The sequence below is a fragment of the Gossypium hirsutum genome, chromosome A02 (genome assembly GCF_007990345.1).
Source record: "Gossypium hirsutum isolate 1008001.06 chromosome A02, Gossypium_hirsutum_v2.1, whole genome shotgun sequence".
NCBI lineage: Eukaryota > Viridiplantae > Streptophyta > Magnoliopsida > Malvales > Malvaceae > Gossypium > Gossypium hirsutum.
Genome location: NC_053425.1, coordinates 57715765 through 57787853, shown reverse-complemented (window position 1 = coordinate 57787853; position 72089 = coordinate 57715765). Strand labels below are relative to the sequence as shown.

Sequence of the window (72089 nt, the reverse complement as noted above, 5' to 3'; positions counted from 1 at the left end):
ACTCACAATTAAATCTAATTTTTCTTATTTTAATATCGTATATATTTCATATGTTATTATTAGTTAGTTTCAAATCATACGTTTCATTATTTATCTTATGTTATTTTTAAGCACACATCTATATTTTAAATACGTAATTTCCACACACATACACGTGTGGTAAAACTTATAGTATATATAATATTATAAGGTACACTATAATATTGACAAGTGGTGAAACTATATTTTTATGTAATTTATATATTTTTTAAAAGATAATTTCTATAATTTTTTGTTATCCATTAAATTATAAAGGTTTATGTTTAAAATAACCAGTTAATTAGGTAAAAAAGAATTTGAAAAAAAAATATAAATTATTCATTTAATTCAACTTAAATAAAAATTTTTAATTTAACTATATTTTATCTATAATAAATATTTAAGTTAATTTTGTTTTTAAATAATTATTTAATTGGATAAACATAAATTTTAAAAATTAGATAAATTTTTAATTAGATAAATAAAAATTTTGAAAAAAAATTCCATTTAATTTAAATTAAATAATTATTTATTTATTAAATTATATACTATTTATATTATATATATATTAGTATTTATTTTAAATATTAGCATTTACTAAACTTTATACCCTATAACTATTTTTTAAGTTAATATTTTTAAATTTTTATATTCAAAATAAATAGATAAATAAAATTTTAAAAAAACTAATTCCCCATATATAAATAAAAATAAATTTTAATTATGCTAAAATAATATTATTAAATTAACTTAAAATTTTATATTATTTTAGCATTATTAACTTTTTTATTTTGTTATTATGCACTAATTGCCATGATTGATGATAAGGTAAATAGTAAATGAAATTTAATTTTAAATTTATATTATTTTTATGGTACAAATAAATAGATTATTTAATTGCATATTACTATTTAAAGGAAATTTAATTGTTTACTTAATTTTTTTCCACAAATTTAAATTGATTAAAACAAAAGTGACTAAAAAAATTAAAATTAAAACAATTCCAATAAAAGAAAGAAAAAAATTAATTGCACATCAACTTCTTAAGTTTTTTTTCAAGGGAAAAAATCTCAATACTATACATGAATTTGGGTTTAATATGTAATTTTATACACAAAATTTAATTTTGTACAAATTTATACATGAAATTTTGATTTGGTCAATTTTCAAAAATTATTAACACAATTAATGATATAACATCATCTTATGTTTATATATTACATACACAAATAATTATACTTATCTAATATAAAAATAAATTGATGTATTTATTTCTTTAAATGTCCATGATTAAATCAAAATTAAAATTTCATTTATACATTTGAAACACAATCAAAGTTTATGTGTAATTTTTATATTTATCTCTTTTTTCACCCTATAATGTTAAAGATGCCAGTAGTTGGTTGAATAACAAAAAGTCGTTAGTAGTAGTTAGATTAGTTATTAGTTAGCAGTTAGTTGAACTAGGCTATAAAATCATCTTGCTATTACAATTTAATGATACTAGAATATGTTTTTTCATTCTGATTCAATACTAGAATAACTTTGTAGTTCATCAATTGTTGGTCATATCAAGCACTTTTAACATGGTATCAGAGCCAGCACTTATCGCCTAATTTCGATGATGACAAGTTGAGTAACTTCCTTTGATTCTTTGAGTTCTTGGCATCCGTTTCTCATATTTTCTCTATCATTTGTCACTTTTTTTTTTTTGAGCTTTTGTTGTAATCTCAATTCATTTTGAATGACCTTATACAGTTAATATCTACTCACTTATAATTTGGATTCTAATTGTTTCAAGTATTATTGATTCTCTTCAAAGTTTCATTTTCGTTCAAGATTTGTTTTAAGTATGCTTTAATGTAGTCTTGGTTTAATCTCTTATTCCATTTGTTTGTTTTACAATTAACTCAATTTAATCACTTATTTTTTTTTTTTGTAAAATGATTACTTATTTCTAGTCAAATCATTTTGACAACATTAAGAAAAATGCTCAACAATAAAAAATTCCAGAGAGCTGGTATACAAAAAAAAAAGTTTTTTAATCATCCAAGTATTATGTACTAGTACAAAGAAGAATTGTTTGTAATGACTACCAAGTGAGAGAATGAATCAATAAATAATATAATAATCATAAAAGAATTGTATGAGAAAAGATAAGATTATGTTTTATTGAAGCCAAAAATAGCAAAATTTTATTCAAGATACAATAGTTTTTTAAAAGATTTGTATAATTTCTATCGTATCTTGGTTTTGTTTTTATGTTTTATGGTATTTCAATTATAATTATTGCATGTTCTTTATATATATAATTAATATATTCACGAATTAAGTATTATTATAAAATATTTTATAATCCTTAAATCAACAACATTAATTGGTATATGTTCATGTTTATTTAAAATTTTAAATCTCAATATTTATTAATTTTATATAATATTTTTAAGAAATTAATATAATATATATTTTTCAATTTATACATACAACTAACTTATTCATCCGATAGGATAAGAAACCAATACATAATAAAACAAGATACATAAGCATTTATATTGCGACAAGCTGCGAATCTTCATTTTTATCTATTTTTTTATTTTTGTAGAGATAATTATATAAAAGAATATTTATATATAAGTTAAAGATGAATTAAAATTTTCTAACTTTTAGTTTATTAATTAATTATTCATCTTAAAAATTTATAAAAAAAGTATAAAAGGATAATAAACCTAGAAAGCTTTTAAAAAAATAACTTTTGTTTTATAATTTTATTTTTAAATATTATATATTTTTCAATATTCCTTTTAGAAATTTTTTTAAGTTTATATATATTATTGTAGTATGCCAATTTTAACCCGAGCCCATAAGAAAATAAAAACCAAATAAAATATTAACAGTCCAATTTTTTTACAAGCAAAAAAAAACAATAAAAAATAGGCCCAAATACAAAAAAATCCCTAAAGGCCCATTTGGCCCAAAATCTAAACAAAAAATAAGAAACCCTAGCCCTCTAGTTTGTCTGCTGCCACCCCTAGGCCTGCTGTACCACCTCTGCCCACTGGCTACTGCCACCTGCAAAATCAACAATAGAAAAGACAATGTACAGTAGCAAAAATAGAAAATATTGTATTGAAATCGGGCTATAAAAGTCTCAAAAAAATGTAAACTTTTTTGGGACAGAGAATTAAAAAAGAAACAAAAATTTTCACAAGAAAAAAAAAGCAAAACCGAGAAAAAGATCGAATCCGACCAAGGAGGTTATATATATATATTTTTTTCTTTTCTTTCTTCTTCTCGAACTTGTTTTCACACATATATAATAATAATAATAATAAAGGGAAAAGGAGGTTTACCTTTTTTTTGATCACTGGAAAAAGAAAAATTTTGCAATTTTTCGGCCACCGTATACAGCGGTGCCGTTGCCGGCGACTGGTGGCTGGTGGTTGGTGGCTGGTGCGGCAGCTGATGGCCGGAGTTTGGCCGGAGCAGAGATGTATTTGATAGAGAGGAGAGAGCTTTTTTCAGATTTTTTTTAAAACAATGGCTAAATGATTTTTTTTGTCAAAAACCTAACTTATATAGGCTCCCAAAACGACGTCGTTTTTATACTGGCCTCAAACGCCCTTTGAACTACTCGATCCGACCGACCTGACCCACTAGCAGTATCCACGTGTTTTTTAGAGGAATGGCTAATTGCACTTTCAGCCCTTCCGCGTTTTAATTAGGTTGCAATTCAGTTTTTTTATTTCTTTAAATTTACCTTATGATTTTATTTTTTGTTCATTTTAATCCTATAAAGAACGGTACCGTTCTAGTGACCTGGGAATATTTCCATTTCAGTCCGTGCACTTTTGCGCATGTTTTATTTTAATCCCTCGATCGGCCCTATCCTTTTTATTTTAAAAAAATCCGCCCCAAAATATTGCCCAATTTGCAATTTAATCTTGGGCAACTCAATTTCAACTCTCTCACATTTTTTATTATTTTATTTATTTACTTTTATTTGTTATTTATTTATTATTATTTATTCATCCTTACACTAAAAATAGATTTTAAATAGATTATTCATATTTTTTTAATTGTTTATTTTATTATTGTTTCTGTTTGTAAATTTAATTTTTTTATTTTGTTGTTTTAATATTTCTTTTAATTATTATATCTTCATGTTATAGTTACTTTTTCTTATTATTATGCATTTCCTATTTTCATTTTATTTTATTTTATGTTACTTTAGTTATTTTGTTGTTGCAATTTATCAACATTGTCATCATTATTATTATAGTTTTCTATTTTTATTATTATTTATCATCTTAATACTTTACCTGTATTATTATTTTACATTATTTCATTACTTTTTTTAATTCGTATCACAATTTTTATATGATACAAAAAAAAAGATTTTTTTAAATAAGCAATATTTTGTATTTTGGAGATTCGAAGAGTCGTTCCTCAATTTACGGGATTTCGATTTTCTCAATAAATCTGAATAACCGAATATTTTTTAAGCATGAGATTTTCATTAAAATATTCTTGGGAATTAAGTGTAACACCCCTATAACCCGTGTCCGTCGCCGGAGTGGGTTATGACGAGTTACTAATCCCAAAATTTAATATTTTAAAAACATACGCAATAATAATATATATATGCATCGCCAAACTCAGTTAAAGATCGAGATTCAAACTTGTATCGACATTCAAAAGTAGTCATATTCACATGGCTTATATACAAATACATCTCGAAATATCATTCACTTAAGTCTATTCCATACATGCCATACTAACTCCAAAACATAGTAGTACCCCAAAATGATAGATAGTGTGACGAGTAGCTGACGATCCCCTTTCTGAGCAGGTAACTGGAATCAACAATCTATAAAACAGAGAACGTAACAAACGGAGTAAGCTTTCATAAGCTTAGTAAGTTTTAAGCATCACAAATAATTAAAACTTATCGAAATTCAAAACATTCATTTAAACAGACTTATTCTCAATTCAAATTGCTTCGTGGCCGAATACACATAAACATAGACTCTCAGCACATATTTTTCTTTTACTAAAAGTTCATGCGATGCATTTAAATCAAATAATCTCATATAATAACAACATTTGACCGAATAGGTCATTGTTTTACTCGTAGATATAACAATCATTCACACTTAAGTATCATTCTTTGATACTAATAATTCACAAAATCATTGACTGAATGTACATGAGTACATAAAGAAATTTTAACATATAATTCATATACAAATATACCATGACTGATTAAATCATTCTCATATTCGCAAAGATAACCATCCATCATATTTATATATATTCTTCTTTGATGCTAATGATGCACTTCGAAATCAATTCACCGATGGGTAAGTAATACGTACCTGAACATATTAAATGTATAGTACTTACTCGACGATGGTTTATTGCGAACATTCAATATCGTAATCTTACTTAACTTACTGGCATTAAGCCTGTCAAGTCTTAGGACTTGAAACCAATTACCAGCACAAGCCTGCGGGAATTTAAACCCGGTATAATACCAGCTCGAAGCCTGCGGGACTTTAGCCCGAACATATTTTCAGCACGTAGCCTACGGACCTTAAGCCCGGACATATTTCCAGCATGTAGCCTGCGGACCTTAAGTCCGGATATAATTCCAGCACATAGCCTGCGGACCCTAAGTCCGGATATACATCAATATCATGCATATTTAATCATATATTAACATAACTTATTCAACTTATCACATTAGTAGTCATTTGCTACGTTCGATATAAGCTCCATATGAATACCATCATTTACATTTCGATTCGAAAGTCATACATAAATATCACATATCCATTTCACCATTCAAGCTTAACACATAGTGACCATTCGACTATAAGTCATATACATAAATTATTTATCACACAACTTAATTCAAGTAGAACCAAAAGGTCACAATTCATCTAATATACACATATCAAGGCATCATCAATTATATACTAAAAGTGACTACTCAAAACTTACCTCGAATATTTTCGAACAGTCTCGGATCGGCTATTCAACTACTTTCTCTTTTCCCTTGTCCAACCTTGGTTCTCTATGCTCTTGAGCTTAAATTCAACAATTTTAAACTAGTCATTATTCGACTATTCAAGCATTACTTTCAGAATATAATATATATATATACGACTTTCACATATATAGATCATAGTAAGTTTATAAGAAAACATTAAGCAACTCATTAACAAATTTTTATCAATATTTACCACATAATCACAAATTCACAATAAGCTGTCTTCCTGAGCAACAGTCACTAAATTATTTATAATTGGAGCTACGAAACTCCAAATCAATTGCCGTAAAATTTCCCTGAAAATAGACTCATATATATTTTATCCATAAAATTTTAAGAATTTTTAGCTTGGTCAATCAATACCAGATTTTTCTTAAAGTTTTCCCTATTTCACTGTTTGACTAATCTGACCACTCTTCACTACGAATCAAATTTCTCATTGTACAGAATTCAAAATATGTTCTCATTTATTTCATTTGAAACTAGACTCATTAAGGAGTCTAATTATATAAACTCCATCATATAACCATTTTTGTACAATTTATCATGATTTTATAAATACAGAACAGGGGATCTAGAAGTCATTTTGACCTTGTCCTACATCACTTAAAATATCTCATTATAGGAAATTCTTTTGCTTGTACAGTTTTTCTTATAAGAAAACAGACTCATTAAGATTTAATTACATAATTTATTCAGCTTCTAACTCAACTCCCACAATTTATGGTGATTTTCCAAAATCACGTTACTGTTGCTGTCCCAAGCAGATTTTTTACCAATTCATTCTTTCACACATTCTTTGCATGCATGTTATTTAAACATGCATATCACCAATCAATCATCACATATCTATAATTTCACTTAAGCATAATCTCTATTTCATCATTCTAAAATATTCAACATTCAAAAATTTAAACACAAAAATTCATAGCCGAATGTTATTTAACTTAAGCTACCATTATATTTTTACTTATCACTTCATATCATATTATCAAAATGAACTAATTATACTTATATAAATACTATCAAAGCCGAAACTTATGCATAAGATTATTTAAGATTTATGCCCTTAAAAATTCATTTACAAGCCGAACCTCTTGATATGAAAACCTCTAATTATTTCATTCAATCACCCAACGGCATTTGCTCACATTTAACACTTCAAAACAAATTATTTGTTCAAGTAATTCAACAAGTCCAAGTTCATCCATTTCACATGTAAATACTAACAATTAAGAATTATCTAGCTCAAACTTCATTAAACTATAAGAACAACAATCTATCCCCTTCAATTTCTCCCATGGCCGAATGCTCAATACACCACACAACTCAAAATTTTGTCATGGGCTAAGTAAGAAACTTAATACATAACTTAAAATATGCTAAAACTCCAAGAACTAACATGAATTACTTACCTTATTTAAGACTATAAAGGAGTAGCCGAATGCTTGTTTCCCCTCCCTTCACTTCTTAGAATTTTCGGCCAAAGAAATCAAAAAGATGAACACTTTTCTTTCTTTTCTTTGTTTTATTCACTTCATTAATTTAACACAATTTTTTATTACATTTTTCTTACCACTATTTAATATAATAATATTAACCCATGCATATAATGCCCATAAGTATGAGCTTGGCCGGCCACTATTGTCAAAAAGAGATATTTGACATGCAAGTCCCATCTTTTTATAACATGCATTAATAGACCACTTTTAAATTTAGCTATCACATTTCACAATTATCTCACATAAGTCCTATTTAATAATTTCACATACAAATGACAAAATTAGAGCATGAAACTTTCACATATGCATGTACACATATAATAAGCATAGAATATAACAATTAATTATTTTTATGACTCGGTTTTGTGGTCCCGAAACCACTTCCCAACTAGGGTCAAATTAGGGCTGTCACATTAAGAAAAATCGTGTTCTAACTTACGGAATATGATTTCTTTCTAAAACCAAGATAATCAAACATCTTCCAAAATAAATAATTTTCGGTGTTTGTTCTTGTTTCGGGGATTTAAGATATTGTGTCCTAACTTACGGGACATAATTTTTTTCCTCGATTAACGTAAAATATGCCCTTTGCTCAAAAAAATTTCAATTGAGCAATATTTAGCAAATGATCGTATTTTAAAATTTCTTCAAATTTTTAATTTTAGACACCAAGACATTAATTAATCAACTAGGTACCAATTTTGGGCATTACAAGGGTGCTAATCATTCCTCGTGCGTAACCGACTCCCGAACCCATCTTTCTGAATTTTGTAGACTAAAAGCGTTGTTTTAATAAATCAAACCGTTTATTAAAAACAACCACTTTTCGAGGTGACCCGATCCCACCTCATCAAAAAAGATTAGTGGCGGCTCTCATTTTTCATTTTCGTTTTCAAAATAAAAAGTCAACCCCTTTTACAAAAAAAAATGGTTTTGACAATTATCTCATGAATAATTTAAATTATAATTATAAATTTTATATATTAAAATTAATATATTATCTCTTATAAAAATCTATTAAAAATATAAAAAGCTAATTTGTAAATTAAAAAATATCTTTTAAATATATAAACCATGGAATTTCTTATGGAAATTATAATTTTTAAATTAACTCTTGAATAATTTGTAAATTAAAAAAATTTATTAGACATCAGCCGCTACTCTTGAGATGGAGAAATTTGGATGCGAAGTTGAAAGAGCCATCTTCCGTATCCCACGTACAACACATAATGAGCCATCCCTCTCCCAAGGAGGCAACGCTTTCTTAGTGAGCCAGGGGGTTATGATCTCCCACAGATAAAAAGGAAACATAGCCGCCCACTCATCATCCAAACCTGTCACCTTCCAACCACGACAAGTTGAAATAGACGGTAATAAGTCCCAACTCTATGAGACTCCGGGAAGCCGTAAAAGCCACTTACCACGTAGTAGATAAACTTGAAACAGAAGTAAGACCACTCAATAATCCTTATTTTTAATTAAGCATTTAACTAATACTATTTAAATAAGAATATATAATTTTTTTAATAAATATGGATGATGGCTGTTTTTTTTTTTAAAAAAAAAGAGAAAAGTAAAAGGGTGAAAGAGATGAAGTAGAAAAATGAAATCCATGTACAGAGTCCCTAGACCATTTGTTTGACATGAAAAGGAATGCTTTGTAAAGAGAGACACCCATTAGTCAGCACCATGTGAGAGACTTTTAATTATTTCTTTGATTTTAAGCTATGAAAGAAGGAATCAATGCTTATAAAATGTAAATTGTTTTATTTTAATTGTAATTCTAACCCTTGATTCATGCATGGCACAACCCTGGAAGCACTTTCAATCCAAAAATATGTCTTGGGGGGACCTGCCTTCAATTTAAATATTATGTGAAGATTAATTTAAGTTAGTTTCTGTTGTTAGTTAAGAGAAGTGTGTACTTTTTGCACTCGTTAGATTTGCTTTTATTTTATTAACTTAAGCAAAGCACTGAGATTGGAGAAGAAATGTAACCCTAAAATCCATAAATTTTAATTTTATTTATTTCATATAAAATTATATTTCCATGCTTTTAAGATATTTGTTTGGAAATGGATTACTTTCATCTTTAACCCTTAAGAAGTAAATAAATAATGTAAAGCCCCCAAAAAAGCAAGCAAAAAAAATTCCACGGTTTTTCATATTTTTTTTTTTTTGAATTCCACCCAAGTTCTTATTTTATATTTGTGTTGGTCAAAATTGAGATATATCTTAGTTATTAGAATGTATTATTTGCAATTATAACTTCTTCTTTTTTTAATCTCTCAATAATTTATATTTAATTATGAGATTTGAAAATTTACTGGGGGATGATAATATTTAAAAAAATCAAAAGCAAAAGCGTTATTATTATTTTGAATAACCACATTAATTTTTATATTATATAAATGTGAAGATATATCACTCCAGAGGGGAAAGCATTACGATACAAACCTCAAATCTTTGTTACTAAAATATCCTATATATACCGTTACAACAAACGCAGTCCAACTCATCATTTCCTTTTCTATATATATGATAACTATAAATGAATATTTCCTATATATTTATTTTACTCGTAATTTAAATTTTTTTATTTTTATTTTAATGTAGTATATATTTCATTTGTTATTGTCAAACTATAGGTTTCATTATTTATTATATATTTCTCTATGTTTTAAATAGAGTTTCCACACACGTACACGTGTATTAGAATTTTTACTACTTATTTTTAAGCACATTATTGTGTTTGTTTCACCCCAACTCGGTAATGAAATTATAGAAATATCCTTCTTTTAAATTATAATTAATAGCATTAGGGTAAACTACATGCCAATCACTCTAAACAAGGGTTATTCTTATTTTGGTCACCCTAAAATAGAAATTGATCAAATTAGTCACTCCACTGTTAAATGGTAATGAAAGACTAACGATGTATTTGTTTGAAAATTTTTGGAGTGACCAGAATAGGAATGACTCCTATTTAGAGTGACTGATAGGTAATTTACCCTAATTTTAGAGTGACTAACGTGGAAATGCACCGTTAGTCTTCCGTTATCATTTAACGGTGGGGCGATCAAAATAGGAACGACCCATAATTAGAGTAACTAACAAGGTAGTTTACCCTTAATACTATTATGGTGACAATTTTTTCTTTTCATACTTTTATATCATCTTCAAATAAAAATTTTCAAATTTTCAAATTCAATGATCGAACATGTGTTTAATAGAGCTGGCAAATAGGCTTGAGCTTGAAAGCCCCATAGTGCCGATTGGAGCCCGTAATAATTCGAATCCAAAAAAATTCGAGCTTGAGATAGATCTGAGCTCAAGCTCGAAATAGGTCTTATCTAAAACCCGAGAATGTTCAAATTTATAAAAATATATTTTAAACATTATATGATTATATTAAAAATTTATAAATAACAATATATCTTTATATTAAATTATAAATTAAAATAAAATTTGAAAACATTAAATATTAATCTAAAATTATTTTTAAGGTAATTATTATATATGTATAATAAATGTTAAAAGTTAATAAATTATTAAAAGTAATAGTTACATAAAAATATATAATATATGAATGTAATGATATGAAAATCAAAATTATATATTATTCATAATTGGATGAAAATTTGTTAAAATAATTTTTGTTTGATACAATACTAACTGGAATTACGAAAGTGAGATAATTTAATGAAAGTTGAGAGGAATGATTAAGGAGGAACGTGGGGCATAATCATGTGTATCAAATGATCCAAAACATGCCAATAATGCATGCAATCTTCACACTTTAATATTAATTAACTACTGCTTAATTTCGTGGTACAAACAAAGTACAGCGATGAATTAATTTAATTTGTGATCCCATTAGTTATGAATATATATTTTTTTTCATCCAAACCTTATACCTAAAACATGGTTCCTTTTCTCATATCATTTTTTTTTTAAATTCAAATATTCCTAATTTTTTTTCATTTGAAGAAGATTCAACAGTCCGATTCTACAAATTGAATACCTGAATTTTTTTTTGGTATAATCATTTTTCATATTTACTTTACAGTTTATGAAAATTAATTTTTTTTTGAAGTTTTTCTTAAAAATGTCATTTTTGAATCTTAAATTTACAATCTCTCTTTAGAAATACAATATGTCTTATCATTCTATGCATTGTTGATATCCAAATTAAAATTTTAATAACAAAACTATTAATTTTATTTAAAATTAATTGTAAAAATACTTCATATCTTTTAATAGTAAAATGAACTTGGGTCAAGAAAAGATTGTTATATTTCAATGTCATCTTAATTTTAGTCCTAATAACGATTACTTAAGTTTTTTGTGTCTTTTTTTTTATTTTTTTGCCAATAAAATTTTAGTTGTATTCACAAAGTTGAGATCTTAAAATTTTAAATAATCAAGTTTGAGCTGCAACTATATAGTGATAAGGATAATTTCTAATCATTCTAAAATTTATTCAAAAATTTAATTGCTGACTAAATTAAATAAAAAATGATATTAAGATAATTGGATAGTGTCAAACTAAGGTGAAAGAAAATCTCTTTAAATTTAAAAAAGTTAAAAAAAAAATTTTAAGATCCAAAATTTAAACTTTAATGTTGAATTTTTTAAGTTTTTTTAAATAAAATTATATAAATTATTAAAAACACAAAAACTCTTGCAATAATATTCATTATTTTACTAGAAAAGGTATTTAAAACTTTTTCCAACTAAATTCGTGTTTGGTTAATTATACACCAATTTAATTAAAAGTATTATATTAGCACTAGAATTGGAAAATTTTGATATTGGTGAAAATTTTATGTAAAAGGTATATATTAATAAAAAATTTAACAACAATCAAATAAACGTTTGGTTGAAATGGTAAAATTGAAACTTTTGATGTCATGTTGTTTTAGGTTCAAATCTCAATATGAATGAGCATATTTATAGACATATTCTAACTTAATTTGATTTTCATATAAAATATAAAAAGATGAAAACAATCTAATATCGATATTTATTCTTTTGTATAAAGAATGATTCTTGATCATTTTTCGATTAAGTTAAATTTTTTATACCAACTCAATTAAAAGTTTAAATAGTAGAATAAATAATCAAATGAAACAAAATATAGATTGGTCAAATAAATTTTATTGACCGTTCTTTAATATTTGAGGGTTATGATTCAAAGAAAATATTCAGTATACTGTCAATGAAGTTTTTAGATTTCACAAGTAGAATCAATATACTAATAAATTTTTAAATTTGCTTATGAAATGAAAAAAATAACCCTATGAATTATTGTACTTTAATTATGATATACTAATAAAAGATTGATTGACTGATTAATAAAAGGATTAATGATGTATTCAACTGCTTTGATTCATCTAATCTGAACTTATTAAAATATTTGAAATTATTGTCAATATGTTAGTGTTACAAATGTAATATTTTTTAAAAAAATAAATGAATAATTGTAGTAATTACAAAATATTTCATATCTCTTAAATACCTAGAATAGTAATCTCAAGCTGGTATACATGCTTAATTTAGCAGGGTGCTCAAGTTATTATTATTAACTTGATTGAATATTAGATTATGGAAAGATATCTTTGTAATTTTTTAATCGAGTTGATATCTAGTTAATTTATAAAGAAAAGAGTGCATAATAAATATATTAAAATATTATAATATTAAAATAAAGTTTTAATTGAGTGGTGAATTAAATATTTGACTAATGTAATTAATTTAAATTCAAATCTTAATATTTTTATTAATAAAATATTCTTGAATAATATAATTTATTTTAATTATAAAAAAATATTTTTATAACTTCTCTAATCGAATTGGTGCTCTAATTGAAAACAACACCAATACAAAAACTTAAATAATAATATATAAGTTTAATATAAAAAATTGTTTAATTCTACTATTAGATAAATAGCATCAACAAACTTATTAGTATGTGAAATAATTAAGACATGACATCAAAGTCCATGTCAACAAATATATGTGTGCTTCTATTGTTATGATTTAACAAAATTATAATGATGGAGACCAAAATAACCTGGCTCTTCAAAGCTGTACCCTAACATTAGGACATTATTATTGAATGGATATCAGCAATGTCCAACTATAAATCTAAGAGCTACTTCAATTATAGATCAGTCCTCCCCCTGCATACGGTCATTTTCTCTTTTACTTATAAAAGGTGTATATTAGTTATGGTATGTTAAATTTATTAAATTTTTTATCTATTTTTATTATTAAAAATTAAAGTGATTTATGGAATAACTAAACAATTACACTTTTTGTGCCATGTATACTTCATGTTGACGTACAATGATCAATTTTTAATAATAAAAATAAACGAAATTTATAATAGAATAATTAATTTTTTCTTTGATCTAACGTATAAGAATTAATTTATTCATTTTTTTAGTAAAAGGCAAAAAATAATTACTTCCTAATACAAAAGCCTTCACAATACTTCTACCATTATCATATATATTACAAGGTTCTACCTAAAACTAGAAATGAATAAACATTTTTATATTATAGTTTTTTTTAACTATGGCACACCTCATTTGATACACTTATTTTCAATTTGATTAAATTACTTTTTTACTCCTTGTCTTTTAAATTATATTAAATAATTCATTTTAAACATTACTTAATTACTATAGGTATATTACCATTTTTAAAACTCCTTTTTAAATTAACCTTATTTTTATTTTTTGTTCTTGTTAACTATAATATTTTTTTTCGAATTTAATTTGTTTGTTAGTATAAATTTTATAATAAAACATTGAGCGTATCTATTTATTATAATCATTTTAATATAATATTTTCAAACTTCATAAAAAAAATATATTTGATACAATGTCTAAAACTACTCATAATCTCTCTCAACCCTTAAACACGAGGATAAACGTGATTCAACGCAATCAAACCCACGTCTTTCTACACTGATAATAATGCCAATGCCAACCAAACTAAGTTAGTCGGCCAAAAAAAAAACATATAGTCAGCAAAAATACATATATTTTATATGCTACTAATATATATTATCAATTTTTAATGTTGAGATAAAATTTACATTAACTTTTATTTCTTTTTAAAAATAGTTACATTGACAAACACTATTAGCCTATGCATCATACAAGTATGCAAACTAGTTATTGTTATACCCCCCACCAATGGGGGACACGTGGCAGCACAAAAGGTTACCTGAGGAACATACTCCACCCATTACAGACTAGGAGACCACTAGAAGCTTCACTTCCTTACTCAACCTCCCAAGTAGATGAGAGGTAGCAATTCAAGCAAGCTAGCCACTTGCTTCCTAGAATGTGCCACCACTCGTTCCTCCAAACACCCGACTTCTGCTCAGAACATGATCCGTTTGGTTACCAAACCCCACATGGGTTCAACTACTCCATACCTCCAATCAGAAGGAATAACAGAATATGTCTCATCACAAACATCCTTACCCCATTTAATATATCCACCCTAGTACCCCAGAATGATGGCTTGATTGTGAGTCCACCATGTTAATACTACCTAATAGGGGACCTCGCCTATAAATAGTCCCCAAGACGATGGAGAAAGGATCAACTTTCAACTCATTTACTTACACTCTGTTAGTTTACTCCTAGATTCCACCTCCACCATCTTCATTCTCTCCACTCCCCGGCTCTCTGCCCAGAAAGGGTGAATCGGCCTTAGTCAGCACTACCATATCCTCTTATGTGTCTCCTATTTGTTGATCCGTCACATCAACAATTATATATATATTGATTTTTTATAAGATATATATGGAAAGTTATTCTATATATTTATTACATAGTTTTTAGATTTTGCCAATGGGATTTAAATAATGACATGAGTAATAGATTTGGATAATTATTGTAATTAGTGAATTTCACTGAAGTGATTATAATTGGAGCACCCCAATTACTTGCTCTAATTCTTAGCAAAATGGTTTTAAATTGAGATAATTACACGAGTAATTAGCATTGATGACATTCAAATTTCTTTTTTTTATTCTTCTTTTAAGTAAATAGTTGTACATCTACAAATTGCACTACCAAACATCAAATAAGAAATTAAGATATGATTATATCGTGTCAACAAAACACGTCTAAGGAATTAGAATTCATTATAATTGGTGTAATTACTATCCTAGCAATTACATTTTCTTGTAATTACTCTAAACTACCCATACATACTATAGTAAAAACTATATATATAAGGAAACATCTAACAATTTTTTAACGCTATTTGTAGAATTAAAAAGCTCTACTTTTAAGTTATGAAAGATAAACCTAATATGTATGAGTTTGTATTTAATACACAAATAGAGGAAATATTTGACACTGCAAATATAGTTTGTATTTAATACCCAAAGGCTCACATGTCTGCATAATCTTTCAAGTTTAGGGCTCACCTCATCAAACTCACTTGTCTACTCACTCTCTAACTACTAAAGCTTGCCACTTCAGACCCAAACACATGATTTTACTTCCCATGAACCACCACTCTCATACCAACAGTAATAACCTATCTCACTCGCTTAGCAAGAGGAATGCAAACATCTTGACAAAGGTTAATTTATAATTATTCTCCCCATGAAAAGGACACTTGTTATACCAACACCCCACTAGACATGCACCACCTAGAACATCCACCCAATCTAGGGGATTGCCGACATAAAAGGGACTTACTAACATAAATGTGTTGGAAAAAATCTAGTTTAAAAACGATTTTCTGTTATAGAGGAAAATTAAAAATTTAAAAATTGAGATAGTTTGTGATATAGTTTGTGGTATTTATAGCAATAAACTTTTCTCAAAAAGCACATGTGCTTTGTGTGAGACAGATCCTAGACGTTCTTGGCTTTCAACCTAATGGCCTTCTCCGCTATTCTCATACCACGAATAGTTTCGAGTGTGGGCTTGAACAATCACAGATCAAACACAGAACCATAAATAATTTCTTACTTCCAGTAGGAAAATAATTTTCTCCCAATAGAAACAAGTAGATTTGTTATTCTCAAAAAATAAAATTTATACTTAGAAAATAAAATCTCACTATTTTCGGGCAGAATAAAAATATATCAAAGTTGTGTATTTTTAGCCTCCCAGTACCATCTATTTATAGGTAGAGATAGGAGAATCATTGTTGAATTAGTTGAAAACAAATAATACTTATTTGATAGAAAAACTAGCCTCCTAGTTGAAATAGTAAAAGGGGAGGCACACCGTAGTTATATATACTAGGGTTGTCGTCCTTCATATGTATTATGAGGGATTTTGGACGTCCTGTATTAGGTCCAATTATATGTGCTTCCTAAACTTTTAACAAACACTTTAAAATTTAGTCCAACCCAATACATGTTTTTCCACTTCCCAAAATAAATATTATTTATTAATTTAATTTAATTTAATTAGATAAATTAATTTTTCAATTAAAAATAATTTTCTCAACCCAATTCTAATTCTGCTAAAGTCATGAGAACTTTACCATAAAAGAATTTATGAGAAAATATATTTAATTTCCATATTCAACGGATTCACAATGATTAATTAATTTAATTTCATTTTCGAACTTCAATTGTTTGATTAAATAATAATTCAAAAAACTTAAATTTATTCTGAAGTCATTTCTATATTTAGTGAGAAAACACATTCATTTCTTAATGTGACTCATTTCTCTAGCTTTGTCATTTCCATTCATTTTTGTTCATTTGATATTTTATGCAATTCATTTTTTGTTTCAACGAGCTAGGAGAGGGATAGATTGAACATATATAATTAATGCTCAAATGATTTATAATTAAGTTTCAGCTTTTTGTCTATTAATTATAAACTCATTTAGTAAGGAAGTCATTTCATTATAGTATCATGACTGAGCTCTCCCTAATTACATACCATTACGAAAGTTACTCAATCAGTGTTTTTCCAATGACCTTGCCACAAATGTGTTACCCTCATATGAATTTCACTACTGCGAATGATACTAGATACTGCAGAAGGAATATACTCAATGCACCAGCTTTCAGTTCCTTATCTATTTGAACTCAGGCTTTTACTTACAACAAAATATATGAGTCACGTATACATAGTCCATCATCCACTTAATATTGATGTAAGTCACACTATGAACATCACAAGCGAATAAATCCATACACAGATTTAGGATCCATTCTAGTTGGGTCAATATGATGTATTGTTAGTCCTGTCAATCACATATATGTCTTTGTCTTCTAGGAGTAATCTGCTTTGATGATTAAGACAAAACATTTTCCCAGTTGGACTTGATAGGCGACATATTAGTCTTTCAATTGATTTGCTTATTCTGATTAAACTAAGGACATGTGTAGGTTCATCTACTAATATAAGTTGTCTTTTTGTATTATGATCCAACGATGTAATATCACTTAGTATTAGTTAAACATTAGATAAGCATTGCACCAATATTTGCTTCCATTTTTCTTTGCATGCAAAAAAAATAAAGGACAATATGTAAAGGGTATTTGTAACACCCTTAACCCATATCAGTCGCTGAAATAGGTTTGGAGCATTACTGAACTTATTTCACAAATGAACATACATTTCTCATACAATTATCAATCCAAATATAAATCATTCACAATCATTCATATCATCCCTAATACGAGCCTACGAGGCCCAAAACATGCTTTAGAAGTGGTTCAAGACTAAATCAATATTTAAGGAAATTTTTGGAACACTTAGAAAATTTTACAAAATACAAGGGACACACGCCCATGTGGCCCTGTCGTGTGTCTCATACGGCCAAAGAAACGCCCGTGTCATAGGTCGTGTGGACATTCGAAATGGGATCACATGGCCGTATCCCAGCCTATGTCCGACCCTGTGTAACCCCCTGACTTGGGCCACACAGCCACCACATGCCCGTGTATCTAACCCGTGTGCCATTCGAAATTGCCTCACACGTCCGTGTGTTGGGCCGTGTGCTGGGTCGTGTGGAGCATACTGGCTTGATTTCTAATTAAACACCAGAGGACACACGCCGTGTCACCTAACTTTGTGTCACACACGGCTGAGACACTCACCTGTGTCTCTGCCCGTGTGGACAAAAATAGGCTATTTACGAAGCCATCTTTCTTACCCAAATTGCATTCACCTACACCAAACTAAAAAAAAAAGCATATAACATGGCATAAATAGGCATTTCAACTAATCTCAATTAAGTATAATTCATTCTAAATCCATACCATTAATCACAAGATACACAAGTATCACAATAAGCCATTTAATTTCATACCAAAATTCACATTCTCAAATCATCAATATGGTCACTTTCAACTATGCCTCACTTTACCTAAAACCACAAGCATACCAATCTCAAATTCAACCATTTGATGCTCCAAATACCAATTCACAACAAGCATATAAATGTCAATTAAACACAATATATCAAAAGGCCTTGTTGCACATATATATACATCAACAAGCATACCAAAATAAACTACTTTATATAGCTATACACATAACAAACATTTATCATTTACAAGCCAACTCAAATGGCTAAGTCAATTACCAAACTATATACCAAAATGAACATAACTCCTATACATGCCATATAACCAAATACATAAGTTCAAAAGTACCAATGTGATAGCTTGATAGTGTGACGCAATCTCTGACGACTCCCAATCCGAGCTAGCTTCAATAATCATTATAAAACACGGAAAAGTAAATAGAGTAAGCTATAAAGATTAGTAAGCTCATATAGTTAATAAGTAAAACTCACCATTCATTCACCAAATCAAGTAGTATGAACATAATATACTACAAAATCATTAAATCATAAAGTTAACATATATTCAATCACATAAGTAATCATGACTTCACAACTTTCATAGATTCAATGTTTATATAGTTTCCGTACATACCTGTACTGATACGTATCTATTTCTCACCATTTCATATCTTCGATATACCCATTGAATCATTTGGAATAATATTGGATACTCAAGAATCTCACACTCTAAGTGCCAATACATAGCCGAAACTATCTCAATCTCATATCTAATATAATGTTCACTCTCGAGCTATCAATGGGTCTACTCACACAAGCTGATGGTTATGATGTAGCTACACGGTGCTACTCACACATGCTGAAGAGAATCCGCAACACATGCTGGATAACTCAGACACCGGTAGGATGTATGGACCAACACCCAAATCACATAACCCCTAATGACATGTCATTTGTATCCTAATCTATTCCTAAGGTTCAGCAGGGATTTCACCCTGCCGAATCTTTGTTGAACATATCTGTAAGGTCGTATTCACAATTAATTCAATATTAAAGCTGTCGTAACCATTTTTTTGAAAAAAACGGGAATCGACTTGGATTTTGAAAATGAAAAAAACGAGAGTCGCCACCGATCCTTTTTGACAAGGTGTGATCGGGTCACCTCATAAAAGTGGTTGTTTTTTAATAAATAGTTTGATTTATTTAAACAACAATTTTGGTCTACGCAAATCAAGAAAATAGGTTCGGGAGTCGGTTACGCACGAGGAAGGGTTAGCACCCTCGATACGCCCAAAATTGGTACCTAGTTGATTAATTAGTGTCTTAGTGTCGAAAATTTAAAAACTTGAAAGAATTTTGAAATACGATCCCTTTTTGTAAAGTGAACATTGAAATGTCAAAGACATTCTCGTCTCAAGGCAACGACATGTTATATCCAGTGAGTTAGGATACGGCATCTCGAACGTTTGAGAATGAGCTTGCCTTGTATTTAAAATAAATATATTTTGACCTCTTTTAAAAGGATGTTCGGTTAGTTAGGGTGAACGAGGAAGATCGAGACCCAGTAAGTTAGGGCACGTTTCCTCGAATTCCCGAACACCGAACATTGCCTTTACTTGTAAAAGATCTTGTTTCGAAGTTTCAAAGTGTCATACCCGGTAAGTTAGGGCACCACGCTTCGTATCTCCGAAAATAAGCATTTTTAAGACTTGTATCGTGATTTAAAAAGAACATTCCGTTATTTAGGTTAAATGAGAAAAGTCGAAACCCAGTAAGTTAGGGCACGATTATCTCGAATTACCTAATAACAAATTTTGCTTTTATGAAAGAATTGTTTTAATATATTGAGCAAAAAGTAACGCGATTTATAGTAAAATGTAAAAGCAAAATATAGCATTGACATGTATAAGAATATAATAATAGTGCGACGGTGTCAAAACAATAACATGAGCAACCGTAAAAGGTGAAGTAATATCAAGGCTAATAGTATGCAAATATAAACAAATGTTAAACATGGCAAAAATAAAAATGACGATGATAACGAAAACGAAACATGGCAAAAATAAAAATGACGATGATAACGAAAACGAAAACGAAAACGAAAATAATAATAATGTCAATAACAATAGTGCGAAACGATAATAATGCATGGTATTTAAACATGATAGTAATAATATGAATATGAAGTAGTAGGGAGCATATGTATGTAAAACATATAATACCAGATTACAAATATATACGCAATATTTATTAAAAATAGTAATAATAATAAAAGGACTAATAATAACGATATATAAATATATAAATATATGTATTAAAACTTATACGTAATAATAGAAATAAAATGTGCACGTAGTATTAAAATATATAGAAATGCGATATTAACAGACATATATATACATAAAAATATGTGTAATATATTAAAAGTATAGACGGGGTATACATAAAAATATATATATGTATGTAAAAATGTACGTAATATAATATTAAGATATGTGCGTAATAGGGAATATAATGTATATATATTTAATGAAAACATATGTGACATACAAATACCTAAAAACAATAATATTAAGCTATCAATAATGCTATATAACATATATATATACATATACATATATAATGAAAATACATACTACTATGTAATAATAATAGAAATACAAAAGAAAAAGCAATAAAAGTATTAAATTAAAGTAATAATATATATATATAAAACTACATATATAAATGTGTATATGTACATATAAAAATGTACTAATATATAATGATAATAGTGATAATAATAATAATGTTAAAATGCAAAAAGTAAATATAACATGATAGTAATGTTAAAATAAAGGAATTAAAATAATACTATACATATAGAAAATGTATATACGTACATATGCAGTAAAATATATATTAATAGTAATAATAATAACCATATAGGTGATAATAATAACGATAATAATATTTAAAATATACATAAAAACAATAAAAGGTATGTATATATATAATAATAACAATAGTATAGAAAAAATAATATGTTAATGAATATGATAATAATAATAATAATAACAGTTAAAATAATGCTAAAAATAAAAAATAGAGTAAAAATAATATAAAAATCAGATTAAATCTCAAAGAAGGGACCAAATTCGAAACTAAAACAGAATTTTGGGGCCAATTCAAAAGGAAATATAAAAAGGGGCACCTATTTGAATACGCGAATAACATGCGGGGGCCAAAAGGGCAATTTACCCGAACCCTTAAAACGACGTCTCTGAGGGAGGATTAAATCACAAAACGTGATGAAATTTGAGGCCAATTTGAAAGAAATAAAAAGCTAATTGCAAAACGTGTGAAAAGCGGAAGGACCGCGCGCGTAATTAAACCATCATACGAAAACGCGCGGATCCTGAGGCGGGTCGAAGCCGGTTCTCGGGTCAGGGTAGCTAAACGGCATCGTTTTGGGCTTATGGGTGCCAACCAAAACGGCGCCGTTTTGTATCATCTATATAAGTCAAAATTTTGTCTTTGAAATCATTTTTGCTGTTTGTTCCAAAAAAAAACTGTCTTTTTCTTTGTTTTCTCTGCAGGTTCGAGCTCGATCGGCGCTCCGGCGGTCTTCCACTGTCCTCCTCCGCGTCTCCGGCGCCGGCGACCGCCGTGCACGGCAGTCGAAGGTAAAAAATTTTCCTTTTCTTGTTTTTAAGTGTGTTTCCTTTGTTTATGTTGTATATTTATACTTATATAAGGGCATTTAGTAGGTAGATTTGGCTATGAAAAAACAATAAAAAAGGGAAAGCGAACGAATCACCTTGTGCCTATGGCTTCTGTTTCTAAGGACTTTTAGTTTTTTTGATGCTGTTTCTCTTTTCTTTTGATGGATGATATTGCTGTTTTTTTTTTGCTAGAAAAATTGAATGCTTTATTTGTATCTAAAAAAAATGCCCGGAGACACAATGGTTTTCTGCTCGGTCTTTTATATCTATTAAATTTTCTTTTCTTGCTTTCTGTCCACTCCTATTAATGCTTGCAGGTGCAACTTGGGCGGTGAGGCGGTAGACGTGACAGACGGTGGCAGACCTGGCACGGGGAGGCAGCAGCTAGGTTTTTTTGTCCTTTTGTTTCTGATTTGTTGATTTAGGCTAGGGTTAAGGTTATTTGGGCCCGGGAGTTATTTGGGCTTTTGTTTGGGTATTGGGCTTGAGGGTTAGGAAATAGGTTTTTGGGCTAGGGGGGTCAAACGGGCTTGTACAAAAGCATTTAAAACACAATTATATTAATGCTTATTAGCATACGAACTTACCTCGATCGCAAAAACGACAAAATGGATCGACTAGTCCAAAAATTTTATTTTTCCCCTGATCTAAATCCGAACTTCACTTTTCTTTATCTATATGTGCTTATTTAATTATCATTCTATTCAATTTAGCCAAAAAATCACATTATAGAAAAATTACATTTTTGCCCCTAATAGTTCAATACCTTTACAATTTAGTCCTTATCTCATAAAAATACAAATTCAAGTAATTAGGTCTCTACCCATGATAGCTGAATTTTCATTATTACCATAGTAGCCCATATTTTTCATTTATTTCACATTTTTACCACAAAAGTTACAAATTTCACAAATAAATTCCTAATTGACAATTTTATCAAAAATCACTTTACGAATGTTGCTTATCGAAAAAAAACCATACATTTTCTATCATCAAACATCAAAACACATGTACATTCATCAATGGCAAAACCCTAAACCTTTAACAGTTTTGCAAATTAGTCCCTGGGCTAGCTAAATTAAGTTGCAACGATCTCAAAAATATAGAAATCATTAAAAACGGGAGAAAAATGAACTTACATGCAAGGATGAACCCTAGCCAAAATTTCAAGCTTCAAACATGGTGTTTCTTTGGTAAATATTTGGTGAAGGAAGATGGAGAAAGATGATATCCATGTTATTTTTATTTTACTTAATTTATTAATTTACACTTTTAACCTTGGTTATAAAACATGAAAATCACTTAATACATGTCCAAGAATGTCCACTAACTTTATAAATGGGCTAATTACCATACAAGGACCTCCAGTTTAAATTTTCATAGCTATTAGACCCCTTTAGCTAATAGAACATAAGTTTTACACTTTACGCGATTTAGTCCTTTTTATCAAATTGAGCACTCAAACGATAAAATTTCTTAACGAAATTTTCACACAATCAGACTATCATGTTGTAGAAATTAAAATAATAATAAAATAAATATTTTGACCTTAAAATTTGTGTTCCCGAAACCACTGTTCTAATTTGACTAAAAACAAGTTGTTACAGTATTAATGTAATTAATGGATATTTTTATTAAACCAAATTCTTCAAAAAATACAAGTATAAAAAATGAATATACCATACTTAGGGCACCAGATCCAACAAAATGTTCGTCCACCTAAGGAACCATCGACATCCTACTTAAAATCCATTAGAAGCCCCTTTTTTTCACACCCATCATGTCCCAGACATCATGCTTGCTTGCCACCAACCACTTACCGTGTGACTTCTCTCATTTGGTCACATCTTCCATAACACTACTCACTAGTCTTTAAAGTAGGACTACTATTTTCTAGGGTCCACTTACAGTGCTGCTAAGGCCCTTCATTTATAGAAAGGCCCCTCTTAGCCTCTTTCCCCAAGAACACTAGGCCACCAATTATTTTTCCAAAACCTCTTTATTACACTTAGCACCATAACCATAGTGTGAATCGTCTTTAGCCACCAATCCCTAAACTTCATATCAACAAAAAAATGATTCATTTCTTAAACATTAAAAAATATTATGCTTAAAGTAATATGAAAATTAAATAAATAAAATTCAACATTTTAAAATATATATATGACATAAATTAATGTCTTCAATTTTTTACATTGCATTAAATTACAAAAGTCGTTATTTTTTAAATATTAATGCTATGTTTGGCTACTAGCTTAATAACATAAGGAAAAAACTTAATTATGTTATGTACTAAACTTAGAAAATAAGTAAAAAGAAGAAGAAAAAGAGATCGAGAGAGAAGAAATAATGAAGTTTTGAAAATTTCTGGATAGTGGTTAATAACGACCCATTTCCTTTTTATCAACAACTAAAGAGTTTGTTATAACCAATGACAATTAATATAACAAACAACGTTTCAAGAAACCCATTACAACAGCGTTTTAATAACCCCTATTTAAGTTCTAAATGATAACATTTCTTACCCACACAAAACAATACTCTCCTGCTGTAGAAATCCTTATTCTCAAGGATTCAAATAAGGAAACTTCTACTTCAACTCATGAAGAACTTCTAGGTGAAATCTTTTGGAAATGAGTTGGTCTATTGAACTAGCACCTATTTGATTGCTCGATTACTTTCTTTATCATTTGCTTTTCAAAAATAGCTCTTGGCTCTTTTTTTCATGGCACCATCTAAACCAACAATTGGAAGCTCCTAAGTAGAGACACATGAAAAGTGGAATATATCTGCAAACCCTTTGGTAGTTGAAGTATATGTAAGTTGTCTTTCCCATCTTTGCCAAAATAAGTAAGGGACTAAAAAACTTACTAACTTTTGGTTACTTCTCTTAACCACAAATTGTTGCTTATAAACCTAAAGCTTCAAATATACCAAATCACCCATCATTAATTTCATTTCACTTATTTTCTTGTTTGCTCGATCCTTAGCCTGTTGAAGGTGAAATTTTAAGATTTTCAAAGTTGTCTCTCAATATTGCAAGATTCTATCCACCAAGTGAACCAAAGATGCCTCAACCAAATATGGAATATGTAGAGGTGTGTCCTAACCATACAAGGCCTGATAGGGAGTTGTGTGAATGGTGGAATGGTAGGAAGTGTTATACCACCATTGTTGCAAAGCCAACCAATTCATCCAGTCATTAAGTCTCACCCTTATTATGCATCGCAAATAGCTTTTTAGATATATGTTGATCATTTATATTTGATCATCTATTTTCAAGCGGTAAACAATTGCCAACATTAATTTGGTACCCAGCCTTTTGAAAAGTTCTTACCAAAATGTGTTGACAAGAACCTTACCTCTGTCAGATACAATAAAATTGGGCAGGCCATACAGCTTACAAACATTTAAAAGAAACTCTTGTGCCACTGTAATTGCATTATAAAGGAGAGTCAACACAATGAAATGATCATATTTCATCAGTATATCAACCACCACAAAAATGGAGTTTTTTTTTCTTTTGGTGTTGGTAGTCCATCAATAAAGTCCATGTTAATATCTACCAAGCTCTACCAGTAATTAGTAGAGGTTGCAGTAAACCAGGCTTCACAGAGTTATCAGTTTTGCATCTTTAACAAACCACACAAGTATTAATCCAAAACTTAACATCTTCGCATAACCCTTCTGGTATAATAAACTTGCCATTCTCTTTCTTGTAACATTAATAACAGAGTGACCCTCACTACACTACTGTGGAAATAATCAAATAACTCATTCCTCAAGTCACCCATAACACCCACCATTAGCTTGTTTTTTCTTCTCAAAAAATAACCATCCTAACTATATTTTAGATGTGAAGTCAATCCTAACTCCAACTCAAAAATCAATTTTTTAACTGAGAATCTGTCAAACAAGATTCTTTAATTTGAGCAAACAAATTAGTGGTCATAATGACACGGGTGAGTTGTTACAACTAAGAATAACCAAACTTCAAATTCTAAGATAGCACATCTTTCACCACATTGCTAGTACCCTTCATGTAGAAAACTTCATTGTCATAACCAAGCATCTTGGCAACCCATTTTTGTTGAAGTGGAGTAACGACCTAATTATCATATAAGAATTTTAAAATCTGATGATCATTTTGAATATTAAAATGTCTGCTAACTAAATATGCACTCCAATTTTTAACAGCCAGTAACACTACAAGCATCTCTCTGTGATAGATAGAAAGGGCTTGATGCTTAGGTTCAAATTCCTTGTTAAAATAAGCTAATGGTCTCCCCTACTACTGAAAGACAACTCCAATGCCATAATCATATACATCTCTCTCAATTACAAATTCAGAAGAGAAATTGGGCAAGGTCAAGACTGGGGCATAACACGCAGCATGCTTCAACTTGTCAAAAATAGCACCAACTTCCTAAGGCCAAAACCATTCAAATTTCTTCAACAAGTTAGTTAGTGATTTAGCAATAATTTCATACAACTTAATACAATATATGTAATAACTTAAGAGCCTTAAAAACCTCTTAACTCCTTTATAGAACTAGGAATAGGCCAATTAAGCAGACAATCAACTTTTAACATATCCATAGATACCTTCCCTTGTGAAATAATGTGACCAATTTATTCAATTATAATAGCCCTAAAGTTTTTTAAACACCGAATTCATAAAGGCTTAGAAGCTAGGGGGAGCATTTGTCAAACCAAAAGGTATGAAAAGAAACTCATAGTGCCCCTCATGGGTCCTAAATGTTGTTTTATGGATATCGGGCTCCCACATCCTAATTTGATGATATCTAGACCTAAGGTCCAATTTAAAGAAATAAACAACTAATTCATCCAATAATTCTTTAATAATAGGGATGGGAAATTTATCTGTCACGGTAATTTAGTTTACTTGCTCATAATGCCCACAAAGTAGCCATCCTTCTTTTTTACCATGACTATTGGGGAAGCAAATGAACTATTACTTTCCCAAATTATGCCACAGTTAACATGTCTTTGACTGTTTTATCAATTTCAGCCTTCTGAATGGATGGATACTTGTAAGGTCTGATGTTGAAAACTTGTGCTTTATTCACCAATGGTATTTTATGATCATAAAGTCTTGAGGGAGGCAGACCAGTATGTCCCCAAAACACATCAACAAATTCATCCAATAATGTTTGTAAATTGTAATAGAGGTACAAATCTAGTTCTTCTATTAATATAGGTTGTGCATCACTAGTCATGGAATAAGCACAAGGTTACTACCACTCAGCCCCAATTGTATATAAAGCTTAGAGCTAAGCTTGATATCCATCAATTGTAAGGAACTAGGAATTATCTTTGCAATACACAAGCTTGATTACCCCTATTGAAATTTCATGGTAAGGACGTGAAAGTCCCACACAATTAGCCCCAATTGTCCCAACCATTAAACACTTAACACCACATCACACCCTTTTAAGGGCAAAACTATGAAATGAGTGGAAAAACAAAAACCTTTGGACTCTTACTCTAATTTTTTACATAACCTTCTAGTACATAAAGCTTCCATCAGCTATGACCACTTTCAACTGATATCGCTTCCAAACCACAGCCCCCGTGTTCTTAACAATGGAACTATCCATAAAATTATTGGAACTACCCAAATAAATGAAAGCTACGACCATAGTGGACTAAGCTTAACCCTTATTATCATAGTTTCACCACTCGTGCCTTGTCGTATGGCATGAAGAAAAAGCATCGATGTTTTCTCTCTAGGTGTCTCATACTCTTGGTAATCCTCACAGTCATGAAATTCATCCACATCACCTTATCTTAAGCAGATTTGTTTGAACACTGGCAGCAACAACCAAACAATGAAACACTAAGAGCATAAGCTCACGAACAGCAAGCAGAAACAGAACAGAAAACTCAAAAGCAAAAATGTGAAAATGAATGGAATACTACATCTTTTCATTTCATTTGAAAATATAAGAGTTACAAAGTTAGAATGTCAGTTACCTAAACTTGTAACTGCTCCCACCTGTTTTGGCAAGTTGCCAACTAAAGTAATACAAAAGAAAGCTGAACAATTTTTAGCTATTACATCCATCAATTCAAATCTTAACAACTCTAAAAGTCTAGTTACATTTAGCTTGGATGGCATTACAAAATGAACAAAAGTAAACAAAATAATTAAGCTGCTTCTGGTCCCGCTTGAATGCTGGTCTGCTGCAGCTGCTGGTCTGCATCATGGCCTTCTGTTGCATTGCAGTCCATTCTCAACACTCCTCCTTGGACTGTAGGCAACAAACACCAACCAATTCTCTAAGAATTTCAAACCTCATAGCACCTAGAGGCTTTGTTAAAATGTCAGCCAATTGATCTTGTGAACTACAATATGCAAGACTCACATCCTTTGATTGTACTGCCTCTCGAACAAAATAAAATTTGAGCTTAAAGTGCTTTGTTTTGCCATGAAAAACAGCATTCTTGGAGATAGCTATTGCTGATTGATTATCAACCATAATCTCAGTAGGCTCAAATTGTTCCTCATTTAAATCACACAACAATTTTCTAAGCCAAATAGCTTGGCTTACTGCTCCAGCTGCTGCTATGTACTCTGCCTCAGCAGTTGATTGAGCAACTGTTTGCTGCTTTTTAGAGCTCCAACAGAAAGCTCCTGAATCAAATCGACCCTGCTTCCAGTCACTAGTAAATCATCCACATATATTGAGACAATCAGCAAAGTCTCATCTTTAGACTTCTTTATAAACAAAGTTGGCTCACTCAAACTTTTCTCGAAATTGAGCCTAAACAGGTAAGCATCTATCCTGTCATACCAGGCTCGAGGAGCCTGTTTTAGTCCATAGAGTGCCTTTTTCAGCTTGTAAACCTTGTCCTCCTTTCCTTGGACTTTAAATCCATCAGGCTGTTCAACATAAATTTCCTCTTTAAGAAAGCCATTCAGGAAAGCTGACTTGACATCAAGCTGATGGACCTTCCACTGTTTCTGTGCAGCGAAAGCAAATAGAAGCTTTATGGTATCCAGCCTTGCCACTGGAGCAAATGTCTCCTCAAAATCAATGCCAAGCTGTTGATTGTACCCTTTCACCACAAGCCTTGCCTTGTGCTTGTTCAGAGAGCCATCTGCATTGAATTTGGTCCTGAAAACCCACTTGACACCTATGACCTTCTTCTGATCAGGTCTGTCTACCAGATCCCAAGTATCATTCTTATGGATCATGTCGATTTCAGCCTCCATAGCCTTCTTCCAGCTCTTGCTTCTAGCAGCTTCTTCATAGCTTGAAGGCTCAACAATGGCCATATTACATCTTTGGTAGATGTCAGCAATAGACCTGGTCCCTCTCACAGGAGCATCGTCTACATTGGCATTACTGACTTCGTTTTCTGCCAACTCCAAATTGCTGCCAATCTGCTCTTCTTCAAACTGACTTGTATTAGAGCCATCTAGACTCCAAAACCTTCCTTCATCGAATTTGACATCCCTGCTTACCAAAATCTTCTTGGTTGAAGGATCAAATATTCTGTAGCCCTTCTTGCAGCTACTGTAACCAACAAATATACCTGGAACTGACCTCTTCTCGAGCTTGGTTCTTCTTTCTACAGGGACAAGTACAAAACACTTGCTGCCAAACACTTTTAAATGGGAAACAGTAGGTTTAAGATCATACCATACTTCAAAAGGAGTTTTATCATTCACAGCATGTGTTGGCAGCCTATTGAGCAGGTATACTGAGGTGTTGACACCTTCAGCCCAAAAAATGCTTGGAAGCTTGCTTTGAAACAACATGCACCTGGTCATGTTCATCACTGTTCTGTTCTTCCTCTCACACACTCCATTTTGCTGAGGAGTGTACACTGTGGTCAGCTGATGATGAATCCCAGCCTGCTCACATAGCTTCTGAAATCTTTCAGACAAGTATTCAGAACCATTGTCTGTCCTCAAGGCCTTAATCCTGCAGCCTGTTTGATTTTCTGCCAATGCCTTGAACTTTCTAAAAACTTCAAACACTTCTGACTTCTGTTTCATGAAATAAACCCAGCAAAATCTGGTTAGATCATCAATAAACAGTATAAAATACTTACTGCCATTCAGTGAAGGGGTCTTCATTGGTCCACAGACATCTGAGTGCACCAACTCAAGTCTCTTTCGAGCTCTCCATGCTTGGTTAGCTGAAAAGGGCAACCTGGCTTGTTTGCCAAGCTGACACACTTCACAAACGCCTTCACTTGCACTAACCTTCACCATGTCTTCTGTCATGTTCATTTTGTGCAGCAAATCAAGTGATTTGAGGCTAACATGGCCAAACCTCTTGTGCCAAAGATCAGTATTGTCAACTGAGCTTGTATATGCACTTTTCTCAAGCTGACTCACTTCCAGCATAAAACATTTGTCTCCCATAGGTGCTGAGACAATCTCCCTACCATGAGCATCACTTATAACACAAGAATCATTCTTGAAAACTAGTGAAAAGCCTTTCTTGACTAGCTGGCCTACACTTAGTAAATTTTGGTCTATTTCTGGCACATAGAGCACATCAGAAATGATTTTGTTACCTGAACCAGTGTGAATGACCACATCACCTCTACCTTTTGCTTCAATCAAGTTCCCATTGCCTATCCTGACCTTCGAGACATAGCTCCTGTCAAGGTTCTTGAAAAGGCTCTCATCTGCAGCCATGTGGTGTGAGCAACCACTATCTACAAGCCAACTGCTCATGCTTTTAGCTGCATAACATGAAGCTGTAAATACATGCTCCTCCTGAGCTTGTACATCCTCGGCAGACTTGGCTTGTACTGGTTGTGCTTGTGCCTTCTCATGACTTCTACAAATTTTCTTATGATGACCATACTTCATACAGCTTTTGCACTGTATATCTGGTCTGGTCCAGCAAAATTTTTCCAGGTGATTGGTCTTCTTGCAGTGAATGCATGGTGGAAACCTCCTTCTACCGGCATCTTTCTTTGATCTTTCCTTCTTTTCAAACCAAGGCTTCTTAGCTTTCTGGCTTGAGCTGGAGCCTTCTCTGACCTTTGCTTGAAAAGCACCTTCAAGATTCTCCTCCTGCCTGCTTGCTCTTCTCTGTTCAAGTGCATAGAGTGAGTTAACCAACTCAGACAAAGAAATGGTTGTGAAATCTCTCGAGTCCTCCAATGAGGAGATTTTTGACTCAAACCTTTCAGGTAAGGTGGTAATAACCTTCTCAACAACCCTACTATCACTGAAATCTTCTCCAAGGAGTCTAATATTGTTGACAGTAGCCATAATCCTATCAGAATATTGCTTGATAGTTTCTGACTCCTTCATCTTCAAATTTTCAAACTCCCTTCTAAGGTTGATGACTTGTTGCTGCCTGGTCTTGTCTGATCCCATAAATTCCTCTTTTAGCCTGTCCCATGCCTGCTTGGGAGAGTCACAGGCCATGATACGAGTGAAAATAACATCTGATATTCCATTCTGCAAACAGGCCATAGCCTTGTGTTTCTTGGCTCGTTCCTCACCATGTTGCCTGATCTGAGCAATGGTAGGATTTGCTCTTAATGGTGCTGGCTCGACATCACTCTCAACTGCACTCCAGAGGTCAAGTGCTTGAAGATATGTCTTCATTTTGACAACCCAAATGTGGTAGTTGTCTCCAGCAAAAACTGGTGGTGGAGGAGGAGCAAAACTCATGCTGCCAAGACTGACTTTGAAAAAAACAGAAAACTAAAACATAAACAACAGAGGTCCTCAAAGATAGGAGGCTCTGATTACCATTTGTTTGAACACTGGCAGCAACAACCAAACAATGAAACACTAAGAGCATAAGCTCACGAACAGCAAGCAGAAACAGAACAGAAAACTCAAAAGCAAAAATGTGAAAATGAATGGAATACTACATCTTTTCATTTCATTTGAAAATATAAGAGTTACAAAGTTAGAATGTCAGTTACCTAAACTTGTAACTGCTCCCACCTGTTTTGGCAAGTTGCCAACTAAAGTAATACAAAAGAAAGCTGAACAATTTTAGCTATTACATCCATCAATTCAAATCTTAACAACTCTAAAAGTCTAGTTACATTTAGCTTGGATGGCATTACAAAATGAACAAAAGTAAACAAAATAATTAAGCTGCTTCTGGTCCCGCTTGAATGCTGGTCTGCTGCAGCTGCTGGTCTGCATCATGGCCTTCTGTTGCATTGCAGTCCATTCTCAACAAGATTTCACCAAATTTGGCACTACACCAATAACATAAGTATTTGGCACCACACCAATAACATAAGCATTTGGCACCACACCAATAACATAAGCATTTTCTTTTCCTAACTTCAATTTTAGTAGGAGAAGAAAATTTGTGAGTTGATTTATTTGAACTTGAAATAGGCCAAGCACTACCAACAATCTTATTGGTACGTATAACATTGGTAAAGAGGTCTTAAGAGCAAGCATTAAGGTGTTAATTTTAGTATAGGAAGACATAAAGGGTTTCCTAAGACCAGTAGTCATAATATTCTTAACATATGTGGCCATATGAAACCCTTTTATGAGATTAGTTAGCCTAAAAAATTTAACATACTGAGCTATTTCACATTTCAATTTGCTAACAAAAATGCTAAGAGCATACAATTTAGGTAGTTGCAATTGGTTGAGAATACTTACAAACTCCTCATGATACTGCTCAATTGAACTGTACTATCTTATAACAACCAACTCGACCATGAGGTTTCCTAAAAACGAATATGAGTGAACCTCTCTTGCATGCTCTACCAATAAGTATCCCATTCCAACAAATGTAGACCTCTCTTCTACTAAACATAAAAATGATGTCAATCCAAGGTTTTTCCCTCCAACTAAAGCATGACTATGTGCACATTGACATTATCAAGCATGAACTTGCCCTTAAAAAATTATTTCATCTTAGCTTGCCAACCACGAAAATCCTAACCATCAAACTTAGGACACTTTAATTTGTGCACATGGTTACCGCCATAAATGGAACCACCTTTGCTCCCTCTCAAACCAACATCATCCATCAGAGCCAAAGGAGCATCAACGATAGTCTCCTTAGGAGGGAACCCCGGAAGAGCGCCCAATATGCTCTTAACCTTATCCTTGGAGACTGGTGGAACCTTGGTAGCAACATCGAATTTGCCCAAGAAGCGCTCAAAAAGATATGTCATCTTAGCTTTAAGCTTAGCACGAAACTCTTCATGAAATCTTTAAAGTTTTGCATCCAGCTTCTTGTCCTATTAGGAAACCTCAACCTACAACTTGGCCACATCTTAGTGCAGCTGTCTGGCATCCTTTTGGTTGCAAGTAGTAACATCATCACCAACCATAAGAGAATAATTGAAGACTCTGATACCCAATTGTTACAAGCTAAAGCTGGAAAAGAAGTAAGAAGGACAGATTGAGAGAAGAATGAATGAAATTCTTAAAAATTTTGGATAATAATCATTAACAAACCATTTCCTCTTTTATTAACTGACTAGAAATTTGTTATAACCAAATAGCGACCAATATAAAAAAAATGGCAATGTTTTCATAAACCCATTATGATAGCATTTCAGTAACCCCATTTAAGTTCTAAATGACAGTGTTTCATGCCACACATAACAATTTAACATATATGTTCTAATATAGTTAGATATAAAATAAAGAATAATTAGTACAAATTGAAACATACAATTAGAACTATGAGTAAAAACTCTTGTAAAAAAAAAGACCTCTTCAAAATAAGCAAAAAGTTTTCATTCTCTTCGTCACAAATAAGTCATATAAATGATTAAAAACTACCAATTATAATTAGTTTATAACTATCTAATAAAAGTAAAAAAGTAATATTTCAATTAAACGAAACATAAATCTTATCATGTATTTACTTCAAGATTAAAAATATAAGAGAAGTACTAATTGAATTCAAAGTCTATAATACATAATGGCGTCAAGTAATTTAACAACACCAGCAACAAAACTTTTCTCAATTAACAATAACAACTATAAGAAAAATACAGGAAAAGAAAAAGGGAAACTAGTTAGAATATAATAAGATAAAAAGAAGTTGACAAATGCAATAATAAAATGATGATTAATATAATACAAGTGTTTATTGGGTTTGTTTTGCTTAACCCTTAAACTATGGGTACTACAACATGTACATTTATAAGAGTGCATTTGGTTGAAGAGCAGCAATTGACGTGTGGGAGATGATGAGACGGTGATGGATTGGGGGGCTACACCCTTCAACATCTATGCCTAATGTTGGGGAGTCGGCAATGATTTAAATTACAAGTAACATCCTTCCAAAATAAAATTTACAAGCAAGCAACAAATACAAAATCATCTCTAGATATAAATTTAGATTATTTTAAGACTAAACTCGAGATTGATATTAATTAAAAATTTAAACATAATTTTTTTTATCATTTTATCTATGATTTAGTCGACGAGTTTAGTTTAATTGATTTATAAGGATATTTTGCAAAAAAGAAAAATATAATATTAATCGGATCCTAATAATTATAACATTTTTTTATATTATAATCTCTAAATATATGATGCATATTTTTATTCAAACAGGAGTGTAACTTGAATTTTTTCTTAAAAATTTATAAGTATTTTTTTAAAAAAAAAAATTGAAATTGCACGAATAAACCAATATGACTAATCTCAAAACTAATAAAATTGTATATGCCAATTGAATCACTTATGGAGTAGCAAAAAATATATATTTTTAAACAATCCTATACCTTATTCGTTATAAATAAAAAATAAAAAATAAAAAGTGCACATGAATGATGAATGAAACTTGGCATGGATTATTTGGGTGCAAGATTCCAATTATGTGGCAGATGAATGAACCAAGTAATAGCCCATAGGTTCTAATTTATGGAAATCGGAGGCTTATTTGGTAAAAATAACACTTTGGGGTTTAATTAATTGAACATGATTTGGGGACTAATAATTGAATATTTGAAAGAGATGAGAGCTCTCATCTCATTTGTCTCGAAATCTGAAGGATGATTAGTACGTGGCAGCCATACCAATTAGAGTTTAATTGATAAGTAAAAGAGAGATAACTTTGTTTAATGGAGATCACTAAAGAAAAATGGTTTATAAGTTATGAAATTTGAACAAAACTCATGCTCCCAATCATCCATTTCTTTTTATTATCCAAATGTAATAATAAAATTATTAGAAATTTCTTTTACCGTCAACAAGTAATACAAATTGAAGTAATCTGAGCATGCTTTTACTAAATTAATTTAAGGGCACTAATTTATTAGTACATTTACATTTTGGACATTTAACTCAATTAAACAATATATTTTAAATCTAAGTCGAGCTGATGACCAATGCTGGAGATTGGAGAAAAAAATTGTTTGGATTTTAGCTCGTAGATTCGTGACGTCCAAAGTTATTGTTTCATGAAGAAAATTGAATTGTAGAGCTTTCGATTGGTGTAGGCGTTGTTAATAGAAAAGTCCATATAATAGTAATTTTAACAATCCAATGACTTAAATGAAATCTTTCAAATAGTTTAGTGATATTTTATAACTTTTTGAAGTTGAGTGACCAAAACATAAACTTATTAATAGTTTAATAACTTGGGTTTAGTTTACCCGTTAATTAATTATCCATAGTTTCACCGTCCCATGGCTCACTCCTACGGCTACTTCGAGAAGCAGGAAAAAGAAAAACAATAAAAAATAAAAAGGTCGACAAATCCATAATGGCGGGAAAGCATGGTTGTGATTTGCTATAAATAGGGCCAATCCTCTTCCCTTTCTCAACCACAATTAACTGCAAACTTTGCTAGCCATTCCCCTACTACTACTCATTAGCTTTCCTCCTCCTCCTTTTTTTTTTCTTTTGGTATTTGTTTTAGTCTTCAATGGCAATTCCAGTGATTGATTTCTCTAAGCTCAATGGTGAGGATAGGGCCAAAACAATGGCTCAGATTGCAAATGCATGCCAAGAATCGGGTTTTTTTCAGGTACCCTTATATCTCTAACTGTATTATAGGAAATAAGATTTAAAATGATGCAATTATATATATATATTTGGTGGTGCAGCTGGTGAACCATGGCATCCCAGTGGAGTTGCTGGAGAGGGTGAAGAAGGTCTCATCAGAGTTTTATAAGGGAGAGAGGGAGGAGAATTTCAACAAGTCAAAGGAGGTGGATTTGTTGGATGAGAGTAGTGAAAAGTTGGAGAATGTGGATTGGGAAGATGTTATCACTATCTTGGATGATAATGAATGGCCATCCAAAACACCTAGCTTCCAGTAAGCTAATTCATATTCATTAATTTGATTGAATATATATATGTATGTATATGGTCTAACTAGATGTTTATGACAGGGAAACCATGAAGGAATACAGGTTTGAGTTGAAGAAATTCGCAGAAAAGGTGATGCAAGTTATGGATGAAAACTTGGGATTACCGAAGGGATACATAAGGAAGGCACTCAATGATGGAGATGGTGATAATGCCTTCTTTGGCACCAAGGTTAGCCACTACCCACCATGTCCTCACCCTGAGAGGGTGAAGGGTCTTCGAGCTCACACAGACGCTGGTGGCGTCATTTTACTCTTCCAAGACGACAAGGTGGGGGGACTTCAAGTCCTGAAAGATGGAGAATGGATTGATGTCCAGCCCTTGCCTAACACCATTGTCATCAACACAGGTGATCAGATTGAGGTCCTCAGCAATGGCCGCTACAAGAGTGCTTGGCACCGAGTCCTGAGCCCCGTCCATGGGATCAGGAGATCCATTGCTTCATTTTACAATCCAAGTCTGAAAGCCACCATTGCTCCTGCACCACAGCTGGTGGAAAAAACAAACCAACAAGTGGAACAAACTTATCCCAAGTTTGTTTTTGGGGATTATATGTCTGTTTATGTTCAGCAGAAGTTCCTTCCCAAGGAACCAAGGTTCCAAGCTGTAAAGGCAGTGTAATACCAAGAAGAAGCTCAAAACCATGAATGATGTTTTTGATTGAAAGAGTAGAGCCCTTTCTTTCCTGGAAAATAAAATTGCAGGGAAGGATATGAAGAGCTCAAGTCAGTATACAATGTTACTAGGGTGTTTGTTTGTTTGTTTGTTTGTTGTGTTTTTTTTTTTTTTTGTTCTTTTCCTTTTTTGGTTGGGAGTTTGTGGTGATGAACATGATGAGATGCTCGATCAAATTGCTAAAGTTGGGTGTGTAAATTTGAATCACATATATATTTTATTATGAATTTTCTATTTTATTTTAAGAAACAGCTATGAGCTTTTGACTTCTTAAAATTATATTTTTATATTATATATCAGCAGTGCTTGTCGTCCATTTTTATTCCGATTTTCTTATGTTTCCCTTTATTTTAATATTTAACATTACTTCAGTGAGAACAGATGCCTCCCTAGAACATGCTCCACATGCATCTCCATACACAATATAGAAAAAGAAGAAAAATCTTTCTGATTTTTTTATATAGAACTGGAATGCATGTTCTGTAAAAGGAACAAAAACTTTTATCAATCTAATCTCAGATTTTCTGGTTACATTATAAAAATGGAAGACAAAAACACCGAAACATTATTAAATATATGGGGGATGCTTTTCACTGTTTTTTTCAGTCCATTGGCCAGAATATTGATCAGGCAGCAAGATGACATGAAATCCAAGTATATGCCTATAGTCCTTGTAAACTTAGGTGCCTTTATTTGTTTTTATCATTCATAAGTAGTAGAGATAGAAAGCCCTATCAAACATGCAACAATTTCAGTCACTAACAAAGTCGTCATATCATATGTCATAGAGTGGAGCTCTGCGTGGACCTTGGGATTATTTTCAACATCAAGGGAACTTGCTCTATAACTTTATACATACTACTACCAGAAAGTAACAGAGAAATACAGGACAGGGGCCAAACTGTGCCCCTAAAATGAAAATTTTCTCATTTAAGTCCTTTAGATTTTTCAAAATTTTAAATTAGTAAAGATAAAATTACACTTTGACCCCTTTAAAAATATAAAATTTTGATTTAATCTTTTAAAAATTATAAAGATATAGACTATCAAAATAATGAAATTACATTTTTATTATTATAAAAATTACAATTTAATTTCGGCCCATAAAAAAAATTTCTGGTTTCACCCCTGAGGATAACTTACAGCCTTGATACAGAACACTAACTGATTAGATTCTTTCACGAAATAAAATACTATGAGATCTTTCTTTATTATTATTTCAAAGCTGTTGTGAGTACCCTATCTGACAGTATTTGTACAATCTAAGGGTAAAAATTGACCAACACTACTTTTGTGGGGAAGCATATGTTGGTAATGAATAGCATTCACTCTTTGTATATTAAACTCTTTTTTTCTTTTTCTTTTTTTCTCTTTCCAAGTTATAATTTTATATCTATACATCAATTTACATGAAGGTTCAACCTACCTTGAGAATGAAGCTGTGGGGGCCTTAGAGGGCTTTTTGATCCAATCTCTCATTCCAGTTAAGGCAGCGAATCAAGCTGTGGAACCAATCACCTGTTTGGTCAGATTTATTGACAGTTGGAAGGGGGTGCTGGCTCATAGATATTCTGACAGAGTGCCCTCGAGAGAGTTGTTGCCTTCTCTTCCCATCGAAAGAAACCCATGCGTTACTTCGAGCGTCATCAGGGATCTGTGAAACCAACAACAGCAATGTTCCAATGCTTTATGTAATGTACATAAAAAAAGGTCACGTAGATAAGAAGATTCCTTCAGATTCCAATACAGTGATGTCATGTCGAAAAAACGTATTCGTTACAATTTTTTTATGCTTGGTTTAGTAACAAGTGACCTCAGCTTGTGCAAAAGAAACCCACAACTCTCCACCAAGCTACAAATTTTATGCCAAGATGGGAAGCAGTTTCAGAAATACAACCGCAAACCTAAACCCTAAACTTTAAACCTGAAAAACTAAGATTAGCATATCAAAGAACATAAATTTATTCCTTCCCCGTCGACATCTTTAGATGAGCAATGAACCATATTGCACAACAAAATTGGTAATGATTTTTTTCTAATATATAACATGAGAAATAACATGTCCATCGAAGAAGTAGACTGTTAACCTCGTTTGACCAATTAAAGAAAAAAAACGGTATCCTAGTTTAAAGAAGAATTCCACCAGATTCTTATTAGATGGAGAAAAGTTCTGCTACAATGAACTATGAATGGTCATATATGAATAATTTTACCTTCAACTCAAGCTTTGCAGAATCTGGAAGTATGACTGGTCTAAATGAGAGGGAATGAGGGCAGATAGGCGTAAAAAGCATGCAAGGAACATTCGGATGAACCTGCATTAGCAATGGTATGTTGTTACTTGCAAAATAACCATGATTCAAAATGGTCTATATAGAATAAATCTCATATGTATCTCTGAAAACTTGAAAGGACAACCCACCATGGAACCTCCAGCAGCTGTAGAGTAAGCAGTACTTCCAGTAGGTGTAGCTACTATGACTCCATCGCCTTGTACCTAAAGGCATATTTTAAGTTAAATAAAAGCATGGGAAAGCAACAAAAGATTTGAACACCTCTAGAGCTATATGAGAGAAGATATTTTAACAGTCACAACCTAGAATAAACTAAGACTTTGTCGGTAACAAGTGTGACAGCTAGAACTCGCTTGTATCTGACAATGGAGGCTAAAATTTTTTTTTCCTTTCTTTTCATAGAAAATAATTAACTAACCTTTGTTATAAGTCGGTCATGCTCATAACATTCAACCTTAGAAAGGTATGGATTAGAACCACGGTCAACAACAACCTCATTTAGGACATCAAATACTTTTCCTGGAACTGCTTTACCATTTCGAAAAATCTCACACCGTAGGCGCATTCTAAGAGTTATATAAACACCATCTGCTGTATTGTTACCATGGATGACCTGTTTCAAGTCTTCCCTGTAGTCTTCAAACTATATCAATCAAAAAAGGTGGAAAAAAATTAAACAAATTGGAAATTGTAAGGACATCCAATATCCAAAACAAAGATCACATACTGAGTTACTTACCGTGTGGGAAGTGAGAAATCCAAGAGATCCAAGATTAAATGATACAACAGGTGGCACAGCACCTCTAAATAAATTTGATGCATGCAATATAACCCCATCTCCACCCAAGCACGCAACGAAATCAACCCTCTCATGTAGATCACTTCATAAGAGCATAAAACAAGTAGGATTCGAATCAGGTTTATTATCAACTCCGTGGGAGAAAAAAAAATCATAAAGTACCTCGTATCTTGACTATAAAAGGTTTGAACAAATCCAAACCCAGGGATTCTAGCAAATATGTCATGGACATCAGGTTCAACAAGGACATTCATGTTCTCTTGATAATGCAAGAAAGAAGAAACCTGCACATCACACAAAATATATATATTTACAACTGCTAAGATCAAACAAGCGACTTTATATGCTATCAAATGCAGATAAAAAAGAGATGCATTTCCAGCTGGCAGTTCAAGAAACTATCATTGCAAGTTAAACTTGGAGGATGTTTCTTCATTGTGCTTTAGACTGGCTTCCTACCAGATGTTATCCCCACTTTACCTTCAACAAGTCACAAGTTCAAATCACCAGCTCTGTCCCTCCCGCACCCATACCACCTCTCCTTACTAATTCAAGCACTAAATACTGAAATCGTTTAAGAAGTTCCTGATAATTGAGTAATCAATGCAGCAACAACAACAGCAGGACTTAAAATTGAACCAAATCAAATAAGACCCTAATAAGTGAAACATTTCAAGCATGTACACTTGAGGGCTATATATGTCTATACTCTGCATCATCAAAATGCACATAAACCATAACTGATGATCTCAGTGTGATTCAATTTCAGATTATACAACCATATACACAGACTGAAATGAAAACTTATTGGAATAGGAACATTCTGGTAAGTTATCAAAGTGCAGGGAAGCAATTATTGGCATTAACAAACAATTTAACAAATAATATCTTCAAATACTACCTCTTTGGCTTCTTCCATTAGTTCAGGCCCCAGCTTCTTTAACAGTAACACAGTCTTTGGTGTAGACTTCCACATAAGCATCTGTTGCTGGGTGCTAGGATGAGTGAATGCCAATGAGGATTCAGTCACCTTCTCCCTGGTACAAGAGAACCCATCCGTCCGCACTAAAAACATCTCTGCTTTCTTCCTTGACTGCACTCTTACGACACCAGTAGCAGAAGCACACATATTTCCCTCCATTGACCCCAATTCATCATCACTTGAATATGAGGAGGCCTTACCATTGCTATTCTCACTCTTGCTAGACAAGGTAGAAGTGCGCTTACTGAAATTCCCGTCTAAAGTAGCAACTTTGGTTTCAGTCATGGAATGTCCTTGAAGAGATCCATTCATATTTGGGCTACTGGAAGCATAACTAGAACCATTCATGTACTTCCCACTGCCAGCAGCAGTGATCTTATGCTCTTTAGATGGACTTTTATTACTGAATATTCCATCAGAATTTCTTGTCCCTCCAAACGATGATTCAGTGTTAGCACGAACAACCTCATTTCCCCGTGTTTCTGTAATAGAAGTCTCTCTTGGAACAGGTTCCAATCTTTTGAGCTGATGATTTAAATACGATGCAGGAGAGATCTTTTTACTCCTCAGAAACCAAGACATCTCTTTTCTGGAGAAAACATTGCAAGGAGGAATCTGAGCGTTTAGAGGATCTGCAGTCTCATAGATGTTAATTACTGCTCCTTCTGCATCGACTGCTTCCCCAGGAGTCACAACTTGGCTGGAAACAAGGTCAATGCCAGTTCCACAAATTTTGTGATCTTCTTTATCATCTGAGGAGGCTTCTTTCTGATGTGCGCCATTCGAACTATGTATCACATTCAAAGTCTCTTGCAATAACTCATTTGTCTCTTGTAACTTGAGCTTTTCTTCAGTACTAGAAGTTGCCTGATGATCTCCTGATCCATTTGCATCTTGAGATAATCTATCACTTGCTAACTGAGATGCAAAGCGAGTCATGTACTGCTGCCATCTAGAGACCATTGCAGAAGTTCTCCAAACTCCTTCCTTACTATGGAGATAGATGGGCCTTTTGTTACAATCTGAAACTAAAGATGCAAACTTTTCAACCTGTTCCATTGAAGGTGCAGTTCCAACCTCCACTGGAAATCTTATAAATTCAACTTTCCCAGATGAAATAGCATCATTCATGGCAGCTTGATAAAAGTTATCCTTAATAGTCTCAGCTCTTAGATCAACAATGGTTTTAAATCCTCTGTCAACCAACCATGTCAGACCTTCCTCTGTCACTTGACCACCCATCCAAAAGGCTATCTGACAATCTTTAGACTCTATCTCTTCTTTGGAGGTGGACAAACAAACAGACTGCCAATTCGCAAACAATGTATGGCATGGATGGTCATCCTTGCGAGGAAAACCTAAATCATAACAAGCATTTTTCAACCTTTGCAACCTCCTCCAGACATGCAGGCTTCGAGAATCGTCAGGTGTCAAATAATTCTCAAGAGCAACATGTAAGCTCTCACAACACCTCTTCATCTCACTCCTGAAAAGAGCAAGTGGTGGAAGCTTATCCTCCTCCATCACACTTGCATCTGCTGCACGAAAAGTGTTCATAATTGAGACTCTTCCAGAAAGAACATCTTCTCTTCCTTTATTCAAAAGAGATAGCAAGCACCCTAGCACAGACACAATCTTATCCTCTACTAATGGTTTTTCCTCTGGTGTGAAATCATATGAAACACTACATTCTCCAGTCAATGGATTGCATAAAGTGTCCATCAAAGCAGCATGTAGCCTTTCGGCCGCTCTAAAAATTCTACAATAAGCCTCAACTTCTGCAATATCCCCAGGAACTGGACCAATCCAGCGTAACTGTGACACATCATGTGACTGCGCGATCTTCTAATCCAAATAAAGCAGTGTCAGATAATGCAAGAAATTTAATCTCTCTCTTTAAGAAGTAAACATTAAAGGAGCAAGGCCAAAAAAGCATCATGAAAAATGTAGCAACTTGACTTATGTACGTTCAAAACATATTTAAAAAAAATACAAAATAGGCAGAAAGGTACTGAAGTTTGAGATGAGTATAGTCCCTAAGGATGCCTAAAACATTATCAACGTATAATTCCAATGTGTTGATCAAAACACCCCAGAATCATATCAGCAGAAACAATAGTATTACAAAGAAATTCGACAACATCAAACCAACACCCTATGCTGGTCATTTCGTCGAACAGTAATTGTTTAAATAACACAGTGAACTTGAAACTGAAATAATTTGAAAAGAAAAAAGAAAAAAAAGATATAAAGGCCAAGTGAAAGAGAACAAAGTGAATGAAAATAAACCTGAGAATCTAAACCCAGATTGAGAGAGAAAGACTTGGATAGCTCCGCCTTCACTACAAGCTTCACCCTTTTCCTTACCACCACTTTACGCTTCAACCCAAACCCAAAAGCCTTGCTGCTTTTGCCATCGATTTTGAAGGGCGAGAAATATCCGGCCACCGGAGACAACCTACTCATGCCGACGATCGCCACGTGGCACGCAGAGAGACATTCCACCATAGGGAAGTTTAGTTTCACTATTTGTTTCTGTTTTCTTTTATATTTAAAGTTGAAAAGTATTTATTGGTAAAAAAAATAATGTGGATAATGAGAAATAATTTAATTGTTGTGTGGATAATAAAGGAAGAGAAGCCCAAAATGTTGAGATTTTGGAGTGATTTTATTGGCTCCTCTTCTGCTTCTGCTGCTTTCTTTTCTTTTCTTTTTTCTTTTTTTTTTTGGGTTTTGAATTTCTTGATGTGATGTCTCTACATTTATTTTATTTTATAACATTTAATTATGATTATTCCTAAACAAAATAAAATAAAAGAATTTTAAAGTTATGTGTTTAAAAATAATAAATCTTTTGAAACTAATAATAATATACAAAATTAAAATAAATAAATAAAGTTTAGATAAAGATATCATTATAATAAATGTACAACGTGGATAAAAATATAAAATAAAATTTTGGTTGTTGGTAACATTTACAATTTATGAATTGATTTTTTAAATAAGAAAAATATAATAATGTCATTGTAATAATTAACTTATATCTGAGGTTATTTTAGTAATTTTATTATTAAGTTAATTTATGATGCTAACCTAATCAGAAAAATAATCTAGTAATTTAATTTAAATAGTATTATATGTGTCAAAACTGTCATTTACCTCATAAGATTTTGTTTCATCTTTCGATTGAGTATTTAGATTATTTTTCCCATTGAATGTATTGATAAAAAAAAAACCAACTTAAACTTGTGTAGTCTGTTGGAATGAAAGATTTTTATTTTCATCAAAATTTTTAAAATTCTAAAAATATAAAGAATTTCAAAATATTTTTTTAATAACTCAAATTCCACCAAAATTTTCAAAATGCTTTCCTTTTAATTAATATAGTTCCACCATAAAACAAAACAAAATAAAAATTCTGAACTTTAAAAGGCAATGTTTATTTCATTCTTATATATATTTACTATTTTATATTATTAAAATAATTATATATTTTAATCAATATAATGATTGCATACTTTTTATATATTAAATTATCTTTATCCTTTTGTAATATATATTTTTTTTAATTTAGGAATCCAGTAACCTAAATCTTCTTCAAATATTATTTATCAAAACAAAATAATCATAAATACTAACATTTTACACTAATGTATTTTAACATGCTAACATTTTGAAAATGCCCAAAATCTTAAAATTACCCGTTTTGAAAGCATCATTTTGAAACAGCTTTGCATTTTACACTAATTATAAATTTGATTTATATAAATATAAAATATCTTAAATACAATTCTGACATGAAAAAAATACACAAGCACATGGATACACGAATCAACAGGTCTTAATACTCGGTCATGTTGAAGTTTCCATCAGAGCATCAAATCATAAAGTTAACATAGTTGAAAAAAATTCAAAAAAAAAAAAACAATATAGAATACACAAAATTAGCACAATGTTTATCCACAGCGAAAATTGATTTACAGGCTCAAATTACAAGCATGTATAAGTGTTACAATTTCCATAACATTATCTCCCCCTTCAGAACATACATACATAACACACACACGCATATATATGCATGTATTTATGTATATAAGCTGATGGCTTCATAACTTGATTGATGCATAGTATGGCCTGAAAGCAGTATACCTGAGTGGCTGAGTTTAAACCATCAAGTTGCATCTGGTAGGCAAGGGCGGGCCTGAGTGCTTTCAAGTCATGCTACTTCGGGTCCGAACTCGGTCTATAAGCATTTGCCTGCCTGACAAATCTTCTTCGTAACCCACAACCTGCATTTTCCAAATAATTGATAGATGAAGAGGCTTCAGCCTGAAAGTTGGGATTACTAATCATAGGTGATTCACAGATTTAAAATTCATTAAACTGTTCAAGCATATGTTGCTCCCACTTTTCATTTTTCTCTATCGAGTCTGATAACATAGGATGGAAATGGAACTTCTTAGACAAGTAAGATCTGAAACCTGAGACTCTGTTTGCGTTTCACTGAAACCACCATATAGGCTTCCCACATTCACATCTCGGGAATGACTGCTGATTTCATCTTTTCTCACATTCCTGTAAAGAAAAAAAAATTATGTCAATTGGAGATGAGAATGAAATGATTTTTGCTTGCTATAATGAAATATAATTCCCCACTGGCCTTGCAATTGTCCCAAAATTCAGTAGGTTCTTTCTTAATTAAGCTTTCTGGCAAATGCAAGGCAGTCAACTAAAGTTCAGACATTAATAATTTTCTTTTTTTGGTTCAACTAAGAGGCAATATTAAAATGTTAAAAGGGAGAGCAATTATTTGGTAATCATATAACAAGGTACCGGTTTAACCAGTGTCGAGATAACCCAATAACGGAATGAGAATCCGTATGATCTTGACGAAGGCCCGTACAATCAGATAAAAATATCTGTTCCACATCAAGGATTGATAAATAAAGAAACTTATATAAGAGATAGAGAGTAGACATCTAGACATCGAAAACTCAACAAATACAAGGATACACTTCTGTCACACCCATTCCTCTCTGGTGACTTCTGATCATGAATCTTGAAAAGAAGCATAGATAATTGAGTCAGCCAACCAGCAATCTTGAACAATAAAACAATTAGGTGATACAGTTAGAGGAACAACAATATTCACCTTACTAGTTTGCTCCAGTAAGTCTATAACAGTATCTACGTCAGGCAAAACTTGAGCAGCTTCACCTGCATTTTTTAATTTGTTGTTTCCAGTAGAATTTTCATGCAGAAAAGGCTCGCATAAATGCACTCGAGAAGCAAGCAGATTATTCTGGTCATCATCTTCTAAGTGCCTTGCCCTTTTAAAATGATCATTTGATTGTTCGGCCTCATCTCTAGAGCCATTATTTCTATCACCAGGAATGCTTCCCATTTTAACACCAAGATCTTGTGTTCTCAGACCCTGAGGTTGACTTGTAAACTGAGAGGGAACATCTACAGACATCATTTGAGCAGCTTGAGTCGGAAACTGGCTCACAGTGCATAATCCTGCTTCTTGGTCTTGAGCAGTAACTTCTTTAGGGCAAAATGGATCCAGAGATATTACTTTATTCTACGAGATTTAAATTGAACACATGAATTTTGTTGATCTTATCATTTCTAAGGAAAAACAACAAAATTTCAGGGCAGACATGATTGGAAATGCATAACTGCACAGATGAGCGCAGAGAGAGAGAGAGAGAGAGAGAATCAGAACCATACCTGCCTTACACATTCATATATCCACTCTGATGTAACTGACCGTATTCCCCATTTACAAGCAGCCTCATATTTCGGTCCACTAGTAAACTTGCACAACAAATGCGTCACCTTTTTTGTAAGTTTTTCCACAAACTTAGCTCCAAGAATAAAACATAGATTTCTTAATAGCAATCTATCCTTCTCTTCATATTGTGAAACACAAAAGCGGAAGTTTTTGAACCCAGGAAATGGAATTTGACAGGGAAGTGGCGAATAGAGAATATGACTTCCAACATCCAGCAAGCATCCATCCTAGAATACCAGTTCTCCATCAGCATTGACAAGATTATGAAAACACATATAATCCAACCAGATATTATTCAGACCCAATTACTACTTTCAGTTAAAAGAAATATCAATGCATGATGGTTTAGAGTAAAGAAGAAACCAAAGGAAGCAGCAGTGGTAGCTGTAGCAACAGTATTAGACAAGTACACATAATGTACTATGCACTATATGTAACCAGAAAAAGGTATATCATGACCAAAGAGGAAGTTTTATGTATACCTCTAAACAAGACCTGACCCAGTGAGTAGAAACATAAGTAATCTGGGAATCAGTAATACAACTGGGTATCACACCATGACACTCAATAATAAAATTCACATTCCTTTTCACTTGATCCTCAACAACCTGTCCACCACCTTGATCCACCCATTCGACAATTTCAGCTCTCTGGCAGAAGAAATTAAAAGAATATTAAGGAGGAAATAGCACTAGAAACAGTCACCATCGGAACTAAGATAGATAGCAATACATAGAGCCAATGTAAGAAATATATCTGATACAAATAAATACGACATGCTAAAACAGTTCAAAAGCAGTTAAATATCTGAGATGTTAGACAGCAACAACACGGGTTTTAAATAGTTATCAAATCATTGATATGGGCAGGTGCCTCTTACTTTGAGGCAGGGGCTTTAGTTACAAGATTAGGGCATCCCAAATTGACCAATGGCAAATAAATTGCTCTTTGTTCCTCCAGAGCCGTTCTTCAGTCTAAAATTTTAGTTACAGGGAAAACAAGGCAATTCCCTTCTTCAGTTGGGTGAGTCAGTTGCTGGGCCAAAAAAAATCTCAACAAGGAGGATGGATTCAGGTGGTTATTTTAGCAAGCATAAATTCTTTTGGCAACTTTCAAGCATACTGTTGCATACTTATGTGAGTGTAGTACTAGTAAAATTTTTGCCAAGTTTACTTGAGTATATTTCTTCTTGAAAGTCACATGTCCATATCAACGTTTTCAAGTTGAATCATCTCAAAAATTCATAACCAAATACTCATGCTGGGTCAAAATATTCATAGAGGAAGATTCTTACCCTATCTTCAGGAAAGGAAACTGAAAAACAAAATGTTTTCCCCTTAAATACAGTTGATGAAATCCCATTCTTAGGATTTTGGACTACAGAGTCACATTGCTGCTTCTGCCAAAAATTACTTGTACTATTTATTGTAGGAAGTAGACCTTGCTTGGATGATCCTACAGTATCTTTCAAACAGCTTCCCTCATTCATGTTGATTTTAGGTTTATCATCTAGACTTTTCCCAAATGATGAAGGCATTCCAGTTCCAGAGTTTGTAGGAACTGAGGATTTACTTTGATTTGAATTGATAATTCCCGTCACTGCTCCTGTGACAGAGTGTGCAGAATCTGTCCAAGCATGATGATCAGTTAAACACATGAAAAATAATTCATAACAGAAGCTATAAAGAACTTACTGACGATATCTGTTAATTCCAGAACAAGATCTCTATCTTATTATTGTAAGAGAATGTCAAAAACAAAATACATCCAGCATGAACATGAATTCAAGATGAAGACTGATTGATTTCAGAGAATAATTGGCAACCTTTAGGAAGAAGTAAGTCATATGCAACATGCCTCTGATGAACAGGGATTTCTTTCTTTTGACGATCACAGTCCTCAAGCCAGCTGGTCTTTACCACATGGATAACACCTGAAGCAGCAATGCTTCTTACCTCTTTCTTTTCCCTAGACAAAAGGACAAACATACGAAAGAGAAAGCTTTATGAAAACAGGGGGAAACAGTCAATGTAACAAATGTATCAGTACATTGAGGCCAGAAGATGAAAACGCATGGCTTGCAAAGCACAATTTGGAAAGAACTCAAAGGAAGAAATTCATGGGAAAAAAAAAAAAAAACTCACAACATTGTTTGCACAAAAAGAAGAAATACTTACAATTCAGATGGAGCCCCAACAACTATGTGCGTCAATTTTTCATTACATGACATATACCGGGATGCACCACCTCTACGCACCATGGTAACCAGCTTACACATTTCAGAAGCTTCAAAGCCTACAAGTGAAATTTTACAATCTGACAAGTATAGATCATTATCTTCAGATTGAGAATCATTGGCAACACAACCATCAAGCTTTGTTTCAGTAGAGGGCCGCAATTTTGGTCCTTCACCACCATCCTCTTCAAAAATGGCCTGAGCATCTGATACCACAGAAGGTGTATTCTGAGAATGAGCAGCTTCAAGATCTGGATCTCCCAATCCAGTAGAAGGCACTGTGGACGTATTAAATTCAGGAACCACCAAGGAGGTTGCAGACACTGAACTTGCCCTAAACTTGTCTTGACTATGCTGTGCTGACAAGGAACCACTCACACTTTTCTTTGAAGATGCACTGCCACCCTGGACAGGATAGGACTCCTCGTTAAGGCATGCTATTCCACCAGGGACAAAGGATTATTCATGGTCAGATACAATTTGAAGTCATTGATAATACATGGTAGTACAAATACTCCAGATATCATAACTCAGGAATACTAGACATTACTAACAACAAAGCATTACCTCTTCTGGCAATACATTGATCAAACCATTTCCGAACAATGATATGAACGTGACCCCATCTTCGGGCAACTTTATACTTGTCACCTTCAGGAACTTATGGAAAGTCAAGATCACAAATGAATACTCAGAATAGGCCATGGATGGTTATTCTGAGGAGAGGAAAGGATGGAAGTAAAACATTTATTGAGGTGCAATGCATAAACATCAAAAAGATGTAAGAAAATTTGCAAATGGCTCAAGAACTGAATAACATTCCTTGAACAGAAATGAATAGACAACTGAAGTTTAAATAAGTAGATGTAACAGTGATCATAAATTAGAGGTATGTTGCTTGTGGAGTGAAAGTGTAGAACCTAAGAATACGCAACTAATAACAACAATTCTTAGATCTTAAGGAACAATGTAAAGGATATATCACAAATCAAATGTGTGCACTTCTTGGTGAGTTCAGCAGAATATTTTCCACCATTTTGTATGATAAGCTTTTCAATCTCCTTTCGCTCATCTGAGAGGAAGAGAAAATTAGAATTCAATGATTAAGTAGTCTGTCACAAGCAGGCCCAATATGGTTGACATAATAAACCTGCACGAATTCCGGTAACAGATATTGTCAATCCAGTAAAAGGAAGAACCCTGTATGACTCCTGAGGAACAACACGGTGCTCGCTCCAACACTGATACAACCATTGAATAGTAACGATAGGTTTCTTCAGAACATTTAAAGCCCACTGCACAGACAGAAAATAATTATAAGAATCAGTGATAGTATATAATAAAGTGATGTGCAACCATTAGCTTCTTTCTGATAATACCTTCTCCAAGAAACTCCAAAGACAATTATTCTCAATTTCACAGTCCAATAAAAAGGGTTAATAGAAATTCCAACTCAAAGCCAGATGTGCACAAAATTCAAAAATTTATTACTAAATATTCCACAATGGGAACATTCATTTCCTGCAAGGACTATCAGGATTGTTTTCAAGTTTTTCCTCCCACATGCATGACGATCTCCAAATATGCGAGAACAGGGATCAAATAGCAGTTTCTTACACCTTCTCACCTAACTCAAGTGGGAAAAGACCTTTAATAATATTATTTTTTTCTGAATTCACTATGATGTATTCTAAGTTCATAAAACCAGCTATCTTTTAAGAATATAGAAGTCCTAACAATGATGAGTTCATAAAAACACCAATTAAACAATATTTGCGCACTTAAACACAACAAATTCAGGCAGGTGAGAGAGAGAGAATCATTTTACAAGAATCATACGTACCTTATACTTTGCAGCCAAGACGTTCTTTACAATGACGAAGCTAACATCTAGAGATGCTTTAGTATGCAAAACTCCCCCCATGGCTATAACTAATTTTTCAATCTTAACCTACGAGCAAAAATCATCAGAAGAAACAATAGAAACTCGGGGTTCATATAAGTTACCCGAGTAGATAAAAATGAACGCATTTGCATGAACCTTAATCGCAATACCTTCTCATCCATGTTGAAACCGGATGCCAGCACTTTGAGACCGTCCATTGCAAGACAGCAACTAAATCCTTGTTTAGGTAGAGCTCTATTTTCATTTGCACAAGAAATCACACATTGAGGACCTATGACCCAAAAAAAAAATTAATAAATAAAAAATCCCATAAATTACCAGCATTGTAAATTTAAGAAGAATTCTACAACTGGAGAACACTACCTATCAATTTACAGCCTTTAGCTCTAAGATCCTCAAATTTCTCCTGAAAAAAAAAAGTAAAATAACTAAATAAAAAGAAGACATTTAAGAAAGATGCCAAAAATATCGTAAAATGCAACAAAAATGGAGGGAAAAAGGGGGGAGTACGTGATCGAAGGAAGAGATAACGTGGAAATCATCGGGGCCATTGCGAGAAGGGTCGCAACAGAGCAAGACTTGGGCACCGTTATCCTTGAGAACGCCGTGAAGCTTGTCGAATACTTCAGGAGGGACGAGGTTTCGCGACATGAAGACGTTCGATCCCATGAACGCCTTCGCCTTCGTCATCATCATCATCTCCACTTGATTCCTCAACCTTTATCCCTGAAATTTTGTCAATGATAACTGGCGAGGGTTGAACTTGAAGAGAGATGGAATTAGGGACAGTGGGAATGGTGGAACAGTTAGTATGTTTGCAACTTTTGAAATTGGGGAAAAATATTTGGTAGGGCTGAAAAAAAAACCGCCAAGAAAATTGGGAAAAAAAAGCTCTAAACCATTTTTTAGTTTATATTTTATATATTCAAGGGGAAAAAAAACATTTTATTGCTTTTTCTTTTTAGTTACAAATCAACAAATATCATGGTGGTACACTAGGGTTTTTTTTAACAGGCTAACCGACTTGAATTAGTATTAATTAAATTAATTAATTTTTTTGAACTCTTAATTGTTAATTAAATTAAATTTTTTTTAAAAGAAATTAATTGAACTAAATTTTTTTAGTTAATTCAGTCAATTAACCGAATTAATCGAAATTTATATTTTTTTTTGTTAAAACAAATATCAAAAATATCAAAAATTAACCGAATTAACCGAGAGACCAACTTTAGCTAGTAAAAAACTTCAATTACTAAAATGCACAAAATTCTTATTAAATTCAAATGCAGCAACCAGAATCCCTCACAAATCCACAATTTCAATAAATCTCAATTCAAACCAAAAAATAACCAGTGAAAAAAAATAGTTCAACCCATAAATATAGGCCAAAAAGGGAAATTTGAAAAACTTACCACCATTCCCCTATCAGCAAATCTTACCCACAATCAACAATTAGAAATCAGAACTCACCAGAAAGTTTACTACTTTCAATTTGAACCAACTCTACAATCACCTATTGCCCATGATCATCCTCCTATAAACCCAGGAGCATTATTAACTTCAAAATCCAAAACACTTATATCAGCATCCAACCCTACAATGCTAGTCTTATCGACTCAATTAAACAAGTTTCCTTTGTCAATCTATATCGAGAAACTAAGCTTGGTGTTAACAGAAGCAGGATGTTTACTTCTAAGTTTTAGGCATTGTTTTTGTGATTGTTGATCATTACTGTTACAATGAGGAGATGAATAATTAATCCTTTGCCGCATAAGAAATACATTCCCACTTGATTATTATCACAATGAAAGAATAATATAATAACAGTAATGCCATTTATGGTCGTCATTGAACTACTACCTCGCCACATACGAAACAAACAACTTCACACTTCATTATCATTACTTCATATATACATCACACAATATCTTAGTATTGAAACATATATTACCCACTTCTTAGTTAAAGATGTGGGTGGCTGGTATTGAACAACCATGGAGTGTTCACCACCCGAGTCCTAGTAACAAAGTAATAAAACACACTTGAAAAATCTAAAGTGAGTGCCGACGGTGGTGAGTGAAGTCCAAACCAAAGGTGAGTCACTACGATGACTGATGGCAGACAAACGTCGGACGATTCACGAAGGTCACTGGCACCAGTAGTAGAGATTTTGAAAGATTTCAAATTAGGGATTTTGAATTTTAAGGGTTAGGAATTTCTCATTTTTGTGATTGTGCATGATTTTTAGTTTTAGGATTTTCATTTTTATTTATTAAATTATTAAATTATTTAAATTATTTGTACTTTTTAGGATTGGGTCGAGTTGGGTTTATATATATTGGATTGGGTTTATATTGAGTTGGGTTTATATATATTGGATTGGGTTTATATTGCGTAGGACTTAGAAGTGTTGGGTGGGTTGGTGGTTGGGGCCTGGGTCTAGGTGGGTACTGAGTAGTGAGCTAATACTTATATATTATAATATTATTTATTAAGTTCGGTTAATTCGATTAATCGACTGATTTCGAACCGAATTAACTGTTAATTGAACTTCCAAACAATTATTAACCGACCCCAATTGAATTAATTCGATTAATTGACTGATTAATCAAATTAGATCAGTTAACTGAATTAATTCGGTTTTACTCGAAATTTGCACACCCCTGTGGTACAATCCCAATCTCTAAGAAAAAAAACTTAAAAATAAAAAAAAATAAACTATATCATTAGTCACCAAAATATGGTACGTTTTCATTTTAGTTATTTAACTAAAGATCATTAATATTTCCAACATTGTTTTTTGGGTAAACTACAAAAATGGTTACCGAACTAAGTCTTTAGTTCTATTTTTGTAGTTTACCCAAAAATAATTTCGAAAATGTTAGTATCCAAATTGTAACTTCTTTTAATTAAATGATTTAATCGAAAATTTACCATAGTTTAATGACTAATGGTGTATTTTATTTTTTTAAGGTGTGGTTTTCTAGCTTTTACTACTTTGCAAGTTTTTAAGTTTTTTTATTGATCTGATAACAAATTTATCCCTCCAATATTTACATATTCTATCACTTTGATCCTAAATATAAAAATATCCAACAAACTTAGTCTCAATATTTATAAAATCTATCATTTTAGTTCTAATTCTAAAAAATTCAATAAATTTAGCCTTTGACATTTACAAACTTATTATGGAATGAAACTCAACTTATGTATATGCGATGCTATAGGAGATAAGGATCAGGTATTAATATATACTCTTCAACTTTGCAAAGGTGATGGAAAGTCCCAAATGATTGTGGATTCTCATAATTCGAAAACGAATCTACGAGCAAGAAACATTAGCGCGTTAAGCATAAATGCTTAGTAAGTAATCAAGGAATGTACTCAACTTACCTTAAGGGTTTATATGGGGTTATTTCACACTATAATGATATTAAAATGAGTACAACTCTAGTTCTCATTTCATACCTTTCATGAATTTGAATTCCTTTTTAAGTAGATTGATGGTCTATAACTCATTCTTCACTTTCTCAATGTCATTTAACCTTATACTTCAATATTAACTTATACTTGTAGGAGTATTCATTTAAGTCATTTTCTACCTTTAGAACTCATTTCATAATTTATGTTTGATTTAATATTATTATACATTATGCTTTGTTTTTTTTCTTATAACACGAAGCCCTTAGTAAACACTAATATAATAGTATTTCGATACATGAGAATCCTCCACCACATCAAAAAGCATAAGATTGCTAGCCCAAATGTATCATGTAACATCCTTCCTAACACACAAAAAGGCTCAAGAGCGCATAACTACATCACACTAAGATGCACCTAAGTGCAAGGTCCAAAGGCGATATAAAGTGCACATAAGTGCGAAACCTCTACCACACCAAAGGCACCAAATTGCGAAGCCCAAAGGCAATGAGACTCTTGGCTAAAATAGAACTTCATATATATATATATTGGCATACCAATCGTATTCTAACTGCTTCTCTAAGTTTACAAGGGCAAAGTTTACTTAGTATTTTCAATTTCACTATAACACATCCATAATCACATATATATCAGTTTATACTTGTATATATGTGTTGGAAAAATCGATTTAGAAAACAATGTCTTTAGGCACAACGAAAGTTTAAAATTTTTCTTTAAAACCTAGCCTTTGTGATATTTATAACAATAAACCCTTAATTAAAATTATATATGTGCTTTGTATGAGGCGGTTAAGTTAATCTCGACTTCAATTGAACGACTTTTCTACAATTCTCGAACAACGAATTGCTTTGAGAGTGAGCTCAAACAACATGAACCAATCACATAGAATGAAAAATTTTATTAACTTTCGGTAGGAAAGTTAATTCTCTCTTTAACTAGAAACTGTGCGTTTTCCCCATAAAATAGGATTTATTCTATACAATAAATTTCCATTATTTTCTAACGAAATAATAACGCAAATAATGTGAGTGCATAGTTCAACACATCGTTCCTTTTTATAGAGAACTGGTACAAGAGTTCTATTCCAATAAGGTCTAATTAAATAATAATATTTTAATAGAAAATATAACTTCCACTTTAAGTAGAAGAGCTACGGGTGACAACATGCCCTAAAATACACTAAGGTTTGCCACCCCATGTATTTCACAAGGCTTAATTAGACCTTTTATGTATTAGGTCCAATTATATGTATTATCTAGACTTTTATCTAACACTTATACTTTATCTAACCCAGTCAATATTTTATATTTCCCAAACATTATTTATTTAACCAATTAATTTAGTTGATAAAGGAACCCATTGGATGGGCATTTACCTCAAGTGCGATGTGTTTAGCTTTCTTTTTGTCTCACGCTACAGTATCGCTACAGTATCTAATCTCACCGCCACCGTTGCTTTTACACTAACCGCAGGTAAAAGCACCGCCTATCCAAGGGGCCCTAACAAAGCTGATTTCTCACTCCAATTCTAATTGCATTAAAGTCATGACAATTTTACCATACTAGAATTTATGAGGAAATATATTTAATTGCATTATTCGAGAAATCCATTACGACTAATAAATTTAATTCTTACTTTGAACTTTAATTATTTAATTACAATTAATCAAATAATAATTTGAATAAATTAAATTAATTTCTAATTCATTTTTTTTACTTAGCGAGAAAATGGATTCATTGCGAATAGTGATACTATTGGAAAATTAGGTTTGGAAAACGCAACGAAAAATAGATTTGAGGAAAAATCAGAGTTTTAATTTTTTTGTCCAAAACTAAAACTTGGTTGTGTTATCTAAAGTAATAAACACTTAATCAAAATCTTACATTTTTTATTTATCTAGGATGAATGCTTTGACCGAGTAGTTGATATGTCATAATTTGATATGGCAAATTAGGCTTTCTCGGTATACTTAAGGAACTTTTTCTTTAGCAAAGTAGCTTCTTTTTCATAATTTTTCGTAATTTTTAAATTTTAATTTAATAAGTGTAAATATCTCTTTTTTTACACATTTGGTAGCCCAATTTGGCTAATAGTGCCATTAGAGGGCCTAACGTGTGGTTGAGTGGTGTAAGGACATGTTGAAGGTTGAAAACGAGTGAAAACAACACCAAAGGAAAGGGTATCACAATATACATACATTGGAATCACGATACCTCTAATAGTATGAAAGATTGAGACCACCCTTCAGTGGTATCACGATATCCACCCTTCAAAGAATACCCCAAGGCTCGAAACTGCCTGAGGTATCACGATATCCACTTTTGGGTATTGAGCCACAAACATTGTGAGGGGGACAAAATTGGACAAAAATAGTAGTCTTTGTCCACCCGATCCACCCATCATCCAAGGCCCGTTTGACACCCCAAACCCAATTCGATGAATCAAATCCGAATCTTGGATGTTACTACACTAAAACAGATGAAACTTAACTCTACTTACACAAATTACAATTGATTTGAACTACTTATGTAACAGTTCGATTCTAAGCCTAGTCGGCACAGTGGTTTTGGGATCATGAATCCGACGTAGAAAAACTTATTTTTATTACATTTTTATGGTCTACAATTTTATGGAATGATTTCTTGAAAATTTTGACGTTTGAGCACTCAATTTAGCAAAAAAGGACTAAATTGTAAAAAAGTGCAAAAGTTGAGTTCTATATGCTAGAGGTTTCCAATTGTTATGAGATTGAAATTGAAGGTCCTTAGATGGTAATTAGACCATCTTAATTTAATTTGGACAAAAATGGAAATAAGGTAAGAGAAATTTTATGTTTTAAGTTAGGGGCATTTTGGTCATTTGGCTAATAAATGAATTAAAAATCAAATTAAAAGTCAAATTTTGTCCATCTTCTTCCCATGGCCGAAATTCTCAAGTGGGAACCATAGATTGGGTTTTTTCATCTTCCTAGCTCGATTGTAAGTCCGTTCTAGCCCCATTTTTAATGATTTTTATGTTTTTGAAATCCTTGTAACCTAATCTAGCTATTTCAAGGACTAATTTGAAAGAAAATCAAAGTATAAAATTTTAACCATGAAGAATATTTGTGCATTTTGATGTCTAATGGTAGAAAATGTATGTTAGATGTAAGATAAACAACTTTTGCTAGGTGATTTTTGACGAAAATGTCAAAAGGACCTATTCGTAAAAAGGTTATAAAATGTGTGTAAAAGTGTGATTAAATGAAAAATGTGGGCTTTTATAAGCATAAAAGAGGTTCGACTAGTCTTGGGAATCAAATAAATTGAATTTATTTCATTTTATGAGCCTAGGGACCAAATTGTAAAATTGTCAAAGTTTAAGGGTAAAAATGTAATTTTTCCATAATATAATTTTTGGGCTGAATTGAATAATATGAATAATAAATGAGTTAAATTTGCTATTATATATCAAGAGAAACGAGTTCGGACCTAGATCAGGGGAAAAACAAGGTGTTTGACGATTAGGTCATATTTCTACTATTGTTGTACCGAGGTAAGTTCTTATGTAAATAATGCATTGATTTAATTATGTTTTAAATGCTTTATTATTGTATGAATTATGACTGACCATTGATCATGTTCGACAAAGTTACGACAAGAGTGAAATCCTGGTTGAACATTAGGAATAGATAGGATACAAATGTCATGACATTAGGGTTACTGAGACTATGTATAAAACCATATCTGGGATATGACATCTATATGAGACTTTGTGTAAGACCATATCTAGGATACGGCATCGATATGAGACTTCATGTAAGACCATGGTTAGGCTTTTGGCATTGATACGAGATCCCATATAAGACCATATCTGGGATATGGCATTGGTATGGTACCGTGTATGCTGGACTCCCGAGTATCATTTAGTATTCCAAATGGTTCAATGGGTAATTTAATAAGTATGTCAAAGATGAATTGTGTTTAAATCCAATTCGAGATGACTCAGGTATGTATGAAAAACTTATACGTGATGAGCTCGTTATGTGATGAACTTTCGGTAAGGTTATGATTGAGTAAGTTAATGATTATAATATCTTAATAATATTTATGCCAATTATCATCATGTTAATTGTATGTTAAATGTTGGATGATGATGCCTATTATTTGCATGGGAACTTACTAAGTTGTATAGGTTACTCCCCTTTCTTTCCCTTGTCTTATAGTGTCACCAAGCTAGCTTGGGGATCGGAAACTGTTGAAGATCCATTCACACTATCAACTAATATCTTAGGTACCAATAAATTTGACATTTTGAGTTATGGCATGTATAGGGACTTGATTATTTTGTTATGTGTCATAATTGATTTGGCCAAATGTATTGGCTTTTGTTGGTTGATAATTCAGTTTGTAAACGACCATTGAAGTTGGCTAATATTGGTTTAAGTATATATGCATATGATGATGTTTTCATGAATGTGGAAATTTGCATGGTTTAAGTTGATAAGTATGTGATGATTGTATGTGGTAAATGGTAGCATGTGAATGATGTGTGGATGTCTTGATTGTGGCTGAATTGGTTGAATGTAATTGCTTGGACTGGTGTTATGTTTTGTTGTGTAGGTGTGTGCATAAAAGGGTGACAAAATGGTTTGGTAAATAACCTTGTTTTTATCCACACGAGTAGACACATAGGCCTGTGTCTAAGCTGTGTGTAACACACGGCTTGCCCCATAGGGTGTGTTTCGGTCGTGTGTCCCCTGCACCTTAATTGTTGCAAAATAGAATGCTCAGAATTGAGCACACGGGCAGAGACACGGGCATGTGTCTCTGTGACACCCCTAAAGTGACCCTAGTCGGAAAGTGGTTTCGGGACCACTAAACCGAGTCATAAAGATAATTAACCGTCATAGTTGATGCTCATTATATGTACATATGCATGTGTGAAAATTTCATGTTTGAATTGTGTTAATGGTAAGTGAATTTTATCAAATAGGACTTATGTGAGAAAATTTGGAAATGTGCTAGGCAAATGTAAAGTGGCCTAATAATGCATGTTGTGAAATGATGGGTTTGCATGTCAAATTCCCCACCTTAGAGGAAGTGGCCGGCCATGAGGGTATGGGATACAAAGCATATGCATTTTGTATTAATATTATAATGACTACATGGTTTTATAATAGGAAATAAGTATTAAAAGAAAAACATATTAAAGACATTTTATGCTAATATGTGTGGGAAGAACAATAAAATATGAGGGGAGTGGGAGGAGAAACCAAAGTTGTTTCATCCTTGCTCCCCCATTTTGCCGAAACTAGAAGAAAAAAAAAGGCTTCATCCTCTTTGTTTTTCTTGACCGAAAAATCAAAGGAAGAAGAAAGAGCTCTCTTGCTTATGTTCGGTTTGGATGAGGATTAAGAAGAGGTAAGTACCTTGAAATTCTTGGAAAAATTTTGTATAAAGAAGGTGGTTAGTTCAAGTTCTAATCATTCCATGGCTTAAGTTTTGATTGTTAGGAGGTTTAATAGTTGGCCAAGTAGTTTGAAGCTCTTAGCACATATATTTTTTCTTCTTCTTTCATGAAGGTTGAAATTTGGGTTGTTATTAAGGAGGTGCCGAATGTGGTCCTTGAAGGGCCTTGAGGAACAATATATGTGGCTTGGGTTATAACATTCGGCCATGGTAGTTTGAGGATTAAGGATTTTATTTCTTGTTAAAATTGGATGAGTCTTAGTGTGTGAAGTGTTTGAACTAACTAAGGATCAAATAGATGCATGGGTACAAAGTAGGAAGAATCGGCTACTATGGTTGACACTAATGCCGAATGTAAAAATGTTATATTAAATAATGTATGTGATTTGAGTTAATGATATGAAAAAGAATATTTAGATGTATTATAATTGATTAAGTAATAAATCAAAAGTTGCTAAAATTGCCATTTCTTTAGCCGAATATGTGTTTGATCAATGAAGAATTTGTTGAAGAATATAGGTGAACTTGGTAAGAGTATTCGGCTTAGTGTATAAATGATATAAAGATTTTTGAAATTTATTTTGGTTAGATGTATGTATGATTAAGTATATTCGGCAATATACTTAAAGTGAGTACATGATATTATTGAGCTTAAGTATATGGATATGTGTATATGTGGTCATATAATGACATTTTGGGTTGAAAATTTAATGATATGTGATTGCCGAACGTGATAAATAAATTCATATTATTGGTTCAAATATTGAATACTCCTATTTGTATTCTCTAAGCTCAAGAGCAAAGGGGAACTAAATCCGATAAAGGGAAGGAAAAAGTGGTCGAATAGCCATCGGAATCGTTCGACAACATCCGAGGTAAGTTTTAAGTGTTTAAACGTTGAGTAAATTCAATTATAATAGGACATGATGAGTTGATTTAATAAGATAAGATGTGGCCATGATATGTTCTAAGCTCAAATGGTAAGTTCTTAAGTGTTTGAGCTTGGGAATTTAAGGGTAATTTGAAATAGTCTGCTTCGGACAGCAGCAGTAACGTAACTTTAGAAAATCACCATAAATTCATGGACTTGAATTAGAGGCTGAATGAGACATGAAATTAAAGCTTAATGAGTCTAGTTTCTTATAAAAGAAACTATGTAAGCAAAGGAATTTCCGATAATGAGATACTTAAAGTTGTGTGAGACAGCGCAGAATGACACTGTAATCCTCTGTTCTGTTTTTAGAAAATCATTATAAATTGTACAAAAATGGTTATAAGATAAAATTTATATGCTTAGACTCCTTAATGAGTCTAGTTTCAAATGAAATCAAATAAAACACATTTTGAATTCTGTAAAATGAGAAATTTGATTCGTAGCGAAGAGTGGTCAGATTAGTCAAACAGTGAAACAGGGGAAACTTTAAGAAAAATCTGGTATTGATTGGCCAAACCTAAAATTCTGGAAATTTTATGGATGGAAGATATACGAGTCTATATTCAGGAAAAATTAACGGAAAGTGATTTGGAGCTTTGTAGCTCCAGTTATAAATAATTTAGTGACTATTGCTCAGGAAAAACAGCTTGTGCTGAATTTGAGATTATGTTGTGAACCTTGATAAACTTATTTTAGTTGCTCATAAGCTATTGATTAAACCCATACTTGAATTCTAAATCGTGGTATTGTAAGTTTATGAGTATTCGAATATGAAATGATAGTAAGGCCTAATGGCCGATGTGATGAATGTGAAAGTGTATATATATGTGATAGGGCCTAATGGCCGATGTGATGAATGTGAAAGTGTATATACGTGATAAGGCCTAATGGCTGATGTGATGAATGTGAAAGTGTATATACGTGATAAGGCCTAATGGCCGATGTGATGAATGTGAAAGTGTATATGTGTGATAAGGCCTAATAGCCGACGTGATGAATGTGAAAGTGTATATGTGTGATAGGGCCTAATAGCCGATGTGATGAATGTGAAAGTGTATATGGGTGATAAGGCCTAATAGCCGACGTGATGAATGTGAAAGTGTATATGTGTGATAGGGCCTAATAGCCGATGTGATGAATGTGAAAGTGTATATGTGTGATAAGGCCTAATAGCCGACGTGATGAATGTGAAAGTGTATGTGTGTGATAAGGCCTAATAGCCGATGTGATGAATGTGAAAGTGTATATATGTGATAAGGCCTAATGGCCGATGTGATGAATGTGAAAGTGTATATATGTGACAAGGCCGAGTGGCCAACGTAATGGATGTGGAAGTGCATAAATGTGATAAGTCCCGAAAGGCATTTGTGTCAGTACTATATCCGGGTTAAAACCCCGCAGGCTTTATGCGAGAATATTATCACTGATTAATGTCCTTAAGCTTCGTGCTTGTACTATATCCGAGCTCTAAAGACCCGATGACTACGTGTGGGGATGTTGTCCGGGTAAGACCCGATAACTTCGTGTGGAGATTATGTTCGGGTAAGACTTCGTAATAAGAATTTCTTATAAATATATTCAATGCGAAAGGTTAAACAGGTATGTACTTCAAGTTTATATGTGAGCTTGATTTGCACTAAATCATAAGGTAGTTATGTGATGCATACGAAAGCAATCTATGAGACTATTCCTGTGATTATGTGACATCGGATCAGTGTGAGAGGTGATGTGAAATCATACGATATATCTATGTCACATGAGCTCACTTTTATGTGAAAGTTTATCTACCTATTGTATATGATGAGATGTGCAGATTCGGTAAAGGGATGGTATGCCCGAAGGAAGAGTGAAATAAAAATACGAACAACTATGTTATAATTTGATTGTTATCTGTTGACACTGCTTAAAACTTACTAAGCATTGTAATGCTTACTCCGTTTACTCTGTTTCCTCTGTTTTATAGATCTCATTGCGAAGCTACAGGCTCGGGGATCGTCAGCAACTAGTCACACTATCACTATCCACTGTTTGGTACTGCTATGTTTCGGATTGTCTTATGGCATGTATAAGATAGACTAGTGGCGGAAGAATATTTTGGTTAATGTATATAGCCATGCGAAAATGGCTTATATATGTTTGAGCATAATGTTATAATCATTTGGTATGGAATTGGTTAATCGCTATCATGATTTGTGCTATTTATGCTAAAAGGGCTAGTTGAATCATGGAAACTATGAAATAGGTAAAGTCTACCTTAAAGGCAGATGCTGGCAGCAGCAGTGATGTAGATTTGGAAAATCACTAAAAATAGTAGGATTGGAATTAAATAGTGAATAAATTATGTAAACGAACCTTGATGAATCTATTTTCATAGAAAAGTAATGAAATGATCATATGGACAGTATGTTAAGAGATATTCAAGTTCTCGTGAGAAGGGGCCAGAACGGTTTCTGGATTCCCTGTTCCGACTTTGGAAATTCATTATAAATTAACCAGAGATAATTAGGAGTCATTCCATATATGTATGGATTCCTCTCTGAGTCTAGTTTCTATAGAAACAAACGGCATCAGTATTTAAGCCCTGTGCAGGGAGATATCCAAGTCGTAATGCGCAAAGGTCAGTGTAGTCGATCCCTGTAACATGGGAGACTTTGACTAATAAACTGTACTAATTGGCCTGACCAAAAATTCTAGAAAAAAATATGTAGATGGGCATATGAGTCTAGTTTCAGGGAAAAATTACGAAACTGATTTTCAAGTTGTGAAACTCAAGATATGATTTTTTTTAAAGCGACTAGTACGCAGATTGGAAGTGTCTGGGAAATTTTTTTTTATAAGTGGTTAAAGTCTGCTAACACCTCGTGTTCGACTCCGGTGACGGTCTCGGGTTCGGGGTGTTACAGTCTCAGCCATGTGGATAACACAGCCTCAGGCACAGGCGTGTGCCCTGGGAGTATGAAGTCTGCACCTATTTTATGAAAAATTATGAAAATTAAATCGACCACAAGGCCTAGCACATGGGCGTGTGACTTGGCCATGTGTCTTCAATTTGTTATTGGGTGGCAAACAGAGAGTTTCACGGGTCAGGGACACGGGCGTGTGTGACCACACAGCCTGCCCACACGGGCATGTCCCAAGCCACACGGGCGTGTGGCTCTTAAAAACATGAAAAATTTTCTATGTGTTGTGAAGTTTTCTAAAGTTCTCGGTTTAGTCTCGAACTACTTCCAATGTATGTTTTGAGCCTCGTAGGCTCGTTTTAGGGATGTTATGAATTTTTGTAAAAAGTTTTAAATATGGATGGAAATTTATGTCTCGATTTTGGGTGATTGCTTGTGTAAAGTCCGGTAATACCTTGTACCTGTTCCGGCGTCGAATACGGGTAAGGGGTGTTACAACTTAATTACAAGACTTCTTAAAATAATACATAAGTATAAACATTGATGAATTCCAATTATAATCCTTAAGAAATTTGATTACAAGTATTACTGAAATGATATCCTAATCTATCGTAATTATCCCAATTCAAGGGTTTCTAAGTGTCAAACAGACTCGATCATGCCATCAAAGCTTGCTTTATATGCATAGTAATCCAATACGCCACTCATTGGGTGTAGTACTAGCACCATTTCCCCCAAGCGTAGCCTCACATTCAACATAAAATGGAGAGCACAATCCATGTAAGTTCATGAGAACTTAGTGAGATAAACACCCATTTACCTGAATCGTTATGTATTTCGCATATGGTAATTTAATTTGCCACCTCATTACCTTTTTTTCTTGAACTTGTCTCTAGCGAATACCTTCCTAGAATGCCATTCTTCGTACCATAGATGTTACCCCCGACTCTAAAATCATGATTTACTTTCCATATCTTAGATACATTACTCACGTTCTTTGCACTGCACTTTCATGATTCCCTAACCATACCCATTCTAAAGGCCCATATAGACATGATACAATGATTCTTACGTAGCCTTCATTTCTTCAAAATCCATGAAATGATTTCGTACTTAGATAGAAGATACATTCTTTAATTATATGATTTGATCCTTTCTAAAAACTACCCTTTTTCTTCTAATACTTACAGACAGATAACCTTCTTCAATTTACCAAACATAGCCTTTACTCAGGTTTGTTCTTCAAGTCTAATTAACCCATACTTTGAACTCGTCACATTCTCTGGTGCATTCCAGTTTCTTTGTTCTTGTCTTAAGACTATGCAGGATACGTCATAACATTTCATACAAAACTTACCATAAATGAAGCTATTTAGAATATCTCATCGAATATATAACATGATACGCCACAGGGGCTTTTCCTTCCGAGTTCATTACAACCATTGTTCCTTCAGAGTTTGTCGTGAATACCATTTCTTTCTCTCAGGGTTCGCCACAGAGGTGTTACCTTTAGATGATTGTCACAAGGGTCATTCTTTTAGAGTGCACCACAAAGGCTTCATTTTCATAGATTGCCATAAAGGCTTCATTTTCATAGATTGCTATCAAGGCTCCCTTTTCATAGATTGCTATAAAGGCTCCATTTTTCTAGCATGTTCACGATTGGTATTCACCTATACTCACATTTCGTAAGGTTTGCCCCTCATCGACCTAGGTCACACAGAAAACCCCCTTTAGGTAGTCACCTTTCTTTAGTTCTTTTCCATATGATGCCATAACCTAGCTATGGTCTTACACAATATGATGTCATGGCCATGAAATTTTCCTTTCTAGAGATTCATATCAGAGATTGTGTTTTTAGTCCCAACGGACCCTTTTAGACTTCACCGCGGTTAATAGACAAAAACTCACATAACAGACCTTTCATGCATTAGCGCCAAACTTAACATACAACTCAAGCATGCTCTTGCAGTCATATTTTCAACTATAGATTTCTTATCACATACACTATACTTGACAGATTCATACAAACTATACATGCTAATCCTATCCACATTCATATATCAGCATACTCATCATACCATCCTCTTCTAATCTCAGTTCATAGTTCATATGATTCTACATAAAAATATCTAGAATAAACCAGTATACATATATAAGAGCTAGCTTAGGGACTTACTTGACAACCATAAACAACAGCTTGAACTTCAGATCCAACATCCAATCAGGGATTGCAGCAACATCTACCTTAAAAGACAGAAAATCACCATTAAAACTCATTCAATTAACCTTGTCATCATCTCTAACCCAGATAACCCATATATAAAACCTTTCTTCTTCATCTTATAGTTCATGCATTCATACAAGCCTAATCCTTCATAACACACAAAGTCATAAAACTTACCTTGACAAGGAGAATCATTGATAAAATCTAGGGTTTCATTTTCAACTCAAATAAATACCTTTTACTTCTCAATTTCTATATAATAATATTCTATAAGAAACAAAAATAGAAATCCCTTATCCAAATCTTGAATACCCATTAATATAATCTAAGTCTCTATTGGAACATGACAAGTGTCACATTTTACTATATTGCTTTATCAAAAAGTTCACAACTTTCGAGAAACCTACTTGAGTGCCCCTTTATCTTTTAATTATTTTGGTTCACATTCAGTTGGTTCCTAACCAATTTATCTTACAACATAACTTGCACAGTACAACGATTAAAGGCGCATTATTCTTCTCACGTGAACTCACACTCAATACTCTTTCACTTGGTCATTATCTTATTCCAATTGACATGGCATTTTCATTAACTAGAACACATAATACCTGGGCAAATACCACTCTGTCGGTCATAATACCTTAGGACTATTCATCAAACCTTATATCCTCTAAAACTGTGGCGTTACAGCCCATGTAGGGGCAATTTTGGCAATGAAAATTCATCAACATTCAGCTTAAAACAACCAATTTTGGCTGAGGAGGAGAAAGAGATGCATTAGTTTAGTTTTAGCCTTAGTTTAATTTAGATTTTCTCTTAGTTTTTTCTACAACTTTTCTAGGGTTTTCATTTTCTCTTTTTCCTTCTTAATTTTAGAGTTTATTTTTCTGCATTTACTTCTTGTTCTTAATGTTCTCAATGTTAGTTAAGTTAATTATCACTGTAAGTTAGCTTTATTTACATTTTTAGTTCTCGCTTTAGTTTAATTTATTTCAGTTTCTTTTACTTTAAGTCAGCTAAAGTTTGTTCATTTCATGTTTATTGCTTTAGATTTTCTTGTTGAATGGCTTTAGTTTGATGTTCTTTAAGTTTTATTATAGAAAAATCCAAACTTTTATATTTTTCTTATGCTTTACTTTAATGGATCATTTGCTTTTCATTACCATGTCCATTCTCTTTATTTTTAGCATGAGTAGCTAAACCTAAAAAGGGGGTTGGTTGATGGAGATGTGTGTAAGTTGATTTTTTGGACAATGGACTAAATCGTAATAAATTGAACTAAATTGAATAGACCTAAAAACTTAGGAAGTGACGCCCCTAAGGGAATATCTAAGCAAGTGAGACCGAGAGGCGATCTTGTTGTGCTCCCATTCATTAGTCTCGAGAGGTAACCAATAAGATTGAGAGATAAATCAAATTCATTCGTCCAAGTCGGTAAATTTGAGATCAAAAGATAAAATAAAGCCACTTAAAAATTTAAGTGATTTAAGTTCCCTCATCCGAAGATCGGTGAACCACTTCAAAATCAATCAACCACCATTAGTCGTTTATTAGTTAATTTTTTAGTTTTGTGCGCTTTGCAATTTATTCCTTAGATTAGCATATTTAATTTTCTTGAGAAACTTTCTTGTTATGATTTGCTGTACATCAATAGCCGCTTAGACTCTATACTGCACACTATTTATTACTCAATCGCCATCTCCTTTGGGTTCGATCATTGGACTACTCTAGTGTTCCATTGTAACACTACAAATATTACAACTGATCTCTATGCTTGCAATAAAACCACGCTTTAAAATTGTTTTAAAACATTGTTTGTTTTATGGGCACATGCGAACATGGTCAGTAGTCTTCTCCGCTATCCTTAAGCTCACGTCTACTGAATGTGGGCTCGCTTCAAATTAGAAAATTTTCTACAAAATTTCTAGTGAAGCAATTTCATAATTTCTCTAAACTTCTGGGTCAAGTTGTAAATAAGAAAAATATCTCTAAAATTTTTCTGAAATAATTTTTTTAGAGAATTTACTCTCAGCAAATTTCTCTTAAATTCAAGTGAGTGAAAAATAATGATCAAATGTTCTTTTTATATAGGGAGAGTTTAGAGAGTTCAAATAGTATTAAACTTAATATTAAGTTAATATAATACTTATCAAGATAAATATTAGATTAAATTTAATATTAAACCTATTAAATTAATAGAAATTTATCTATAAGATAAATATTAAATTAAATTTAATATTAAGATAAAAATTTAATATTAAATTAATAAAATACTATCTAAATAAGTATTAAATTAATAAAATACTATCTAAATAAGTATTAAATTAAATCTAATATTAAACCAAAATCAGAATGAGGAAGAAAAAGATATCGTGATGTAAATCTATTATTCCTTGCATCATAGGTGTTGCTTATTAAAAATATTATTATTTTTGGAATAATTAATCTGAAATCAAATTATTTGGTAGAGTCTCAATAAGAGTATAATTCTTCCACTACTGAACCATCGAAGAACCACCGTCGCCGACCATCTGTTAGCCACCGGAATGCCACCACCAGCATGGTACGACACCTTCACGACACCCTAAGTTGGTTCGGCTGTTACCAGTTCAGTTCGGGCTATTGGCGACCCGACTGGTCCGATCTAACTGGCATTCTGGTTTCACATACCAGACCCAGTTCGACTAGTTTTTTTTTTGTCTCGGCCTCGATTTTGTGTTATTGAGCCCAATTTTCGATCTCAGGTTCAATTTTCAAGTTCAATTACCCATTAGGCCAATTGTCTGACTTGAAAATTAATTTCTAAAAATATCATATTTATTTTAATTTATTTGAATAATTTAATTTTGCTTTATCAAAATTAATTTTCTCAAAAATCACTTAGATTTTTCAAAATTATTTTTTTAAGAAAATTCTTTAATCAAATTCTATAGTTGAACAACTCTCACGACCGCCCAATTTAATTCCACATCAAATAAATCGAGTCAATTAAATTATTTCCAAAGTCGTAGAATTTTGTTCTGATTCAAATGCAGTTTGATTGAGCTTTAGTTAAACTAACAGATTGACTAATTAGACATATACAATTAGGCTCGAGTAACTGAAATTATGCCTAGAAGCATCATTCAGATAATTCACAATTACTTAATCATGGAGTCAATCAAGAAATATTATGACTCAAAACTCCTTATTGTATACTATTTACGAAGAAATTCATTCAATTGCTTTGTCCAATGACCTCGTCATGTGTGTGTTACCCTCATATGATATCCTTAATTCTTTTGAGTTAAATTCGTTCACTCAATACAATCCTATTGTATCTCACTGTCACCATTGTGTCTTTTTAATGATTAATATGATCGTTGTTAACAAATGACTGTGATAAATTTCTTGTTCGAGAACAAGTAATCTGTGGCCACATTCCATATTTATCAATTCACACAATGCCAATGAGAGAATATTGTTAACTCTTTAATCGAGCTATGAATTCCATTATTGCTAGTAAAGTCATGCCATACACAAGTCATGTACGCAACATACCAACTATGGGCTCGATTATCTTTAGAACATAAACCTCCACTTATGTCATAACGTTGAGTACATAAGAGTACGGGGGCCTAGTAAGCAAAGCTAGACACGAAGGGCCTAAATTAACGTAGAGTCGTCATTAATCAATTAGGGCTAGGTTGGTTAGCCACCTATCGTCTAAAAGTCTAGAATTAATACTATGAAAAATCCTAAAAGTCTAGACTCGATCTCATCACTAAAGTTCGGGTTTGGGAGTACGGCTACGTGTGGCGAAGGTTATAGCACCCCCACAACGCCTATCCGGAGATGGTCCTCCTATGCAGGTTTTTTTTTTATTTAAGCATATTAATGTCTTAATTTAAGCTAAAATCTTATGGAGATCTTAAATAAAGACTCTAAAAAAAATTCCTCCGATTTACTTGTAATTCGATTAAAATGTATTCACCAAACTTATCTAATTTGAAACTTAAATTAGAGATTTTACTTTTAACGAGAACCTTAAAGGATACCTAAATAATTCTAGTAAAATACCTTCAATTCCTAAAATGAATTCTATTTTAAAATTTTAAAAAATAAAAAAACTAGAAATTACCAATGAATTAAGAGAAATATTAAAATCCATCTACAACTTATTCGATCTTTTATTATTATTATTATTATTATTATTATTATTATTATTATATTTTAAAAGATTTAATTAATAACGTTGAACCTATCAAGATCTTACAAAAGTATCTTATACCGGGTTTATGAATTATCTTACTTTAAAATTCTTGATCTAAGGTTTAAATTCGTCAAAATCCTAAAATAAGATATCTTAAATAACATTTATTAGCTTTCTTAAAAAGCTTCTAAAATATAATACTTAGAAATACCTACTTATGATTTACAATTCACCTACAAAAATTATTTAGTTTTAATCTTGAATAAAGTCCTACAGAATATTTACATATTAATTTAAGATTCTAAAGAGAAATCCTATATGATATTTATTTTCTAGGGTAAATGGTAGATAAGATCATAAAGACTAACCTAAATTCAAATGTAAAAAACCTTATGGTTTCATTAAAATGTAACACCTACTTAACTAACTTCATGTCAAAATTTATAGGATGGAAAAATGACCTAAAGTTCCCTATTTTAAAACGAATAGTAATAAAATAGAAAAATTATTTAAATTAGCTAAAGTAAATGAAAAGTTAAAACTATTTCAAAAATGGCAATAATAAAAAGAAGATTTAAATAAATGAAATAAATAAGACATTGACATGATGATGATAATAATAACAATAATACACCTTGTTCATAATATAATAAAAGAATCAAAGTAACATAAACAAATAATATTAAAATGTATGTAAGGGGAATGTCTAAAAAAAACCATAAATATAAATAGACATGAAAATAAATAAAGACGAAATAAAAATAAATAAAAATTATTCAAGTGTGAATAAATATAAAATATTTAAATAAAGTGTATAATTGACATTAAATATATAATGTATAAATGCAAATGCAAATGGAATGGAAGATATAAATGTAAATCATTTATTAAAGATGGAAACAAAATGACATAGCTTGATTTGGGGAGTAAAAGATAAAAGATGTGGAAGACATAAGATTGATGAGCAATTAATTTGATTTTAATTTTTAAATTTTGAATTAAATCGAAGGTTTGAATAAATAAAAGGGTTACAGGTGTAAATAGACCAAAGAGTGAGGGCAGTGCTGCAAAAAATGAGGTATTTTTTGTAAATTTAAAAAGTAAGGGGGTGAAAATAAATTAGTCATTTTTGGCACTTATAAATGGGAAAAACTATTCTTTCTTTCATTTTTAACCTCATTTAAAAAAAACCTCTTTCTCCTTCTATGTTGGCGATGGCTCTACCACCGGAGAGCCCAAACGACTCTCCGACCTCCGGTGGTGGAGGCGCCGCATATGGTTGCCGAAATTTTTTTTTGTTGCAAAATCAAATCTTTATTTTTAAAAAAATCACTACTTTTCTTA

The 72089-nt window shown here is 32.3% G+C and overlaps 3 protein-coding genes across 4 annotated transcripts; 1 reads left to right on the top strand and 2 right to left on the bottom strand.

Moving 5' to 3' along the window:
- Positions 1–36357: 36357 nt before the first annotated feature.
- On the top strand, positions 36358–37826 carry LOC107952114 (1-aminocyclopropane-1-carboxylate oxidase 5). Its single transcript, XM_016887377.2, has 3 exons — positions 36358–36568; positions 36648–36859; positions 36936–37826. Exons 1-3 carry the CDS (start codon positions 36467–36469, stop codon positions 37531–37533), a joined length of 912 nt encoding a protein of 303 aa, XP_016742866.1. The 5' UTR covers positions 36358–36466; the 3' UTR covers positions 37534–37826.
- A 947-nt stretch (positions 37827–38773) lies between these two features.
- On the bottom strand, positions 38774–44254 carry LOC107952111 (NAD kinase 2, chloroplastic). Of its 2 annotated transcripts, none has more exons than XM_016887375.2 (8): positions 43952–44254; positions 41582–43504; positions 40843–40964; positions 40621–40762; positions 40300–40524; positions 40010–40084; positions 39801–39902; positions 38774–39241 (listed from the first exon to the last, which is right to left on the bottom strand). In XM_016887375.2, exons 1-8 carry the CDS (start codon positions 44168–44170, stop codon positions 39038–39040), a joined length of 3012 nt encoding a protein of 1003 aa, XP_016742864.1. In that variant the 5' UTR covers positions 44171–44254; the 3' UTR covers positions 38774–39037. The 2 variants fall into 2 exon arrangements, with proteins under 2 accessions (XP_016742864.1, XP_016742863.1); XM_016887374.2 differs by having other exon boundaries at positions 41582–43507; positions 43952–44248.
- A 1231-nt stretch (positions 44255–45485) lies between these two features.
- Positions 45486–52486, bottom strand: LOC107952113 (DNA topoisomerase 2-binding protein 1-A). The gene is made up of 17 exons (XM_016887376.2): positions 52112–52486; positions 51965–52007; positions 51751–51872; positions 51539–51646; positions 50846–50990; positions 50676–50767; positions 50263–50356; positions 49637–50132; positions 49285–49427; positions 48754–49085; positions 47942–48109; positions 47396–47686; positions 46815–47246; positions 46676–46720; positions 46496–46581; positions 46144–46237; positions 45486–45951 (listed from the first exon to the last, which is right to left on the bottom strand). The coding sequence occupies exons 1-17, from the start codon at positions 52298–52300 to the stop codon at positions 45874–45876; spliced, it is 2958 nt and encodes a 985-aa protein (XP_016742865.1). The 5' UTR covers positions 52301–52486; the 3' UTR covers positions 45486–45873.
- Positions 52487–72089: the final 19603 nt, after the last annotated feature.

What these genes read in the sequence shown, in the direction of transcription:
- LOC107952114 (XM_016887377.2), top strand. Translation starts at nt 36,467, where the DNA reads ATGGCAATTCCAGTGATTGATTTCTCTAAGCTCAATGGTGAGGATAGG. An exon ending in AAGAATCGGGTTTTTTTCAG is followed by an intron (nt 36,569 to 36,647) that starts GTACCCTTATAT and finishes TTGGTGGTGCAG; the next exon opens with CTGGTGAACCATGGCATCCC. An exon ending in TCCAAAACACCTAGCTTCCA is followed by an intron (nt 36,860 to 36,935) that starts GTAAGCTAATTC and finishes TGTTTATGACAG; the next exon opens with GGAAACCATGAAGGAATACA.
- LOC107952113 (XM_016887376.2), bottom strand. Translation starts at nt 52,300, where the DNA reads ATGATGATGATGACGAAGGCGAAGGCGTTCATGGGATCGAACGTCTTC. An exon ending in GCACACATTTGATTTGTGAT is followed by an intron (nt 50,357 to 50,675) that starts ATATCCTTTACA and finishes GACTTTCCATAA; the next exon opens with GTTCCTGAAGGTGACAAGTA. An exon ending in TATATGAATGTGTAAGGCAG is followed by an intron (nt 47,247 to 47,395) that starts GTATGGTTCTGA and finishes TAAATCTCGTAG; the next exon opens with AATAAAGTAATATCTCTGGA.
- LOC107952111 (XM_016887374.2), bottom strand. Translation starts at nt 44,170, where the DNA reads ATGGTGGAATGTCTCTCTGCGTGCCACGTGGCGATCGTCGGCATGAGT. An exon ending in ATCTGGGTTTAGATTCTCAG is followed by an intron (nt 43,508 to 43,951) that starts GTTTATTTTCAT and finishes TATTTGGATTAG; the next exon opens with AAGATCGCGCAGTCACATGA. An exon ending in CAGCTGCTGGAGGTTCCATG is followed by an intron (nt 39,903 to 40,009) that starts GTGGGTTGTCCT and finishes TTGCTAATGCAG; the next exon opens with GTTCATCCGAATGTTCCTTG.